Source organism: Rhopalosiphum padi, chromosome 4 (assembly GCF_020882245.1).
Source record: "Rhopalosiphum padi isolate XX-2018 chromosome 4, ASM2088224v1, whole genome shotgun sequence".
In the NCBI taxonomy this organism is placed as follows: domain Eukaryota; kingdom Metazoa; phylum Arthropoda; class Insecta; order Hemiptera; family Aphididae; genus Rhopalosiphum; species Rhopalosiphum padi.
Window position 1 is genome coordinate 29,075,310 of NC_083600.1, and position 65,928 is coordinate 29,141,237.

The 65,928-nt window shown below is 30.7% G+C and overlaps 3 protein-coding genes and 2 long non-coding RNA genes across 9 annotated transcripts; 2 read left to right on the forward strand and 3 right to left on the reverse strand.

Annotated features, from left to right (window-relative positions):
- Positions 1 to 24,415: 24,415 nt before the first annotated feature.
- Positions 24,416 to 27,656, reverse strand: LOC132930294 (fork head domain-containing protein FD4-like). The gene is made up of 2 exons (XM_060996074.1): positions 26,902 to 27,656; positions 24,416 to 26,579 (listed from the first exon to the last, which is right to left on the reverse strand). The coding sequence occupies exons 1-2, from the start codon at positions 27,252 to 27,254 to the stop codon at positions 25,835 to 25,837; spliced, it is 1,098 nt and encodes a 365-aa protein (XP_060852057.1). The 5' UTR covers positions 27,255 to 27,656; the 3' UTR covers positions 24,416 to 25,834.
- A 2,914-nt stretch (positions 27,657 to 30,570) lies between these two features.
- Positions 30,571 to 34,311, forward strand: LOC132930237 (isatin hydrolase-like). Of its 3 annotated transcripts, none has more exons than XM_060995987.1 (5): positions 30,592 to 30,731; positions 31,560 to 31,635; positions 31,712 to 32,073; positions 32,637 to 32,826; positions 33,778 to 34,311. In XM_060995987.1, exons 3-5 carry the CDS (start codon positions 31,752 to 31,754, stop codon positions 34,058 to 34,060), a joined length of 795 nt encoding a protein of 264 aa, XP_060851970.1. In that variant the 5' UTR covers positions 30,592 to 30,731; positions 31,560 to 31,635; positions 31,712 to 31,751; the 3' UTR covers positions 34,061 to 34,311. The 3 variants fall into 3 exon arrangements, with proteins under 3 accessions (XP_060851969.1, XP_060851970.1, XP_060851971.1); XM_060995988.1 differs by having other exon boundaries at positions 31,748 to 32,073; XM_060995986.1 differs by lacking the exon at positions 31,560 to 31,635 and having other exon boundaries at positions 30,571 to 30,731; positions 31,748 to 32,073.
- A 3,648-nt stretch (positions 34,312 to 37,959) lies between these two features.
- On the reverse strand, positions 37,960 to 49,970 carry LOC132928330 (histone acetyltransferase KAT6B). Of its 3 annotated transcripts, none has more exons than XM_060992915.1 (14): positions 49,295 to 49,970; positions 46,875 to 47,575; positions 46,585 to 46,815; positions 46,329 to 46,522; positions 43,965 to 45,211; positions 43,266 to 43,366; positions 42,922 to 43,188; positions 42,722 to 42,853; positions 42,434 to 42,557; positions 42,208 to 42,375; positions 41,925 to 42,136; positions 41,446 to 41,867; positions 41,146 to 41,362; positions 37,960 to 41,056 (listed from the first exon to the last, which is right to left on the reverse strand). In XM_060992915.1, the coding sequence occupies exons 2-14, from the start codon at positions 47,568 to 47,570 to the stop codon at positions 38,507 to 38,509; spliced, it is 6,561 nt and encodes a 2,186-aa protein (XP_060848898.1). In that variant the 5' UTR covers positions 47,571 to 47,575; positions 49,295 to 49,970; the 3' UTR covers positions 37,960 to 38,506. The 3 variants fall into 3 exon arrangements, with proteins under 3 accessions (XP_060848898.1, XP_060848900.1, XP_060848899.1); XM_060992917.1 differs by having other exon boundaries at positions 45,114 to 45,211; positions 49,295 to 49,963; XM_060992916.1 differs by lacking the exon at positions 49,295 to 49,970 and adding an exon at positions 48,460 to 48,946.
- Positions 49,971 to 50,181: 211 nt separating this feature from the next.
- On the forward strand, positions 50,182 to 59,536 carry LOC132928333 (uncharacterized). Its single transcript, XR_009662013.1, has 3 exons — positions 50,182 to 50,260; positions 59,111 to 59,228; positions 59,299 to 59,536. It is a non-coding gene; the product is annotated as an uncharacterized LOC132928333 (long non-coding RNA).
- LOC132928334 (uncharacterized) lies at positions 53,064 to 55,951 on the reverse strand. Its single transcript, XR_009662014.1, has 2 exons — positions 55,477 to 55,951; positions 53,064 to 53,307 (listed from the first exon to the last, which is right to left on the reverse strand). It is a non-coding gene; the product is annotated as an uncharacterized LOC132928334 (long non-coding RNA).
- Positions 59,537 to 65,928: the final 6,392 nt, after the last annotated feature.

Genomic DNA, 65,928 nt, shown 5'->3' on the forward strand with positions numbered 1-65,928 from the left:
ATAAATATATGTTTTTAAATTATTTCCTATTTTCCTATAGAATTAAGTATGAATGTTTAAGCCCCCCCCTGAAAACAAATCCTACGTACGGCACTGTATAGAATTATAAAATAATAATAAGTATATACATGCGACTTCTGCAAGAAAAACATATCTTATTGGCGAACGTAAAAGTCACAAAAAATAAATTATACATACATTGCATATACCCATATATATATATTACAACTTATATAAGTTGGTAAGCCTATCATATTATATATCTTATTTTACACTAATTTTACACTATTCCTTCCATTTACTCTCTTACAATACTGTCTCCTCCCATATGGCACAAACAAAATAGAACACGTATTAAATTGTATTAAATCTTCAATATTTGCTTGGTGATAATTTTTCCATACAGCCTAAAAATAACCATAACAATCGTATAAGAGTGGTCTCTACTCGACTCTTCATGAATTTCTGATGGAAATGTGGTTCAGACTTGCGCCACGTGATGTAGATTTCACCGTCCACTATAGCGGACTGTGGAGTATACCATGAAGTGAAAATCACAATTAATATCTCTTCTGTACTTATTTGTTATTACTTATATTCAGTCACTCAGTATGACGCTTTGTTCACAAAAAACTTACTGACAATCATCAAATACACACAAAATATACACATAAGTAATTTAACCAAATTTCAAAAATGTCTATCTTAACATATATATATATATATAAAATTTAATTTAATTCTTTAGACATGATGTTAGGTGATATAGGCAAATAGCTGACCATCACGCAATAGTTGTCGCCGTATTTACTTATTTTCTGAGTATATAAAAATCCGTAAGAGCGAGATAAAACGCGGGAACTGAGAATGTGACTTTGTAGTGGGAAATGAAAAATCGATTTAGTCAAACCACCGCTCTACTGCAGTATTGCTATACTACCTTCTACCCGCCTGCGCCGTCACCGCCGCGACTCGTCGCCGACATCACCTGCAGCGATGTTAGCCGCTTGTCCGGCCGCGTGGCGTATTTTTTTTCCACTTTTTATATTCCGCCCGTTTGCGTCGACCGGTCGGGAAAAAATACCAATCCAGGGGATACGCACACACGCGCGCGCGAGTTCGTTTACACGATCACAGAGATGTGCCGCCATAAAAAGCGGTTAGGTGCTATTAAAAAAAAAAAAAAAAACACAGAGAGAGAGAGAGAAAATAATATGTGTGTAGGTGCCAAACCGAGTGTACATTGTTATAGATATATGTATATGTACTCCGAATGCAGTGAGTGTGTGTGTGTAAAAAGATGATAGGTTATAATATTATGTGTGTGCGTGCGATGGGATGGGTAATGAAACAATCAATTCTGGACGATGAAGAATCGTGTCGGGCGGAGGGTGCCACGCTGTCTAGTGCCAGGTTCTCGGGAACGGCCGCGCCGCCGCCGCAGCTGACGCGGTTGCGGTGTATATATAATAACAACAATAATAATAATATTACGTATATTATATTATGTGGGTGCTCGTGTGATATTATATATTATACGAGTATATATATATATAGTCATAGCGTCTCTCCGCGGGAGTACCGTTTACGCCGACGCGTACGTATTATATATATACATATAATATATACCTATATATTATGCACATACACACACACACACATATATATATATATATGTATTATAGCGATATGCCTATAACGTTATACAGTATGTACATATTATTATCATACCTTTGTAAAAACCGCGGTCTGTGAGAAAAGTGTATATACAAGTACCGCAGTGCACGAATTCGTGGGCGGAGCCGGTATGGTATATACGGCTATTATTATTATATTGTATATTATAATATTATTCTGTGCGTGTGTGTGTGTAGATAGGTATGTGCACGAAATTCAATGGGCCATGAGTATGTGTAATGTGTATATTTATAGAATTTGTGTTGGAGCTGATATGACTTGAAAACGATTTTTATCCAGTACAGTTCGTGAATTTATATTAAATTTGAAGTATTTTAATATTTGATGAACGCCTTGTTTTTCGTGTATAATAAACGGATACCTATATAATAAATATGACTGCCAATTATTACGCTGGTCGCTGCACAGCCGTATAGACTGCAGCAGCATATTATATAGACACGGGAGTACAAGACCGACTATACACGTCTTCATATTTAATTAATCAATCATATTTAATTATATGAGCATTAAGACACGCATGTGTATATTATAATGATACTTCTTGAAGTCGATTTCTTTTTCTATATCGTGTTCGTGTGCTATGGTAATACGATAAAAATTATGTGAGTTTTTCGGGGTAAAACTTAATATTGGTTTTTTCAAAATATATACAGTACAGCATGATATATACCTACCACTGTACAATTTTATTATAATTCATATTACAACGCGAGAGTTCATGACATTACTACGACTGTATTGTTTTGTTTTTTTTTACTTAAAATTCCATGAGATGGTTTATCATTATTCATTATTACCCTTTTTTAAAACGAAATCGAGACCGACTCCGTTCAATTTCGGTGTAATCGTTTTGATAATAAACGTAATGTATTATGTACGAGCCGTAAAACGTGTCGGAACGAAACACTATTTTAATGTATATATACCGTCGACGAACACGAGCGTTATATTACATACATAGTTATAATATAGTCAGAATACTGGAATGCATTTTGCCGCCGTTGCACTTTTCACGATAATGATTTATCATTATTATACCACACACACGACAGCACATTTGCGTGTCAATTACAATTAAGTTTGTAAACACATGCATGATGTGTATAATTCCTATGTTGCTATGTGTATAGGGATTGTAATAATAAATTATATATTATTATTTATTATACACCCGTTTGAATTTAGATCAAAAATTATAAATTTAAAAAACAAACCTATACAATATGCATAGGTACACGATATAACAATATGTATAATACTATTGTGTGTTTTTGTAGGAGGCGATTTGAAGTTCACCTTTAAAATAATGCAAAATAAATGTGCCCTTAATCCCCATCGGCCCTATCTAAGTACGCATGGGTTTAAATGTTTAATAGATAAGTACGCAATATATAATACTTCGATAGTACTAAATACATATAATACCTATTATAATATATATATATATATATAGGTATGTACAATTTGAGCTTCCAAAATATATAGAGACGACGACGATTGTTGTTATTATTGTATCGATGACGGGGGCGGGAATCAAAAATTCATATTGGCGATTACTTATATTGTTAATGATAATGTTAAATAAATGGTAGTGTAATTTTATTGCTATATAGATATAGGCATATAGTTACAAATATTTGACATATTATGATGTTACCTTTCTATCTTTATAAATTACAAATAAACATGTATAGGTAGTTTATAAATTAGAGTACCTACATAATTATTAATTATATTATTACATCCATATATGTATATCGATGATCATGTTCGAGTATAGTAATAATCCATTGTTATATTCGCATTCGCCACAAAGAATAACGGTAAAACGGATAAAAATAAATGTTTGCAAAACATCGGAGTAAAATACTGATGAGCGTTATTCGTGAGAGCTCTAGAGAGATCAACACGCGACGGCGTGTCCGCGGTACGCGGTATATATATTGTATTTCCTTTTGTTGATGCCGCATCTTTGATCGTGTCGCGTTAAAATGTGGATAAAAAGGAAAATAACAAGGGTAATTATAACGTACAAACGTGTTTTATAGATGTTCGATAACAGAGCAGGTAAGAAAAAAAAATAAAAACCTAATCTAAACCGATATTGGTATTTTACCACCCACTCTAAATCATAACTTGCTAGACTTTATGGCGTCTCCCTGTGACCCCGACCGCACGTGCGTCTGTATGAAGTTTTTCGAACTCGAAGAGTACCTATCATAATAATAATTCATTGGATTATGTTAAAGCAGCCGAAGAACCTTCGCCGGAATCGATTAGAATATTTGTAAAAATACCAAAACAAATTCTGATATTATGTGCTCTGTATAATATGTATAATTTATATACATATATTGTATAATTTATTTATGGTTTTACGATGTATTTTTTTTCGACAAAAACAGCAACTAAAGTATTCAACATATAATACCTTTTTTAATTTCCCAGAATTAAATGATTTTATGTTATTTGTTAACGATTAATATTACATAATTATTTACAATTAATGTTGTATTTAAATAACAATATGATAAAATATTAATATTATTATATCATTGTAGGTACTACTGTATATCTATTTAATTTATTCAAAATAACATGACGCAATTCCAATTTGAAATTAACTAGCTAATCGATAAGTGTCTCGAGAACATTAAACATCTCCAAGATGCGCGGCTAAATATCAGTACAATGTACGAGTACATAAATGTATATTGCGCACTATATATTAAATATATTTAATATAATGGCTATATGTGGCTATACACAATATTAATGTATACCTATTTACTACATTATTTTACCTTTATCATTACATACAATTAATTATATCGAAATACCAGTTATGAAATTATTAGAGATCACAATTAAACAACAAATTTGTAAACTATACTGGTTAGTGGTTAGGCATCTTGGATAGCTCTGGATAACTTTATAAATACAGTAAGCCTACGTAATTTATTGTGAGGTTAAACTATAAAGCATCACAAATGGTAAATAAATCTATAATATTATGTTTAAAAATGTGGATATTCAAAAAAATCAATTCAGCAACTAAAGCTACTGGTTCTGAGCCCGCTGAATTGTGAGCAATCGGATTAAAATATAAAAGTAATAAGTAATAACATTATACGATTATTCTACAAACGCTGTTAGTTATTATATGTTGGAATTTATTACTTAAGACATTAATATATTTTCTATTCAAAATTAATTTTTTTAAATATTTTGATTATAAATTACTGAAATTTATATTCAAATACATAGATTTACACCACACGGTACTGATTTTTATACTTTTTTATTGACACAGCTTCTAATTTTAAGGATATTTTATAGTTTATCAATTATATACTACTAAGCATATTGCCCAAATTGGTAAATTATTTTTTTATTAGAAATGTTGTATGTCGAACTAATTTTTGATAAAAATATCGCATATATTATTATGAGATTATTATAATATTATTATTATTGACTTATAAATCAATACCTTTGTACCAAATAGAGTAAAGTGAATAGGTTTGTGATGTAAATAAACCTAGCTTTAAAAAAAACTCATCTTAACTAACTGTATTAACTACTATAACCATTAAGTATTTAAATCGATACAGACATAAGACATACCGCATACTGCAATTGAATAATATTGAATTATTAATAAGGTTAAGTTTATTTATGTACATAAGTTTAATAGTTTGAAAATATCAATGAATACCTATAGTTAATAATAATATACGACAAATAAATATTAACGGTTTCAAATCCTAACGTTGGGGAAATTTTTTAACAAAATAATTATTCGAATTATATTTTTACAGTTATTTGAATAATTTTTAAATATGATTAACAAATACAAAATGTATTCGAAAAATCTTTGAACGATCATTTTTAAGGAATAATTCGAATAACATTTAATTTGAATAATTACAAAAAAAATGTACTCAAATAAAAAATACTAATACTAACTTTTGTATTTTCTATGTTCTGAACAGCAAGAAAAACTATATTTATGAGAAATCTTGAATTAAAATTTTAAGCATTATTTTAAGCAACATTTTTAACAATAATATTGTTTGAAAATTTTCATAATTTAGAAAAATGTTATTAAAATTTTGTTTTCAAATGTTAAATTTTTACAAAATGTTGCCCATTAATTTATGAAATTTTAACGTTCTATATAATATCAACTTTAGTATGATATTGTATTGAATTTTCAAACTCCTTGACCAAACATTTAAATCGAAAAAAGGTTCACTTAAAAGTAAATCGTTGATGCAACATAATAGTTATGTATAGGTATTATATAATATAAATAATAAAATTGTATAAACAACCAAAATATTCATTGTTTCTTTGCAGAACGGCGGCGGCGACGCGGCGTGCGTATGTTTGATTTACAATAAGAGTAATAATGAGTTATGAAACCCACGATGAATGGACACGTTCGACATTAGTTTATGATTACGTTCAATAAATATATATACAGCGCATATTATATTTAATAATATGATAGTATTGTGTATATTTTATATATATATATAAAGTGATTGTGTTATTTCCAAAGGTTAGTAACCGGCAAAAACATAATCAGCTGGCAGTTCCCCGACCATTGTTTGAACGGTTCTTGTGTACCTAATTATTATCTTCTACAACCATTTGAAACATAATATATAGTATTATATTAAATATATAGATATATTGTAATACGAATAATATATGAAAAGAGAAGTATATCATAATAGTATTAATAGTACCTATTACTATTGTAATTGCGTTTGTTATTATTATCTTTATATCGACGACAAATCGCATACTAGGGGATACATATTATTATCATTGTATTATATACTTACGACCGCTGTAAGTTATTATTGTCTGGCGTGCGATCGGGTCCGAGTGTTTTGAAAATCGTTTTGTTTCTAAACCAGCGGCGACGGGGTGCACAGCGTGAGTGGATCGCGGAAACTTACAAACCGATACCGACACATAGAGGTACCCATGTGTACGTCATGATGCAAACAGATTACACACACGCGCGCGTAGCTCCCCGAAAAAAAAGAATGAAGCAATATTATAATATAAGCTACGATTATGTTTACACGCATATATACATAATGTCATACTGGCAACTAGTAGACCGAGTATCAGAGTGTAAATAATTATGTACATAAAATAGGTATATTATATAGCATGTTTTGAAAAATGTCAATTACCTTAACATAATAATATGTGTCGTCGTGTAGGCACATAATTATTATGTATTTAGAGCTACTACGCTTTTATATTCCAACGGTTAAACAATTTCAAACTGGAACGCATTCAACTTTAATGCAACCCAATTCATATATTGTATTTTTATTTTTTCAGTTAAACAGCCGAATTAAATATAATTCGTTTATAAAATGAGTAAGGAATTCAAATTCACAATTTTATTTTGCGTAGTTTACGGTTTTTGCTTATTAAAACATAGTTCGGTATTTTCTAGTTTTTTTTTAATTATTCTGCAAAAAAAAAACAATATATTATTCATAAAAATGTAATTAAAACTTAAAAATGTTTTTTTTATGCCAACATTGTATAAATATTTTGTGTTTTTCGTACTCGATATTTGATAAGCTTTGTGCTACTCGCCGCTGATGAAAATCTTTTAACCTCTATACTATATTGACTTAAGATTTTATTTTATGATGACCTTGATATGGAAACAGTATGCAAGAAGAGAAAAATGTATATTAAAAATAAATAATAAATATTTAATAAAAAATATAATAAAATTGATTCAAACATTTTTTGTTGTAGTATATTTTTGGCAATTTTTTAGGGCGTATTTGATCATTTTTTGGTAAATATCTACATTCTACATGCGTATATTTTGATCTTTGTGTGTTTTTTAAATCAATAAGTTCATAAGTCTATATTATATTGAATATTTATTCATTGACAGAAATAACACCCATAGGTTATCTGTTCATAAAATCTTCAGAAATGGCACGTAGTATTTTTATATAAGTTTGATCTTTGATACGAGATGATATCAATGTCATTATTCGTTTATTTGTTCAATCATATATTATGTAAATAATAATTAAAATTTAAAATATAACTATATTTCAAAGGTTAATATTTTGTTTACTCCACATAAATACATAATAAGCTACTGATTAGTAAAAATTAAAATGATGTGTCTACAATAAGTTCTTAACGATAAAGATATTCCAAAATATTTATTAATTGGTTTAATTCTTTAAATAGAAAGAAGGAAACATCGATATTTAAAAAAATCCAATAAAATAATTCCTCAATAAATTGTTTTGAAGTTTGATTTTCCATTATTATTTTAATTTTAAAAGATGCGCTGAAAACTGTAGAATATATACAAATATACAATATATATATATTATATATATTTTTATTTCAAAATCCATGTTCAGACACTGCAGTTTTAAAGACGAGAAGAAATTAAGGTTTTATGTCAAATTTGCTAATAAAACTGTACTATTAAAATTTTTACCTAATTTAACGTGTACTATAAAAAAAAAACGTATTCAATTTTTTTTTATAAATGTGTGTTTTTAATTTTTAATGCCCATAATAAAGTAAAATATTCAACAATCAAATTAAAAGTCATTAGTTTGAATTACTTTGTCTTACCTTTACGGCTTTATCGTTGAACATTGTTTTTAAATTAATAAAAGCAATTACTACCTATTTTAAAGGTTATTATTTAGTTTACATTTTTATTACTATTGTAAAATTGTATACATGAACCGTTGTTTTAAATGATAATAATTATTAACTATCGTGATAATAATTGTTCTGACCTATTTCAAATAATAATAAAAACTAATTAATGTGATTTAGTGTTTTTTTCTTAATGGAGCCTGCTGGTGTCTATTCAATAAGGGACGAAATTCAGACAAGTATAAATTGCATAATAATTGCGTTGACACCACGACACCGGGAATTTGCGTTAGTGCTTAGTCGTAAATAATTATTAGTACGAATATATGGTTAGATATGGATTGCGGTGCACGCGTCTGCGTAATTAAATGTCAACGGCACCGTAAAATGCTTATGATTTTTTTACTCAAAACGCTCTTAACAAGAAAAACTTATATTTCGAAGATCGGTCTGATGTCAATAACTGTTTAATTATTAGGAACATTAAAAATACAGGGACCATAGTAGACTAAGATTCTTGGTTAGGTCGCTAAAAACAAAAGTGAATAATCTGGTCACATTCAAACACTTATTAGTTATTACTATAGGGTTTAGAAAAATAATTTTTAAAATCGAAGTCATTTTTGAAATCGCTTTACATTAACTATAATTTATAATCGTGTCGTCTTGCATAAAAAATCCTTTATGACTGCCGGTTATTTTCCATGAACTCACAGAACTCATTATCCGCCGTATTTGATCTGTTGCACGTTTATAGACCTCCTTAATAACAATTATTTTAGAAGTTAATTACGCGCTGCAAACCCAACCATACTTATTCATCTGTCCCCCACCACCCCCTTATATAGTATATAGGTAAATATTAAATACATAATACTAAGTATATGCCTATCTGTGTAAAATATCAATGTCGTAACGTTCCATTTGTATCCACTTTATAGTCTCATGCTCTTTTTCGGTTAACCCTAACTAAATTCTTTCCTTTGATCATTACCTACCTCCATAATGATCTTTAATAATTCTATTCGTCCTACATAATATGATACATCCAATTAGTCTTCATAACTTTTGTTGTGTTGTTACTATAAAATATCGTTGGCCATTTTTTTTCATTTCCAAACCCAACATTATATTTGTAATCTTTATTTTAACCTTTGGCCAGCGTTTAATGTTACAGACTAATAAAGAATTAAAACACTCCGGATTGTCAGAATTCTTCTATTGACGGTTTTATTTCGGCATTTCGTATGACGAAGATAAATTGTATATTTAATAGATTTAAATACAACAACTTTTGACGCATTATTATCTACCTCGCTATACAGCCCTCGAGGCAAACACATTTCGATGACTTTTTTTTTACAATCAATCACCACGCGTATACTTACCGAATGTTTAGGAGTTTTGAATCGGTGACTATACAGAAAACCTAATAATTGAACGTTTGGAAAAAAATAACTATACAGCATATTTGCACTATAACACATACCTACTATATATAAATAATAATATAATATGTTGACGCAAATATAGAGATTCGGCAGAGAATATATTTGCCTAACCGTTGTGTGACTCATTTTGGGATGAATAGACGGTTTAAAATTCGTATAGTAATACGTTCCTAATGATTATTAACAATATAATATTATTGAGCTGTGATCGCCGGCGAGTGTGTACAGTGGTGGCGGCGGTGGTGTAATCGATGTGAGAGACGATCGATTAGGCGGTGCAGTGCGCGAGGCTGCGGGTGCATGGATGCGTGTAATGCGCTGCCCCCGTACACTTAACACCTGCTGACGCCGCCAATGGACTATTAATCGTCCACAGACACTGTCGTACTTATTCTGTTTCTGTTGCTCGGGCAATTTCATCGGGGGTTTATTTTTTATTATTACTATTTTGATCATTTCGTTTGAGCTAGGGATTAAAAGGTATACGAGATGCGTATAGTACGTATACACAATGATAATACTATACACATTTTATATGCAGCGAGAAAAGGGAAGAAAATAAAAGGAGCACACCGCTTACACACATACACACACAAAGAAACAATCCATTCTCCTACATAATAATAAGAGAATAAGAATTCTGAAGCCGACACGGTGTGTTGGCCGTTGACAATGCAAAACGGATTGGACTACTTGTGCGTGTCAAGTGTGAGAAAACCAACGACGGCGCCTATAAGTCATATATATTTATTAAGCGACCAAACACTGGTAGACGGTAGTAAATGATACTTTATACGCATACACGTTGTGAACAAGTATAAAAAATAATTACATATAGGGGACAGTTTACTGAAATTTGAATACCCTTTTATTAATCCAACATTAATAATTTTATATTATATATAGTATATAAGAAAGGTAAAGAAAACATGCGTATTTTAATTAAAGTTAATTTGTCGTTATCATACAATATACAATATCAGTATTATAACCAAATGAATGTAAAATTATTATTAATATCATGTAAATATATAACACGCATAAAAATTATATTTTATATAGTTCAGGGTAGACTAAATAATTGACTTCACATAAATCGACAAAATGTAAATTCATTTTTAAAATCATTTATTTTGGGAGGGGGTCATTCTTTAGCGCTTTTTGGTCATAATTGCATTTTTTAAAAGATTATTTTTTTGATATCCGAGCTTAGACACCTTTCCCGGGTAAGGCATATAATCTGGGACATAAGTTATACTGTTCAAATTTATTACCTATACCTATAAAATGTATTTTTTAAAACTAAATAGTAGCAGGCTTTGAAATACTTGAAAAAATGCCGGTACAGTAAGTATGATATACTTATTGACTTAATACGTACTTATACACTTTTCAGGATTGAAATTCTAATATTATGCATGTATAACGTTTTTAATTTTTACACATAATTTTATGCAATGTATATTATATACGAGTTAATTATTTTAAGGACTTCGGAGATTATAATATAGGATAAGAAGCTAATGTGTTTTCTTCATAAATTTAGCACTAGAGGTCAATTAAACAGAGTCAATTATGCCACACGTCGGACGTCCAAATTAAATAGGTAACTATATGTGTTATATTATAATATTATGTAATAATAATAACGCATTTACTATAACGGTTATTCCTGGCTCTATTTGTTATCATAGATTATCATTTAAATTACAGGTCGTATAAGTTTAGACGGCAGTCACATACCTAATATACTAGTTCTATATAACACTATAGTAAACGAACAACAGGTGTACATTGTCATATACCTACTACTATATATTTTATATGCATATGTGATGTAGGTAATTACATTTTTGAAATATATTATTATTGCAAATAGACACATACAGTGGTGTATTTAGAAAAATCGATTGTGATGAGGTTTTTATTACATGCTGGATATATAGTCTTTTTTCAACTGATAAATCTTTCTACCTTAATTTAGTTATAGTATTATATTTCAGATTCTTTTAGAATACCCGCTAAAACAGAAGTATAAAAAGACTGAACTGTCTTGAATTTTTTTGTAATTCAATAGACGCTAAATATTATAATTTATTGGTAGTTATATATTAATAATTTATCATTATGAAATGTAATACGTCCACGTGATGAATAGGGGTGGTGAACTCCGTAAATACGTCCTTCAGCCATTGCCCATTGGACACTCACCTGTGCATATTATCATATAATAAGACTACGAAAAAATTGCATAATAATATAGATAATATAATTATGCTATTTCCACGTCCTATTATATTACACAATATATTAATAAAAGTACGTCAACTTGAACTGTGTACGTTTGATACATATTATAAATAAATCGAATACTCGATTTGGTAAAACTTGAACAACTTAAAAACGTTAATGTATAGCTATAACGAGCAATGGAGAATATAGATTCGAACGCAATTGTTTTTTAAGACAATTAAACTTCATACTGATTTTCAACCCTCGAATGACATTTTATAGTCCGGTAGACGGTAGTAAAGTATTTTATAATTTGTACTAATTTATATAGCCCCTACAGGTATAATTATAGTGACATTAAACTCTAACTAATAGGATTTTGTATGTGTTACATTCTTTTTACCTAGTTAAGTCTTAACACCAACATTGGTATAATTAAAATTTTAAGTTCAAAATTGAAACCATATACACATTTTCAGTTGATCACAATTCACTGTTTGATTGAACGTATAGGGTTGAGGGGTCATATTTTATATATTAGTGAACACTGAACGCCCATTATTATATTTTTTTTTTTTTTACATTATATATCATTAAGTAAAACTACATTTCGGGTGTTAGTTAAAATTCACTTATCTCAATGCACGTAAAATATACATATAGAAATAAAAAATAATATAGAAATAGTGTTATATAAAAGAAACGCCGACAAGGTTAGAATAAAGATTAGACGTTGGTAATTTATATTATATTATAGTACTGTTGCTTTGTTTATATCTACGTAAAACAAAGCAGTTGTATATTATTATATTATAAATACATTATACATTTAAAACGAATCATTGCATTCAACAAACGATTTTCGGTGCATAAAACTCGTCATTCTATTTACCTTTAATATCTTACGTCATAATGATACTTATACAAAGAATATTTTCAAATTTTAAACGCTCATAATATGACGAAAAGTTTTTAATAACTGCCTTTAAACGAATAAATAGAATAGTTTCAATATTTTAATAAATGCTAAATATTAAATGGTGTTCAATTTATAACTAAATATGTCATTATTAGTCATATTTGAGTATAAATTTCCAGCTGGACTGAGATTGGTGTTAAAAAACTAGTATAAAAAAGTTAAACATAGATAGTTTAGTATATATACTCAACACTTATAGAGGATAAACCATCGTTTAAATTTAACTTATTACTTGATTTGAAGTGAGAATCAAATAATTATGGTGATGTAAAAAAAATTATAAACATAGTTCATATTATAGCTATAATACTTAATACACATAAAGATTATTTTTAAATGTACCCAATTTGATTTTGACTTAGCACCAGTTAAGTACCTAATAGTACCTATACTAAAAATTTGAAATTTTGAAAAAATAAACATCGGAAATAAACGTTAAATTCTTAGTATTTTCTAAATTAAAAATTATTTATTTATTTAAATATTATTATATTAGTTTTGTATATACCTACTACCTATTGTAATAAATAATTATTAACGAAAATTTCAACCCCGTAAAATTAAAGTCACTACTGTTTATTGTAGTAGGTATTAGATTATATATATATATATATGTATTTATTATGATTTCTGGGTAAATGGAAGTATTATCGACTATTTTAGTTGCCCAGCAAACCTATGTATAGGACTCGGTATTTTGGAAACTATTTAAGGTGGTGAGGGGCCGGAGACAGAAGGGGAGCTCGATCTGCAGTGCGTTCGTTTCCCATGACCTACAGGTTTTTATGGGTTGTAGGTATATGTACGTCTGTCTGTCTGTCTGTCTGTCTGTCCGTCTGTCCGTCTGTTATACACGCGTTATTTCGTCGTCGAAATCGTCCTCGTCCGCACACACATCACACACAAATGAGACAGCCATTTTGTTTTTCTCATTTTTCCGTGTGCATATGCCCATAGCGGCGGTAGCGTAGCACGCGCTCGGAACAAATCGAAATCGTCGGACGTGCCACCGCAGACCGTTTTTTTCATATACGTTGGTATATAATATATATGCCCAGTCACGTCGGAACCACCATAGGTACCCACAATATATGTGTATACGTGCCCACGTCATCGTCTTGTTTTATATCTCGTCGCACGCCGGTCGATAAATTTGTTATTGCTTTTTTTTTAACCATCCCATTTTCTTCTTCGCCGCCGCCGCCGCTCGTTCTCGTGATCTAATGATATGCACCATTTCACTGTTGGGTCCGTTGCGCTCAAGCGCGGCCCATCATTCCACCGCCGCTGACGATGCTGCACCGCCGCGGTGTACGACAGTCGACGGCAGCGGTCGGATCCGACGGGGTTGAAATAACATATTATAATGGTAATGTAATATTATATATATATATATTATTGTGAGGAAGAAAAAAAAACGATCGCTGTTGGAAATTAAACGGTTAATCGCTATTGTTGTGCACGGAAACTGTGGTGCGATATATATATATATATTATGTTACATTATTATATAGGCGTGCTCGAGATAGAGGGAAAGGATGTGAAATGGGGAAAAAAAATACCGCCGACTCCGAGAACCATATAGTAGACCGCGGTGTCGGCGCTTGGTCGCGGGGCGTGCTCTGCCGCGCGGCGTGTTCGATTGAAACATACGCGCGCGCGTACCCGCGACCGGCAGAACTATATTATTATTATATAGCCGCATCACTGACCGGATAATTTCCGACGATATTCGTGGGGGTTTGAACGTGTCCGGAAACGGATGTGTACAAAATGTGTGTTAAACGTATTATTCTGTGTTTTTAACTATATTTAGGTGCACAACTCGTATATTATTACGTGTACCTATTAATATTTTAAAATCGAATTTAACCGGGTGATGACCCGTCAAGACAAATTAAAATATTTGATTATTTGATTTGATACATTTACTTGATATGTTTGCAGTTTAGGATATACATTATATATGCACGCTAGTACTCTACAGCAAATAGTTAATTATTAGGTAATTATGTATTTTGTTTTCAAGCTTTTTATAATACCTACGCGCGTAATGAACTATATATATATATAGGTATACAGGTAAAAGTGTTCCATTGACGAGAATAGGAAGTAGAGGAACTCCGGGAGATTTTCCCATCATATCCTTCGCTAAGTTCTCGTAAATTATAGGTACTTTATACTTATCATTAAATTTGTGTCAAGTAAATAAAGCTATTATACTATATAATATAAAATATGCCAACTTATATAAACTAACAAAATTCACAACAAGTTTAATCAAATCTAGTTCTATACATCATATAGTTCTTATAGTTTTAACATTCTCCAATTCGGTCAAATCGACTGACTGATAACGGTTATAAATTAATCTCTAAACTTTTATTATAGAGTTGCCATTATACTGATGTACATATACGTTATTTTTAATTTTAATTACATTTTTTAAGAGTTAATATAATTTTCTACCTTTCATAAAATAATTTTAAAATTTGACATGGTGTGCCGTACTGTAATAGTTATCGATTCGATTATTATTAATTACTATATTCATATTTTATACAACGGTTTAGTAAGTCATTATAATTTTTATTCTTGGCATACATATGAATAGTAGCGATATAGGTATATTGATATTATTTTACAAAAAATAAAATACACTAACCTATATTGGCGGTATTTATTGTGTTGTGCAGTTCGCTGTGCGTAAACAGTATTCCCTCACAGGAATCGATTAATTTGATCGCAAAAATCGTCGCGTCCTTTTCATTAAAAACGTGATGCGCGGTCGATCTATATAAAAAATAAAATAAAAAAGCATCCGCAGTGATGGTGATGGTCGTTGTGGTTTTAATTGTTTCTATCGTCGTTATTATTATTTATCATTCGTTTCAATTATACGGGAATCCGTTTTCACGGAAAAATCCATTCATTCACCAAATTTTACCACATCGAATAAATTATATACGCGCGGCATATCGCACGTACCCCGTGGGATCGCGCGGGCGCGCGGTGACGATCTCCCGGACCGGCCGCGCACGTCCGCGGGAGGTAATAGATCTGTCACCGTGTCGGCGGCTGTAGGTGCGCGTATAATTATGCATTACGTTGTACCGTAATACGATATTAATCGTGAACGACGACAACGACGGCTTCGTCGGGGAAACCGGCTGGTCACTATGTGCGTGCACGTAAACCTACAATAATATACGCGTATAACACTATATAATATTATATTATAATATATTTTATACAGTTTTTGATGATGCACGTGTTCTCTGTACGCGCACACTATGACATGGTGGTATAATATAATAATAAGAGACGCGATGCCGTTAATAGTTTCAATATCATAGTAATACGCACTAATATCTTAACAAATAGGTGAATAATGTAATAATAATACCGCGGAGGGTAGTAGTGGTGCCCCGTGGAGGATGTGACCGGTTCCCATGACGCGCGCGTAGGTACCTATACATAGAAGCCAAACTGGCAATAGCTGCAACCTACGTCGTAGGATTTCCGGGCCATTGGATTCATAAGAATAAAATATATTATAAGGCGAATGAGACGACGTCGTCGGTGACGACTGCAGTGTATACGCGTCGATAAGATATATATATATATATATATATATACGTCTGTGTAATAAAGGTGTTTGGTACGTTTAATGTATATAATATGTTTATAGGCAGTAAATATATATAGTATATAAATATGTACATGAACGGTGTGCGGGTGCAAGGTATAAGTGCTCGGGGAGAAGAGGTATGGAGATAGAAGAGTGAGAAAGAGCAAATTAGACCGTTCAACACGCCAATTAGCCTCCATGCTCCCGTGGTCTATTTCGCTTTGACGGGACCCACCAGGACAGCTGTCGATATCTTATGTTACTATATGTATATATATATATATATATATATATAAGTACGACCCACGACCAAGTCGAAACCCAAGACCACTGTGTATTGCATTGCAGCGTGTTAGAAGGAGTGAGATAAAACAACTAAAAATAAAACGCCGTCCGACCTGGTGAGCTCGTCGTTTCCGCCGCTCAAATGATCCGTTTCCTGTACTTATTGAATTATCAACACGTCACGTCAATTATTCCATCGTTCGTCTAAATAATATGATATTATATATCGCTAAGTGTATATATATATATTATATCTAAGTAGATATAGCTGATATAAACCGACGATGCGACATATTTTTGAACCGTTTCCCAGGCTGTCGTCATCATAATAAATTTCGAATGGGATTCCCCGACGTCTATCCGTTAAGACACAAAGTCACCCCCAGAACTGCGGCTGCGGTGTTGGACCTTCAATACGCTTACGTACAACAAATTTTACAAAATAATAATATGCAGTTAAAAGTTTTATGACGCGTACACACATATGATATATTAATACCTACACAGTTAAAAAAGTTTCAGTGATATTTCTTTCCTTCTTTCTTACTTTTTAAAATATTCAGGAAGTGGGTATTTTTTTAAACGACATACCCTATATATATATTGATTATTACCCTGATATAATATTTAATGTATAATTTGGGGTTGGTGTATAAATGTTTTTTTTCACTGTAATTTTGTTTAATTTGTAAGTACCTATATATATATATATATATGTGTGTGTGTGTGTGTGTATTATCACTATTATCCACAACTCTCATCTATATCCTGTGCGATATATTTGGTACGTTCATATATATATTATAGTGAAATGTTACTACCAAGGTCTGTCAATAATACAATTATATGTACATAACTCTTTGTAGCATATAGTAATATAATATATAGCCGTTTAAACAATATTTTCTATGGGACGATTAAATATATTAACGGTACCTGGTACTACACATTACCCATATATATAGTACATAGATAATATATACATAGTAAATATAATATAAACTAGCGTAGGCACTTGCGTAAAATGTTTAAACGTGTGAGCAGTTCATATAATATACATACAAGTATACAACGTTTATATACTTATATAGGAGTTATTAGGCCATCGGGCAAGCGAGCGGTCGGTGTATCATATTATATTTTATTGCGCCCGTGGACCTAAGCTAATAAGGAATTACAACGTCGCGGCGCGCAAGTGAAACCTTTACTATAAGAAATCCTCAGGCGTACATTATATATACCGTAAATACGTTATGATGAAATAAATTTTAACGGAATAGACCACAAAACGATTATTATTATTAATAATAATAATACCGTCTCTAAAAGTTCCAAAAACACAGAATTTTGAAACTCGTGATGTCATTATGCATTTAGGTATTCATCAGGTCCTCAGCAATGTACCGACCGAATATACTGGTATACATGCATATACCTAGGTACAATAATAATACATATAATTATAGTAATTACCTGCTATCACACATAATATATTATTTGTGTAACAATTCAGTTGAGCAGCTGTATTGCAGACTATATGGGTTTCAAAAGAAACGTAGTTTTGCTGTAAGACATTGTGGAGTATTCTGCGCAAACTTGTATTACAAATAGATACTGACGTACCACAACTGCAGTTGTTACAAATAATAGAAGGGCTTATAGTCCAGCCCCTATAAAAATATCTCTCGAGTTCTCTTCAAATATCTAGGTTCTTTATTCATCATTTTTGTCTGCAATTATTTAGAAAATAAATTAAATAATTATTATTAAAATATATAAAATACCTATATATACCTATAATTAATTTACATTTTTTAAAAGTAAGTAATATCAAATTATGCGCTTTTATCAACCTGTCTTGTATATAACAAAAAATAAAACAATTATTCAAAAATTATAATTAATATTACACAATGTAGCCTAGAAAAACTTTTAAAAAAAAGCTCTAGTAGCAATAAGTAAGAAATACAATATTATCAATTGAGGATATAATTACAATTCGATTTTCATTCTATGCGCCTACACGTAGGCGTATTTTTTCAGTCTTTTAAATCTTAATTAGTTTCTCGAAAAGACAAATTATTTTATTATATTGAATTCAATAACATCTATATGTATATATATATATATATATATTATTGCAGTACTGTAGACACACATCACAATACTATTATCATTTAAAAATTCACCCGACAACAGTACGCGACCACACGCGCAACTGCACAAGGTCAATAATTGTCTACTAAATATTCATTAGAAAAGGCACGCTTCCTGCGACTTTCTTATAGCAATATAATTCATTTTGATTATTAAGACAAAATAATGTTTGTTTAAATTTCATAAATATATGTATTATGCATGGATGTACCCCCATGTTATTATTTTTGGTCAATTTAATGGGGGATTAGTCTCCAAAAAAAAGTCAATGCTATTATTTGCGCTTATAGTGAAATGAGTAAAGTGTTGAAATTCGACGAGAATGATCCTTTGAAAATATTAGGAAACTATTGTTGCACGATTGTGCAACTGATACGTATTGATACATACATAGAAATTAAGAAAAATTTATTTAAATGTATTATTACTTATATTATATAACCAAACAAATAATTTTTTTCATTTAACCATAATAATATAAGTACGTCATGATGAATTTTCAGGTTAACCGATTTGAATTCGTTTTAAATGTTGATTAGTATGATTACACACATAACATTAATAATTACAGATTTCTGTTTAACAATACCTATAAGGCTATAAGTCTATAACAATACATATTTATAGACTTCTGATATTTAACAACGTAAAAAACTAATCTTTGGGACCGTGTAGTAGCAATAATAATACAATATAACTATTAAACACTATATTATATTAACACTTTACAATTTTACATTCCTTTCGTGATAGATCTATCCATTCATTGGATTAGTAATACATAGATTATTCTTATTAACTTTAATATTAAAAACAATTTAAATATTATACTTGTGTGTAATGTGTATACTGTATACATTATATGTATATTATACTGTTTTAAGCGAGCTATTTTAATTTTAATAATGAATTAATAACTACAGGTATAGATTTACAATAACATAAATCCGAGAAAAAAAGATTACGATTTCTAATCACATTAATCTTGTTTAATGACTGCGTTACTGTAAAACTTACATTTTATAGATAAGTGTTCGATATTGTTTTGGGTGTGATACATTATAGGTACATGCGAAACGGATTGTCGTCCATAAAAGTACTTATAGGAACATAATTGGCAGTACCGATGTATAGTAAATTACGATCTTATGAATTATTCGTGGATGAGAATAAGAGAAATAATAATTAAATAAAAAATATCCACGCATATTTTCTGGGCCAAGTTAATTGATTCTTTCGGGTATAATCATATAAATAGTGTTTATTATATAAATATCTATTAAACTGTAAGATTAAACGTCTATACTTGACCGTTTTAGATTGGATTATTTTATTACATAACATTTAATAGATGTGTTTATTTCAGTACTTGTGTCCAATCCAATAACTATGGAAAGTGTCGGGAGACGATGATCTTCAAAGCTTTTTTTTTATCATAGCTTATAAATGAGAAAATCAATAAATTGCGTAGCCTTAAAATTCTATATACCTCTAAGTTAAATATTATATACTTAGAACACAATATAATAAAGTAGATTATTATGTTTAATAGAATCATTGATACCTATATTAAGTTCAGTGTCATAATATATAAAATATTTAATCAAAAGCATTATTGCTATGTGTGATCACTGAAAGCATTATATATAATATTAAACCTTATTTACATAATTTTCAAAAATTCAAAAGATATATTTCAGGAAAAATCAAAATAAACGCTGATAATTGAATACCTGAGGGCTGAGAGATAAGGCAAATAAATAAATAAAATCTTGATTTTATTTATTTTAACTCAGATAGGTAATGTAATCAATACGGGCTGTACTTTATTTTAATACTTTATTGCTCTTCTGATTTATATAGATATACCTTCAAATGCATATATTGACAAAACATTAGTCACAGTATTATAAATACAAATTATCTCTGATAAAACATCCAAAGCTGCGAGAAGAAAATCGCTAAAAAAAAATCTCTGATCAGATAAATCTAAACGGCCTGTTATATATATATAGGTACGCGTATGCGTATATATATACCTAGGTGCTTACGAATAAGTACGGCCAAGGGCTGAGAGTCGATGAGGTAAATAGTCTGCATTTTTATCGAGGCACACGTATGATGTACCTATAATATAATATTATATAGTATATTAGTAAATATATAAATGATAAATTATTATACATATATACCAAAAAACCGCAAGTAAATATACATGTTATAATTTACCATGTATACGATATATTATGCATGTGTATTGTGTACCTATGTACAAGTTTACGTGCACACGAGTTGGTACACACAACATCATCACTTTGTGTATATAATGACATGACGTAAAAAAGTCATTATGTAGATAGGTATATATATATATATATAGGTATATATAGGTACATATATCATATTATCATAATAGATAATATATACTAAACACATTTGCTCATTTAGCAATGCACGTTAATTTTGTATTACTCATATTTTTTTAACCGGGTCTTGTAATATATACTATAGCTGTACACATCACTTTCCCGATGTCTTTAAGAAAAATCTCTGAAATTAATAAAAAATTGTGGAGTAATGTATGAGTCTATATTATAAGCAAAAATAATAATATATACTGACATTGCCTTGGATCGCACTTGAAAAATTGTTTTTCGATTTTTCTTCAAACGCTATATACCTACAATACGCTCTTCGTCGGTCTCGTTGACCCGATAACCATGTATATAGTTGACTTGCGTTGCGCTTATACGCTGACCGATATTTCGACGCATCGCTGATGCTAACGCTGATGGCAGCATTTTTTCCAACGAAATAAACCACGAATTGACCAATAACACGCTGAAGAATCGATAACTAATGACTATATTAGCTGCTGCCGGTTAACGAGTGATTTCTAAATGTGATTTCACTGAATACCTAAACTCGGGTAATTCATCATCTTATTTAGTTTTTTTTATTTATTTATTTATATTTTACCTTGGTAACACGAATGAAATAAATAAATAATTATATTTTACGCGACAATAAAACTTTTTTTTAACATTTATTTTTGAAATATAAAATCTGTAATTCTGTAGTTACTTTGAACATATGAGACAAAAATAATATAGGTACATTAAACAAAGCAAGAAAATTTTAAGAGAATAGCTACAAATTACTGACTTTTTTATTAGACTTTCCAAAATTTTTCTTTCATACAGACCTTGTCCTGACAATAATATTACGAACAACAAAGAACATTAGCCGGCCAAACGAATTTGTTAAAAACAATTAAATATAACCATATACCTATGTATACCAAAATATTAATTCATACAAAATGCCATGTACCTAACTATAACTATTGTACATTATAATTCATAATATTATACAAATACCTATATTATATCTATTGGCAGGAAAATTAATTTTGTTTGAATACAGTTAGGATTGATACGAGTGGAAATGATTTATTTGTAATAATGGACTATATACAGCTCAAAACCTAATTCAAGGGCATCGATAACTTATATAGAGAGACTGTTAACGCTCACATAATAGAATAGAACGTACGACTATACTTATACAAACATAGAACTGCAGTGACGTATACAATTTTTTTTTTTGATCGATTTTGTAGGGGCGGATTACAGGGCCCGATTTCACACAAGTATATATGCGAAGAATAAGAGGCTAACGTATTGATCAAATCATATTTTATCACGAAACTATGTACTTATTATATATAGTGACTATTTAGTATGCGAGACACAGTTCGTTTTCACAAGACAATTCGCGTTCATCCTCTTATAGACATAAATCAAATTATTTTATAATACGGTCTATACCGCGCCTATTCTCCACTGCACGGTTATTCAAATTAATATATTATATATATATACGTTTCACTAAACTATTCGACGTAAAATAAAAAAATAAATATTTGTAAGGTCGTTTCGGTGTGTAAATAATAGACGCAATATATATACATCCAATATATTATTGTATACAGCTGTGACACGAGATTTTTCTTATTTTTTTTTATATTTTTTTTTTTTACTATGCGGAAAAAAAATGTAAAAACAAATAATTGCATTTTGACCTTCACGGTGTGCAACTATAATACTATACATACCTACTATAACCATCCATAACGCATTTGTTTGAAAAAGATATTTTTCCCATCTTGAAGTTTATATATACACATCACATATTTTGTATTTTATATACAATACGATGACTATAGAAGATTTTCGCTAAATATAATAGTATATGTTATTAAAACATATACACACACACAGCGTGTTCGCTGTTCAATGTGTATAAGTCTATATGCAAACCGAGGAAAACACGTTTTTTCTCTATTATCGACAATGACGAGTAGCATAACATATATATATATAGGTATTACGCTCGAAATATAGAATTATTATATAGACATTTTATACACGAATGTATATGGCAAACGACGACCTTTTCCATTCGATTACAGATGATATAGCATGCAGTGTGGCTGCGGTGCAAATATTACACAGATAATCATAGTATTCAGTGATTATATACACATACATATATAATATTAAGTTATATTATAAATATATACACACGGCATATATATAGAGACGCACATAATTGTGAAAAAATGAAACGACGCCGACGCAATAATTTAATTAATATTGATTATACTCAATATAATATAATATGTAATATGATTTACTATAATATATTATACGAACGTCGTACGTGTTTAATATACATGAGTATTCACTCGAATCACAAACGGCACAACCATTTTCAATCGATTCGATATTGAACATTATTAACGTAGATTATTTTAGTATATATATTATGCTATAATATAGTATGTTCGTCATGTATGATACAATAAGACTAAATGTCGGAAATGGCCAAATAAAATAATTGTTTCGACAATTAAATTTCTGTATAGTTTCTTCCTCTGTTTGTTAATTAAATTAACTGTGTCAACACACTCAACGTTTTTGCCATGTCGAATTTCTGAACGTTAACACGACTTCTGCAGCTGCATTATTTATATTATATACTATGTTACGAGCTGCTAACGTTTTGCCTGCTGCTGATGACGCACACGACTGCAGTAGGTATATAGAGCTGTAGGTTAAGTATATGTATAATATATACGCGAATGTACACGTATAAGATAATTTAGCCAATTATATTTCCATGTATAATATGTAAACATAAAATAGCGTAATTATAATATCTGCAGAAAGGTATATTGTAAACAAAAAAAAATACAGGTATATATTATATAATAAAACAACATAGTTTTTTTTCTACGAAATTGCACATTTATTCGACAAACATTACACTGCACTTGAATATTATACATATAGGTTATATATAATACAAATTCTACGAATACGATTATTACAATCTCAAATGATAATATCTAATAATAATAATAAATAAATAATTATTCATTTTTTTTCTTCAAATTTTTACAACACGAGGATTATCGGGGTAACAGAGTTATAACATATAACTGTATAAGTCACATATATGAATATATATATATAATATATTATGAATAAAATAAAAACTAAAACAAATCATAATAATAATGAGTGTTTGCAGTATATAATATATATATATATATGTATTAACTATACCTAGGTATACCTATACAGGCTATACACATTACAGATGTATCAGAATAAGGTTAGGTTCCACGGCGTGGGCAGCAAACGATATCGCATCGATATACATATTATACGTATATATTATAATATAATATAAGAATTAATATTTTTCATCGAAAATATATATATGATAATATTATATTTTACTGCACATTAAAAACTACATCACAGAATAACGAATACTAAAAACTACGATTTAATTTTTCTTACATAATAAATATATTATAATGTATATATATATATATATATAGGTTCAGTACGTTATTATTTTATAATATTATATATATAGTAGGCATCGTGTGTTGTAAAGTCAACGCGATTAAAATATATAATATATGTGTATATCGTATAATAATATACAACATTATCCTGTTGTTTGTATTATATAATATAATATGTATATAATAATGATGATGGCTATATAATATTTGTACAGAACTTACAGATAGGAAAAAAAAACAAACAAACAAATAAATTATGTATATATAATTTAAGAACAACGGTTAAAATAATATATATACGGAAAAACATTACGCAAGTATCATATATTGCATATACGTATATGCAGTGCCTATACCTGTGTGTAATATGTACATAGGAAAATCTATACGTATTACGACGGGTATACGCATATGATATATTATTATGTCATGTTACAATATTCGACAGATATATTATACTCTGTACGGAATAATCGTCGTCGCGAAAGTGTGCGCGCTACACGAGATCAGATGATATTATACCTATTATATTATTATATATATATATATTATCGTCGACGTCGCGAGCGCAAACGCCGCGCTTATCCAACACATAATAATATAATATAATAATATGGTATAATACATGTATACGAATCCAAAGTGCGTCCGGTCAGAGGTCGGACGACGTATATACGACTTATTACCGAACACGTGACTATACACATAATAATATTATCACCATTATAATATATTGTTATAATCACCTACGCGGGCTAAAATAATATTAATATTGCGCTTGCGGAAACAGGAAACTCGTATATATACCTTTATATATATTATTGTACGCATTAGTTGTGCAGCGGAAAATAAGAGGCCGCGGCGTACCGTAAGTATTGCTGTTGCTGCTGCTGGTGGTGGTGGTGCAACTGTTGCAGCTGGCTGTGGTGCACGGCGTGCTGTTGGTGGTGGTCCTGGAACGCGATCGCCGCGGCCGCGGCGGCCGCGTGATGGAACTCGTACGGCACCATCAGCGGCGCCCGGTACGCGGCCGGCACGATGGACGGGAATCGCCGTAGGATATCGTCGTCCACGTCGTCGTCGTCGTCGTCGTCGTCCGTGTAATCGGCCGCGGTCAGTGGCTGCGGCGGCGCGGCCGGAGAAGTGGCCGACGACGGGTCGGGTCCGATCAGGCTCTCGATGTCGAACGGTCTCTTGACCGCCGGCTTGGTGGTGCACGCGGTGACCGCGTCCGCGGCGATGACGGCGTGCCGGTGCGGGTCGTGGTGTGCCGGCGCGGCGTTGCGGCTGCGGCGGCGTCGGCGGCTGTCGGTGCCCACGTCGTCGTAACAGTGCGGCTGGTTGTGGTGCAGACGGGGCCCGGTCGGCGCGCCGTGTTGCGAAGACGGCGGCTGCTGATGCGGCGGCGGTGGACTGCCGGCCGACGACGAACACGGCGACGACGACGAAGCGGACGACGCGCCCGACGACGACGGGGCAGCCGACAGCGACAACGACGATGCCGCCGACATGGCCGGATGGTTGCGCTGCATGTGTGCCAAATTGTTAGCCAGAGCGATCAGTTCGTTGTCCAATCTATAAAATACAAACCAGATGATAACCATTAAAATCGATGTGCACGGAAAATATTACATTAATAACTGTATATATAGACGTTAATATATATAGGTGTATACCTCGATCGCGGTTAGTGGTTAAAGCTGGGCGATTGGTTATGTTACGCATATACAATATATTATGTATATACTGTTAATTATTTATTTCGGATAAATGAGGAAATGTGTGTATATATACGATAATTTATGATATTATATATTATCCACTATATATATATACCTATTTAGATAATATTGGACCGTTACGCATTTAATTAGAGTATAATATATACTTGACGCACCTGTCTTTGTCGGACTTGACCAGCTTGAACCGTTTGCGGCGCCGCAACAGCGAACCGTTCTCGAACATGTCCAGGGCGGCCGGATGCAGCGCCCAGTACGCGCCTTTGCCCGGTCTGTCCGGCATCCGCGGGATTTTCACGAAACAGTCGTTGAACGACAGGTTGTGCCGGAGCGAGTTCTGCCAGCGTTGCGTGTTCCGTCTGTAGTACGGGAACTGGTCGCTGATGAACTTGTAAATGTCGGACAGCGGAAGCATTTTCTCCGGCGAACTCCATATGGCCATGGCCGTCAGCGATATGTAACTGTACGGTGGTTTTTGGTCGCCGTACGAGTCGCGACTGGGCCGCGGCATTTTTACAAGACTTTTATTCTGGGCTGATATTTTTGATATTATCGAATATTCCCGTATGGTTATACAGGTATACGGGTAAACACGTTTTAACGAAAAACACAATACGCGATATTCAAAATATTTCACCGATAACTGCAACACCGCGAGCGATAAAATCGGTCAACTGCGGTGTACAATGATATATTATACGGAAACGCAACGCACACAGTCTTCGAACGCAAATTGTTACGAATTATTATTACCGAAAACAAATATTGTTGTTGTTATTATTATTATTATTGTAACGATATTATCATAACGCGTGCGGCGTAACTAAACGACTGCGACGGCGTTCGAGTGCGGACTGAACGGTTGCGGTGCAGTCGCGGCGGCGTGGCCGACGGACGTCACGGTTAGGTCAGGTGGTCCGCCCAATGGCACGCCGGTGCGGGACTAATGGCTCAGGAGGCGGTCGCTGTCGTTGGCGCCGCCTTCAGTTCCCCCGCCGGACAATCGGTCAGAGATAAAGGTGACCTCGGCGGTGGGGACTGTTTATTTCCTCCTCCAACAGAAATACCTCATCAAAATTGTCTTCTCGTTTCTTTATCGACCACCACTACGAAACGGCGGCGCCGAGTACGTTTTTCTGCACTCTCCGCCGACCACTTATAATAATAATAATAATAAACGTTTCTGACGATTATCGCGTTGGATGCTCTGCTCGCGCACGTCTCGGAAACAATAACGCTTTACCGTATACAAATAATAACCACGATAAAAAAATATTGTATTATGTTTTATAATTATTTAGGTTATGGACTATATAATTTTGTGAATAGGTATAACTAATCATCGTAGGCGTGCTAGACGTTTACAATAGGTAAGTGTCGCAAAAGCCTGAAATGTTCCAAAAATAAGTCTTTAAAATAATGATATATTTATTAAATCGTAATAAAATGTTAATATATTATAGAAGCGCCCCGAGTCCCCAAAGACGAGTGTATATATAGATATACTTAAAATGTCCACTATATACATTTTTATATGATCATTTTCTATGCATGGTAAAAATTTCAAAATATGAATACAAAAAAACAAAATAACTTTTCGTTTGATGAAAAATTTGATTATAGTTTTAACAATAAGAAAAAATATTTAAATAATACGTATATATAGGCACAATTTATTCTTATATACGAGTATAAGCGTTTGTTACTGAAAACTTGACAAAATGTGTTAAAATCACGAAAATTTGCGTATTGCTAATTGTTTAGCGATTTAAAATTAATAAAAATGCAATTAATATATATAATGTTGAAACTTCTAGAAAATTGAATACGAAATTTCTCATAAGTATAGGCATTGATTATATAAATACTAGTATTTATAATCAATGGTATAGGTATAGTTGCTGCTGCAGATACTGTGAAGAGAAAACATTTATAAACAATAAAGCATGATTTTTTTTTATATATATAAGCAAAATTAAATTAAAGTACCTATATTATAATCAAATTTGAATGACGTGTTATGTAATGGCATATTTAAAATATATATGAATAATTACGATGATATTCATTATTATTTATTTTGTTATAATATAACTTATTATTTATAAGCCTCTTCTCCTACATTATATAATTATTTGTGTCATGAGATGTTACTGCGAACACCAAAATTTAGACATTTTATTTTCCAAATTATTTATTACAACTTGCCACTTGGCTCATTAATATAATATTTGCATCATGCATGCAATAAGCATCTCGATCGGTACTCACTACTCGGTATAGGTATTTATACTTGAATTTGGTAAGTATATATAGGACCAGCAACTATCTATCCTATAACTTGGTTTCTTACATAATCGGTCCGTTATACTAGCAGATTTCATTTGTCCGGGACATGTTATTAAGTCATAAAATAATTCGTCGCATAGAGACGAATATAATAACGTTGTATGACTTGAGCCGCTTCATCCGATAACGATGCGCGCAAATGGAGAAATTGTTGATTATATATCGTTACGTAAATGGTAAATATCGTTTATTCTATTGTTTGTGTGATGTACTGATTACCATAATAGCGCTCTAGAAATGTCATAAAACGTAGGCCATTCACTATATAAAATGTCAGGACACTAACAGCTGCTCTCCCAGTGGACATTTATATAAAGATTAATTTTGATATATTTTTTTGGGTTAAAAGACAGATATATATTTCACGAATATTACACGTTTAATAAACATTAACCTTATCAAGTGTATACGTTTATTAATCGTATAGTTTACGTATAGATTCAAACAAAACATCATGTATATTTTCTGTGTAAAACTAGTAGACAAATAATTTATACGTATATCTTTCGTATACGATTGGTATATAGAAACAAATATTTTCTACGTATTTTTTTCGTATATAATACTGCGATGGTGTATATGTAGAATCCAATATTTCCTACGTATATTTTTGGTATAAGACTGCAGGTATAGATACTTATCAAGTTTATATTGTTTTTATAAATTCAGTGACTGGTCACTGCAGGTGTAAGCTACTATTGTATTGGCGCATTAGAATTATTACAACAAAATCCACTATACAACAACTACAACATACTGCAGGTTGTCACTATAGTTGTACTACAGTACTATACACTACTACCGTAATAACCATCACGTTCCCTAGCTGTTTCATAACTACTAGTAGTTCTATACCTGTCTATACCTTATATATCTACCTACCTACCTTTTTTTCTAACTAAATTGTAACTTTTACAAGTTAAAAAAATAACTTTTTAATTTAATTATAATAACTTATTAACTTAACGAGTAAAAAAATAATATAGTTATAACTTGGATAGTCTTGAGAATATTACTCATAATTTGGCGATAAAGTCGAAATGAGGTAATAGTACCTTAAAAAAACAATATACCTATCGAATGTGTATAAACTGATAAAGTCAAAGTTGATAAAATTATATTTTCTAAATCATAATACGTAAATCTGGTAAAAAAAATGTCTCTGTTAATTATATAACATATTATTTACTAATATAATTTACTCGGGACATATAGATATAATAATATATACGTATCACGTATGGGTTGTTATCAATATATAGGTATACATAATTATAATTAATATGTTTACACATAATATTGTACATATATTTATTAATTATGCAAAACTGTAGGCAATATGTTATATAACACATAACATTGTAAGATAATGCCTATGCGATTAAATGCCATTTAATGTATAATGTTACGATAACCTTTTCTTCAATTCCTGCAATTCAATTCGTCTAAATTTATGAGCCGATGATACTCATATGATAGGGAGAAAAAAATGACACTATTTATACGTCGCAACGACCGCAACTGCTATGGTACTCAGTATAAATTACGTTGCTAAACCTAAGTGCGCGTAACTGATCAATAATCGGCGGATCGCAGATGAATGGTTGACGTATAATATATCAATATATAATAACAAAAGGTATGTACACACGAAGAATCGTAGTTCGAAATTGTATGCTTAAATAATAATAATCCATTTATTTGAATTCCGATTTTTAAATTGTTGAGTAGGTACTTACTCAACGGCCAAATTTTCAAGTATAGGTACTCACGTTTTTTAACTTTATATTATGACCATTAAACATATATTAAACGTTTATCACTAAGCATGATGCACCACATGCACAGTATTTAGAAATGTTTCATGAGGATTAAGGGTTTAGTTTTCCTAACAACGCTAAACAATGTACCGCCACAATAATATTAATATTTTATCATTACCTACCAACTTCTTATTATTGAGGCCGATTTTTTGTCACGGCATTTTTTCAATTTCTGTTCATTGTAATTTGTATTTAACTATCGTGATTTTGGATATTATTAAATAGGAGTAAATATCAAAAACATTTCGTAAAAACAGTATTTTTTTGCAAAGCCCCTCGATAAATTTCTGAAAAAACCTTTAAAATTATGTTTTATGAATAAGTTTTAAACCACCCTGTCTATTTATGATCTACGACTTAATTCAAACCTACAATAATGACTATTATTATCAGTACCTACAGACAATACCTACCGGAATACTCCGGATTATATTTTAGAACTATCTTTAAACCACTCGTTTAAATTTCCATTTAAATACATTAAACATTCAAATGGGGGATCAGGATATAATGTTATATCGTCACAGAACAGTCTTCCGAAATACCGTTAAATAAAACGTATAGTGATTATGTGTTTGAAAACATTGTAGGTATAAAGTACTTATAGTAGGTACTATGTATATTTTAAAATTCTAAAATTTCAGAATTTGTCCCGCAGCAGTATAATATTGTGGGAAGTATAACTGAAATATTTTTTTCATATACGTTGTATAACCCGCAGTAAGTATGCCTACATAATATAATTAAATCGACAACTGTAGTTTTCTATATAAGTGGGTACTTACCTTTAATGTAGATACCAATTAGTATATTATACATAATTACCGATTAGTGAAATGGAATGTGCACGAATACGATTACCGTCGTTGTCGATGGTTTTGGTGATGATCACGATGACGGCCCTACTCCCGAACCGTACCACAGCCGCTTTGATAGACCTGGGTCACAGTTACCGGTTCGGGACAACAACGTGCTGGAACCCAACACAACGATTCAACATATTCGACGTGCACACGGGACCCGGGCCGAACGGAGTGTTCATCACGGAGAGCTTCTCAACACCCGAACACTGCGGCACTCATCTGGACGCCCCATTTCACTTTAATCCGACCGGGTGGAAGCTGCAAGACATCCCGCTGCACCGGACGGTGGCTGAAGGTAACTGCTGTTTTCGCGAAAGCTAAAGAGGAAAAAAGGAAATCATATTGAATCGTACCTTTACAAAATATGTAGATATACTATATGTATACGCACCGCGATAAATTTCAGGCATACCGTTTATTGGTTAGATTATGTTAGTACCCGTAATATATATAGAGTGGTGATTTCCAACAATTTACGTATATGGTTCAAACATTTATTTTAGATTCTCAACGTGGAACGATGAATGTATTGTTTTTTAAATGAAATGATTTCTATTTTCTTTTTGCGAATTGAAATTTGAGTGAAAAATTGGAGTCGAGCTAATGCGCAGTAATAATTTTTACTTGTCAAAAGAAAAACAACTCGGCCTCATTCTTTAATTATTTATTGGTTTACATAATATGCCATATAGACATATAGTTAATTGAATACAAATTTTTCATAGGCGCGTATTATAAATTTCTAATATTATCCAACCGACAAGGTATCGATGATATTGTTATAACTTATAACAATATCGTAATATAATTTATATTTAAACCACGTAATTACGTTGTACCTGTGTATATATAATACAGGCGTACACGTGAACGTAAGTAGCGAGGTCAATGGAAACGGAGACTTTTTACTGACCGTTAATCATTTGAAAGCGTGGGAACAAGCCAACGGTCCGCTGCCCAGTCGATCAGTGATTTTGGTAAACTTCGGTTGGGCTCATAAATATGGCGACCGTCAGTCGTACTACAATGGATTACAGGAACCTTACAGGTATATATATGTACCTATTATATATATATATATATATATATATGTGTGTGTAACTTACTATTCCTATTTATATGGTCTCGAGTAAATGACACGTTTTTAAATTTTAATACTGAAAATAACCTACCAATGCGTGTCTGGTGCGACTAAAATATTACAGTATTTTTACTGCAATAATTATACATCTATTTTTGGAAAACTTACCTTTAATGTGAATATACCCACGATTTTATAAAACTTATATCGCTGCTCTTATTTTTCCACCCCGTACGCCTAAACACTCGTAGCGGTGAAACCTGCGCACGCTATTTTGTTATGTATAGGTATCATACATCGCAAATTATACATAATATTAGGTTTTGAAACTAACCATTAACTGCAGTGACTATGCCGCGGTCCGCGAAATATTGGTACATTTTTCGGTGATCTACGGCATCGGCATTGATGGGCTGCAGCTAGCTAACTGTTTATCATATATAATATGTACAAATAACATTTCGAAGCATTCCGCAGCTGCTTTTGACTGTGTAGAGACAAATATTATATCTAATTTTATATTGACATTAAAGGCTCTATTGACAATTTGTTAAAATTAAAAGTTATTTGCCGTGTACCTGCGTTTTGTTTTTTTTCAATTTATTATATTCCGTTTTCATTGAGCACGAATTACACGAATTATTTCTTGTATATTAATCAGAAAACAACAATATGAAATTCTATAAAAAAAAACCCTAAAATAGGAATACATTTATACAACCTAAAAATATACTAAATATTATATCCTGCAGGATGAAACGAATTTGAGTAAAATATAGTTTTCCAACACTTTTGCGTAGTGAAATGTCTACCCATAGGTATGTAAACCTATATTAGAACATACTGCAGTGGATAGAAAAGCTAAAAAATAATTTATTTAATTAAAAACCCGTATAACGACGCGTTTATCGCCTACAGGTTTCCCGGACTGTCCAGGGAAGCGGCCCAGTGGATCGTGGATTCCGGAAAAGTGTACGGCGTCGGTGTGGACGGGCCGAGCGTGGACGCCGGCCGGTCGACGTCGTACGAGGCGCACGGCGTACTGTCCAGGGCCAATCTGTACAACCTGGAAAACGTGGCGCTGAACGGGACGACGCTGCCGCCGAGGGGCTTCAAGCTGGTCGTCCAACCGGTCAAGATTGTCGGCGGCACCGGCGGCCCGGTCAGGATATTGGCTTTTACGAAAGGCGCATTTGAATAACGATCGCGACCGGCAAAGGAGGCTGGCGACAATGCGATTATCGCTTTTCTACTGCTCGCGCAACAGCTACTTGTGCCAGCGATATCGCACACTGCGGCCCACTGACACCACGTCACGCGTGTCGTCATAAGAAAAACTACACTGTACGCGTACGCTGTGATCGGATTATCTTTAATTTTATACATTACTAATAACTAATAAGTGATGCGTCACGCTTGCTCGAAATATAATTTAATATTGCTCACCAGTCACCACGCTCGTGTCTATGTGTGTATACATTGTGTGCATCATCATTATACATTATTATAACTTACTGGTAGCATAGGCGTATATAGGGGGGGGGAGCTTGGGTGGGTTACAGCCCCCCTCAGAATTTTTGGGTAAATGTATGTGTTTATAAACAAATTAGTATTAACTTTATTTTTGCCTACAAAATAAAAAAAATATAATGTTTCGTATAAACAAATAATCATTCGTCAGTTATAAACATCAATAGAAACAATAAATAATAATCTAATTAAAAAAACATTTTCATGAATATTAGACTGCCTTAACAGTTAACTTAAAGGACTAGTTACGCCTATATCTATATGGTATATGCTAATCATTATACAGAATTTAGATATACGCGGGTACTATGGATATTGAAAATAATATGATTTTATAATAATAAAACAATACCTAATTGCATTATTATCGTTGACCGTGCGGACAACTCTACTTGTCGATATTAAACTCGTTTTTATTTGTTGTCGGGTGTACGTCACAGTCGACATCCGTCTGCGAGAAGCAAATCCCAAAACAATAGTCCACGAACACCCAAATTCAATATGCTTGAGTAAAATTATTATTTGCAAAGGTGATTTTATAAAGTAGGTACCTATAAATACGTCGTGTAGGTAAATTTATTAGTAACTAGTAACTACTAAGAATTATACTATAAATATATTGGTACCGCTATACGTAAGTTATACTAATACCTTTCGACCGGAAAACCGTATACTTGAGTTGGTCACCAAGTTGATCATGCTCGTAGCTTCGGGCGGGAGGGGGATTTTATTGTCCCCCCCACAAGAATTAAATGTATATATATATATATATGTTGTAATGATATGTTATAGGTAGGTACTATAGGTATGCATTTTATTCCTTGATCATTTTTTTTTTATTAACATAAAGGCTTCAATTAAAAAGATTATTAGCCTATAATTACAAAAAGATATAGTTTTACAATATAAAAGGAGACATTATCTTATTATTGTAGGGGTGCAATGAAAAAATTGTAATATTTAGTATTTACAGTTTTTTATCTAAATCTATTTTTTTTTTAAATTTAAAAATGTTGACGGAGTTATGTTGATTGAGGGCTTCTTCGAGTGACCTTGGATCATTGAGAAGACAACGTGCGGTTGAGTATTTGGGGCAGACCATAATGATGTGTTCCATTGTAATTTGTAAGGGGAGTTTTACATATGTTACACGAGGGGGGACTCCTTGGTTATCAAATATGAGTGAGTGATGTGGGAATGACCTATTCTGGCTCTGTTTGACTGTTTATAATTATTTGTTCTTTCCTGGTTGCGTTCTCTGGATATGCCCATTTGGACACAGTTTTATTGATGTTTCTGAGTTTGTTGCTGTCGGGAATTGAATCCCAGTGATTTTGCCATGTTTTTATAATCATTGGCAGTTTCTACTGTTTAGTTATTAGATATTTTATTTTATATGTTATTAGCTTAACATAGAAATGAAACATCAAATGAATAAAATGCTAAATAGATTGTTATTGATGAATTTCAGATAGAAAGGTACAGCAGTCAAAATAACCAAATTAAAAATAGTATTAATATTGTTTTTTTCTAATGTCTCCTCTAAAATATGGTTGCCCCACTTGATGATTTGGTCAGCCTATGGACCTGAAGTTAATTAAACTTATATAATTATATGATATTTTAACACACACACACCCCTTCCCTTCCTTCTTAAAAAGTTAATTCAATTTATTTTTTATTATAACTATACTCGTAACATGCTGTGTGTCAGTATTATTATAGAGTATACACTATAGTTTAACTAAATATATGTTTTGTTGATAATATATTCTACATAGGTAAAAGGTAAGTACCTACTACACTTTAAATTTGTACTATTTTCTAAATATTGTGTTCATTTATATTATAAAGTTATTTGTTTTACATAAAACAAATTAAAATCAATATACCTAAAGTGTAGCCAGCAGGCTATCTGCTCCTTTATCGAGTAACTCGTTTCAAGTATTGTATTATAGCACATTTGATTTTTATAAAATTAGTTTACAGGTTTTAAGTATATTATTTACCAATTAAAAATAAAAAGATATATTTATTTAGTCATTATTTATAGTTATTTAATCAAAATAAAATACAAATTATAAAAGTCAATATTTATGCATGTGTTTATGTAGAAATAATAAAACCTGCATATGTTACGTAACTATAAAAGTAAATATTGATTTTTATTTCGTTTACTGCATTTTTATTCGTGCTTTTAAGTAGAATTTATATATTATTTTTGACCTCCCACATATATCAGTTAGATCTAATATATTCTTTCAGAAATCACTCCCAAAGTTAAAGGTCGAAGCTTTTTTTCTGCCATTATGACGATTCAGATATTTTACTTTTTTCGAATTAGAACGATACATTGAAAAGGATTTTTTTATAAAAGTAATCTTTTTTTATTCTGTAAAATTACAAAATTTGTGTATAAAAATGTATAATGACCTATTAATTATTTATATACTAATACAATAGGTACACTGAAACATAATTATGTAATATCTATAGTAACTGTAAGTTACTTTTACACCCATAATATGTTTTTTGGGAATAAACTATAAGATAATAATATAATAAATAACCACAGTTAAAGAGGAATCTACAACATCTGCTAACAGGTAACACCGAACTATAAAAAACGAGAAGGCCGTTAATTATATTTTATTCTTCAACAATAATATTTGTCTTAAAAGCGAAAAGACAAGACCATGTTATAAATGAAAAAATGAAAAATATTCTCATTTATGGTTTATTAAATGAATATTAATAAAAAATGTTTGTTTATAATGTTTATAATGTTATTCAAAAAAAATCAAATGTGTCAAGTCCTTCATGGTTTTAATTATTTATAGTATTATAATTTTAAGCTGATTTTAGACTTTTTAGAAACGATATATATCTATGTATATAACGTATATAATTTAAATTATTAATATCAAAGTTAATTAAAATATCTAAAACTATATAAAAAATCAATACCAGTGTTACCTCAATTAACTGCCTAAGTCTTATATGTCATACGGTTGAAATTTAATAAGTATAATTAATAAATTATATAATTTGTATTGGTTTGTTGATTTGAAGGTATAACTAAAAGTCTTTGAGGGGGAGATACCCTGTTATAACAATTAAATTTGGTATATTAGTAAAATAGGAGTGTATTATTTTAAATAACTCTATTTTTTTCCGAGTGAAGCACTGGTCTGCTGTTAAAAACTTTATTAATACCTATATAAAAACTAAAATGAATATCGTATATTAATTTTAGTATTACAATAAATAAGTTAGTTAATATATTTTTAAGTGATAAACTAAGTCTTTCATCCTTGTCAATTGGAGATTAACTTACTTATATTGTATTAAGCGTCTGTCAATAAATAATTTGTTCTGCAGCAATACAACATAAATCAAGGTTTTATTACATTGACTTTGATGGTAGACAAATTTAACAGGAAAGATATAACTTTACATTAACTATAATATCACTTAATGAATTCATTTCTCAAGTTCTTTTACCTCAATTGTAGACCATTAAAAAACAGATAAATAGATAGATTAACAATATAAAATAACAAGTGAAAATTAATTTTTAATAAATTAGTTATGTATATTTTTATACAATTACAGTAAAAAAAAATAAATAACAAGCTGAAACTAGACTTTCAAGTGTTTTAAAATGTACTTACAAACTAAGGAAATTCTTTGAACTTTGTACAATAAAAACTTGACGTACCCGTTCCTTTAACATACTTTTTGAATCATAACATTTAAAAAATTGATCTCAACAATCAACAGAAAAAAAATAATAATAATTAAATAAATACAAATTGTTGTGATAGATAAAAAAATAAAAATAATGCATAGCATACACAACTAAAAAAAATACTGCTTGTGAACTAACATAACTTAAAAATAAGAATCGGCCTGTTAAAAATGCACTTTTCTTTTAGTATAAAATGGATTTTTCATAGATTTTGTGTGTTGAAGTTTTCATCTTACTATAACAAACTGGTAACATTTTTTTCTTCTTTTTCGTATGTTTATAAAAAAGTATATTATGTTATGATGGTGAATAACAAACTTTTAATCAGAATAATTAATAAAAAAAAAAGTTAATAATAACAAGAGATTATCTGTGCATGGACCCGTTTAGAGGTTGTAAATACGAGCCGTTGTATGCTGAAGTTGGATACACACTATTTTGATGGTGTGGATCTTGTGTATGCGTCGTGTACTGTAGTTGTCCAGTTGTCTGGTTCATATAACTTGCAGCAGAAGGTGGTGGAGTGGATTGTGACGCTACCCTGTAACCGTTAAAAGGAGGCGGCGGCGCACCATACTGCATTGTCATAAGACCAACGTTTGGTGACGCCGGAGAACCGCGTGTTTGATGGCCATACTGCCTTGACTGATTGGTCTGACCAGCCTGTTGATACAATTTGTGATAGGCAACCGCAGACTGTTGCAGCAAGTGTGCAGCAGCTGCAGACGCAGCAGGTGGTGGTGGAGTCATGTTAGCAGGAGAAGAGGCTGGTGATGATGCAGGCGAAGAAATATGTCTGCGGTGATGGTCCAATCCATTTGTCATTTGTTGAAGTTTGGAAAGGTTACATGATGCGATCTGTGCAGCTGCAGCTGCTGCATGTTGGTTAGTAGTATGTGACAAATAAAAGTCAGCAGACGAACATGAACCTCCTTGTTGACCCATTCGGTGTTGAATCACAGAATGATGATAGGGACTAGAGGGCGATGGTTGTGGCATCATGTATGTAGCTGTTTGATGGTGATGATGATATGATTGTGTATGGCTAGGTATTGGTGGAGGGGTGGGTTGTTGGGTAGATGGTACAACAGGAGTTTGATTCTGTTGAGCCAATCTTCTTTGTTCGCTTTTTTTATTCCGTGATTTTGTTTGATGAATAGGAGGTGGAACTTGAGCTGGTACAGGTGGACTGTGATGATACTGGGATGAATGGGCCAAATGGTGATGGAGTGATAAGTGCATCATAGACTGGTCAGTGTATGGCGATTGTTGCATAACAGACGAATACAAAAGACTGTTGTCCATAGTCTTAGGCATGTTCATTACTTCTTTGTCTTTTGGCAAGTTTATATTGACGGCATCAGTTTTTTTGTCTGCATACATATCTTTCGTTGTTTTAGGAATGTCTGGATGGGCCATAGCTATTGAATTATTAATCTTTTGATAATTGAGAAACCCCATAGGAGACAAGTAGTCGTGTAAACGTGATTTATCTACTTGTGGCACTTCAGCAGGCAAACGATATGGCACAGTTTTTGGTGAAGGAGTTGTCCTTTTAGACTGTTTCTCTTGTTTGACATTATCATATTTAGGCACAGTTATTGTGTGATCAGTCACAATTGAATTAGAATAATTTTTTTCAGAAACTTTAGATTTTGACTGCTCCACAACCTTAAACACTTCTTGCGAACTATTAATAGGAGCTGGAAGAACTTGAGAATTTTTCATGTACTCAACAGAATCTTCTTTATTGTACATTTGCTTGTTTATTTCTGGCTGAAGCATATCCAATTTTCTATATTCATTCATTAAAGTCTCACCATATTGTTTTGGATTTGGAAGTACTGCAGTGCTTGTTTTACTGTATTCATTTGGCAATGATTCAGCACTGTACTGTTTGACATTTGACAACAGTGATGAATCTGACGATGGCTTACAGTAATCATTTGTAACCATCAAACAATTACTGTACTGTTTATCAGTAACAGAAGACATTGGAGACTGTGCAGTAACATCTGTTTTGGAAAAATTATTGCATGGTACTGTATTATTAAATATCTGTATATCAGTCTCAACAGAATCTCCTTTAAATTTACTTGATAAAACTACTTGGTCATTATATTGCTTTGTTTCAGTTTGAATAAGATTTGTCTTGTCATAATTATTTGGCACATTTTCATTTTGCTTCGTATCCAAAGGTGCAATAATATTGCAAGGCTGCTCTTTAGGTTTTTGTAATGTAACATCATCCACAATAGTTTTTTGAGACTTTTCTAAGTTGCATGTGAATTCTACAGCTTTGTCAGAAGATTCTTTTTCAGATTCTAATGGTTTTATTTTAGGAACATCATTGCACATATCAACTACATTATAAGACTCTCTATCATTTGGACGTTTAAGAACATCATTGTTACTTGTTACTTCTACGTTAACTTTACTATCCAATTGATTTTTAATTTGTTCAAATTCTTCCCCCTTGGAATTAACAATATTGTCATCATTAGTATTAGAACAAATTATATTATCAACAGTAATCTTGTCAGCTTTGAAATCTGTATTCTTTTTTGAACATTCAGCAATAGCATTCTTTGACTTTCCAATTAATACATCAGTATCAATTTGGTCTACCTTATCATCGATGAATTTTTCTTCTTCTAATTTTATATTTGTGTCTTCTTTTTCTTCAATCATGTTTTCTGGACCCCTATCATTATTTTCATGTAGATTTTCTTTTTCGTCTTCTTTATCAGACGTTTTGGATATTTCTTTTTCTCTTTCATCATCAGATGTTTTGGATATTTCTTTTTCTTCTTCGTCAGATTTTTTTGATACTTCGTTTTCTCCCTCAATTTTCTCTACATCTTTACTGTCTAACTCATCAACATCATCTAGATTATCGGTGTTCTCATTTTTCACCTGATATCAATAAAAATAAATATTTAAATTTGATTTACATTTATAAAACATGTATATAAAAAAATACTTGCACTACAATGTCTACTCACAGGCTGTAATTCTATATTTTCATCAATAGTTTCAATTTCAAGAGACTCTGGTTCAATGTTTCGAACTTTTTTGACTTTAGGTTCAGTGTTGTCATTTTGGATTTTTGATCTTTGTCTTTTACGTGATCTACCTCGAGGCAACTTTCTTTTTTTCTTTTGAGGAACAACAATAACTTTTGTATCTGGATTTTCGCGTTTAAGGAAATTTGAAATTAAGCTGAAACAAATTTTTTATAATTAAAATATAAATTAAAAGGCACACTTATAAAAAAAAAATATATAGTATGAATACTTTTATACCTTTGTTTAGTTTTTGCTTGAGATTTAGGATTTGGTATTTCAACTTTAATATCTTCAATACTCTCCTCCTTAATTTTTTCAATTATTTTATTTTCAATAGATTTTTCAACAGATTTTGATTTTGACTCAGACTTTTCATCAGTTGAATGGTCTTTAATAATTTTTTCTTCTATTTTTATGTTTTTATGTCCGTTTTTATTTTTTTTCACAGGTGGCTCCTCTTCTTCTACAAGACTTATGTTTTCAACAGGTTGAATAGAATTAGGTTTCTTCTCTGCACCATATAAACACCTACGCTTCTTTTTATCCATCTTCCTACGTCTCTTTATCATTGGCATTCTTCTTGCTATACGCTTCTTTTTTATTGGACTTTTGATTATTTCTATTTTAATTGGAAGAGGTTCTTCAAGATCTTGGTTATCCTAGAAAAAAAAAATGATTAATAATGATTATTTATTTTTGTTTCAAGAAAAACAAACTTTGTCATCTGGAGAAACTAATAAATTAGATGCTGGCATAAGAGGTGTCCATCTTAAACATTCTGGTTCAATAGGAATTTGTTTAGATAAATTTTTCCTCTTTAAATGAGCATCTACAATATTCCAGTCAATACAAATCGTCAGTTTTTCACAAATTTCTACAACCATGTTGAGAGATTGTAATGTATATGTAATATCATGTCTCATTAAACCTGAATTAAAATTATTAGTGTTACAATTATCTCGCAAGTTAAAAGTTAAAAATTAAATGTTTTTAAATTACCAGTTTTTCTACTAATATCATTAATACAGATAGAATCACTGTCTCTGTGTTTATCTAAATACTCCAGTATAACAGCTTTCCAATATGCATGATATGATACTTGACCCAAGTCAGAAAGAGGTTTTTCTGGAGTTCCTGGTTGTCCTTCAATTTTGGATAGGAGATAACCTAAAATAATAAATTAGATGTAATATTTGCTAAAACTGGATGCATATAGTTAACTTACTAAATTCAATAAGAAATCGTCCGAATCCTTGTCTTTGATACTGAGGCATAGTCAAGATACATGACACGTTATATTTTTGTTGACAATGTTTTTCTTTAGAAAAGTAACCGACTAAATGACAGCCCTTAAAATTTTGATTAAAACATTAGAATAGTAGACAACTATAAAAAATACAATGTTTTTTTTTTCATACGCGTTTAAGTTTAAATAAATTCAACAAATTTTTGTTTTACAATGATTTTAACAAAAAAATACAATGCAAAATATAGTTAAAATAGATATACTTACAAAACCATCATTTTTAGTCAAAACGTAAAATAGGAAAGGTTCTACATCATAATATAGAGTCTTATGATCCAAAAATAATTTTGCTAATAGACATAATGTTTGACAATAAATTTTGTTGGCATTTCCATCAACCTATGTATAACAGAAAAAAAATTGTAATAATCTACCTTTTATGAATTTTCAATATATAAGTAATTTACTTCAAAAACACTCAGATTTCCACGCCGATAGATTTCAGTAGCTGGCGGGTGTCTCCAGTTACAGTTATGCATATGTCTTTCCAAAACTGATTTGCTCTTAGTATATTTTAAACAAAACTCACAAAGAAATAATTTTGGAAGTCTAGCATACTCTTGAGGAAAAGGAGATGAAAACCACGTCTCTACTTCATATTTACCAAATTGAATTGCAGCAGGACATCTTACAGGATGGTTAGATGTAATGAACTCAGGAGCTTGTATTGTACTCTACAAGGCCAATTATCAATTTAAAATTAAAAATATATTAAAATAAAATAAATTATTTAAATTTTTATTTAACTCACACTCATTGCCCGTGTTCTTGTCTCCTTATAGATTTCAACATCTTCATGTAAAACGCCAGATGGTAAGTCTGATGCAACCAGGCGGCTCATATTTTCCAGCACTGAAAATAGTATTTAATATTTATTAAGACTGGTTAGTAAGCAAAAAAAGTTAACTGCAGCATTAAACTAATATAAACAATATAAACTGTTAAAGAGCATGGCAGAACACATATTATCTGTTTCAAAATATAGTAGGTATAATTCATTAATATGCTCATTTACAAATACCTTTTAAACAATTTGTAAAAAATACGGTGTTCAACTGATCTTATCTCTTAGACAGATTAAACTGTATTATTTTTTAAAAAAATTTCAACTTAAATAATAGTTAATTAGAGTAATTATTATTTATTAACAATTTGTATTAATATAAAATTGAGTATGTTCTTTTATATTTGTAAACCTTTGTATTAATTATTATATAAATTAAAAATAGAATTTAATAAATTTATTAAAAACTGTCTGATATGCTCTTAACAAATAATGCATTATGTGGTAATATATTACTTGGCGTCTACATAATATGTTCGCTTAAAAGAACAGAAATAAAAACCTATAGCATGCAATGGATTAAAATTTATATAAGCCCTTATGTAATATGGTAGTATTTTATGCAGCTGGCGAATACTAGCAGGATTTTGTAAGGAACTTGCTTACCGGAACGGGTGACTGGACGTATCGTCGGCACGGACAGATGGTCACGGAAGGCGGAAGGAGAATTGTCTAAGGATTTTTCATTATTTAGTATTTTATCACCCCCAATTTCTGCTACTTCTCTAGTTTCCATTAATTTAGATGAAACAGCTGACTTAACCAAAAAACTAGGAGATTGTTGTTTTTCTGATATTTTAAACTTTTTATCAGCACAAATGACTTTCGGATCAGTCTTGCTGGACGATTTTATATCTTTTTCATTTCTAGGTCGAGTACGAGATTGTAATGGTGTTGAATAGAAATGACTTAACCCATCAAATAAACCCTTCAATTGAATAAATCCAGCAATAGGTTTATCTTTTTTATTACAGACTTCAGGCTTTATAGGTTCAACAATGGGAGCTTTGGCAGCCAAAGCAGCAAACCCCCATGGCTTATCTGAATTATCTGTCAATAATTGTTTGAATAGCGAAATAGGTGTATCTGAATTATCCGATTTAGAATTTGAAAGTGGAAAAATTTTAGGCTGTGAACAATTAACTTTAGCAATTAGTTTTGGTGCTCTTAGTAAAACTTTAGGGGTTACTTTAGATTGATCATTTATTTTATCTACTTTTTTTATTTCACTAGGATCATTCTGCTTATCACTTAATTTAGAACGGTGATCAATTTTTTTAGAGGATTGAACAGATTCAGATGTTGAATTACAACTTTTAGAGGACAAACTTGAAGGACTTTCGTTAAAATCGGCATTCCTTGCGGCGAGACATTTCGGGAGAGGAAATATGGGCCGGCTTGGACGCACAGAAAGAGAACAAGCATGCGCACTGCTGCTACTACTGCTACTAGAGCTGTTACTACTATCACTAGAGCTACTGCTCGTGCTACTTGAACTGCTGCTGCGACTACGACTGCTCGAGCTTGAACTCGAACTACTAGAGCTATCGCTGCTACTAGAACTAAGGCGCATGTTTAAAGGGGCATTGACTTTCGGCACACCAGATCCTCTCCCGTTCACACCTCGCGCATTAAACGCAGCACTTTGCCTAAAGAATTTTGCTTTCTCCTTGGAGATAGCATTGTCCCGCCGCACACTGCCGCTAATCGGAACGGGAGAGGGGGGAGCCGAGGAGTCAGGAGAGGAGACATTACCGTCTTCCGTGACATCACGTTGATTCATTGAACTGGAAGTGGATGGTGTTCCAAGTTTAAGATCTTGCGCCTTGACATGTTGACTCCGACGACTTGACCTAAAAATGTGATATCAATAATTAAAAAAAAGCAATAACTATTAGATTTTATAAATTAAATCATTGTTTTAATATTATTTTCAGTTTAAATGTTTTCAAAAGATTATTTAACATTTTATTTATAAATGTTTACAAGATTTTAAAAATTATGCATTATTATCATATTATAATAAAATATTTAAACTATTTAAGATTCTGAGCAGTGAATAGAACAATATATTGGTTGATTTACAAAAATACGTTTTTTTCCTTTAGTGTGCCTTCAAACAGTTTTATGGTCAATAAAATGATTCAAAATGTTTAACTTTAAAGGAATTTGGTAATTTTACATAATATACAATTAAGGAAAATTTTCAATATTAAAATAAGGGAATATTTAGGCAAAACCTGTTTTAGAAATAATTTAAAACAAATACCCTGTAGCAACTTGATGTTTTCACTAAATATTAATATTATGAATTTCTAAACACTATAAATTAATAAAAGTATTAAGGTTTTTTTTTAAATTAGCTATAGATATCTTTAATTTTTAATTTTTTTAGTTTTCATTAGATTTATCTATGACATAATTTTTTTCATATTTTAACTTTAATATAGCTTGAATTTTATAGAAGATTCCCCATAAGTTTTTCTTACAGAAATTAAAAAACATCATGAATATAGTCACATTTAAATTTAATAAGCATTTGATTTTCAAATTTGTTTTTCATTGCTCACAATGTCGAGGTACACTCAACATCTATACACAGCAGAGCAACTTCCTAGGTTTTTTTTTTAATAACTAAAATAGTTTAAAAAATGACTGGGTTGAATTAAAATCATTCATAACAGAAGTATAATAAACAATAACTTTTTTTTTATTATAGATACAGATCTATATTTTGTCTACTGGTATCCAAATTAATGTATTGAATAATATGCAGTGTTAACCAACATGAATACTTCAATCAATGTTTTTATTAAATTACACTTGTTTAATTATATAGAAAATAATATTAAAATTAAGATTATTATGATATATAATAATTTCAAGAAATAGCATATTACAAAAATTAAACCCATACTCCTTTTTAAAAAAAAAATAGTATAAGTATCAATATTTCATTTATTAACATACCTTTTGTTTTTGAGACTAGACTTTTTCCTACCCCTGCGCTCTTCAAATGGTTCTACTTCCATATAAACATTAGTATCGTGATGGTCTAAGCAAAATGAACATCGCCATGCCGATTTTGGTTTTTCTACAACTGGAGGTTGAAGACATTGCATATGATAACCTCGATCACATGTATCACAATTTAATAAAAACATCTATAAATAAAACAAAGTTAGTACCTGCCTATGATTTTTATTTTCATTTGAATTTTACTTACATGTTCAGTCACTGTACACGATGGAATTGCTGAACATGTTCTACAATCCTGACAAAACCATCGAGAACCACGAGCTAACAAGGTAGTCAAAGGACCCTTACATTTACTAGCTAAGCAAGAAGGGTGCAATGAAACACCACAACCACCTCGACATTGTTTTAACGGTTCTGCTTCGCCGCATAGGTTTTTGGCCGATGTACCTAAGCAATCAGCACAAATATTCCCGGAAGCCTGTTAAAATTACAATATATTAATTAAGACTGAAAGAAATAATATTAGACCTTTAATACTTTATTTAATTCTTTGTCACTGGCCTCATTATCTGTAAGTGAACTAGTATCACAAACAGATACTTTTTTCCTTTTTCTCCCAGCTCTACGGAGTGAAAGAGGGGTTGTTTCAATTTCATTTGAATCTACTTTAAGTAATCGTGTTTTTCTTCCAGAACTATATTTTAAAACTGGAGTCCCGATCAATGATGTTGTGGAGTCTGGACTAACAGGTAACCTATATAATTTTCCATCCAACACCAATAAGCCCTTATCAACTGCTTTGGTTAATGTTGACTTGAGTAATGAAGTCAAGTCACATCCTTCATTTTTAAGTTCTATAGAATAAGCATGCTGAATGTAACGATCAATGTTTTTATATGATGAACCTTCTTCATCTAATTGGCCAACTACTTTCACTACAATTTTAGTTAAGTCAGTGTCTGCATTAATAATCAATTTACGATTTGCAGTGCCACCAGGGTTCATATAAGTATTTTGGCCTTTGTTGAAGACTTTTAACACTGCGCCACTTTCCACACATCGTTCAATTTGTGTTTCAATATCCCCTACAGGATAACGGTGATGTTGACGTATTGCATTTACAATACGTTCCAAGGATGGCCGCTGCTTTTGGCCACGAATTTTATTTACAGCTTCTAAAACCCATGTCTGCCATTGGGAGAAGCTCACACTAGTGTTCTCTTTTTCCTTCATTTTTTCTAAAAAATAGAAAAAATCATTATAAGTTTAAAAAGCAAATCAATAATAAACAATTTTTTACTAGATTACTAAGTATGTATTAATAACTAAAACCATAGTTACGTTATGTGTTAATTAATTTACTTAACAAATTTAGAAAAATTCTTATATAACAATAAACCTATATAAAAAAAAATGTGCAATTTATGATTTAACTGATTATCTCTAATTTTTTGCAAGGACAATTTTATAAATTATAAATAAAAAATTTCAATTTGATTGTCTTTAATCTTTTGAGGTTATATATAGGTATAACCTTTGAGGTTAATAAGTGCTGGAGCGTAGGCTTTATTTTAATTAAATTGAAAGTACAAATTACAATTAAAAATGGACAACCACTATTAAGGATATGTACTTATAAATTACTAAATTAATCAGCAACTGATCCAATAACAAAAGAATAATATTATGTGATAAGGACCTTTTATAATAATTTATGAATTGTGTCATAACAAATGAGTGCCACTGGTAAGGATTGAAAAATACTTGTTCAAAACAACAGAATGATTAGGGAGACTGATAAAATTCTGAATAAAATAATAAACATAATATTACGTTAGAAAAACTAATAATAACCATCAAAAATGAAATGTATTTATATATTATGGACCCATTATCACTGTATTGATATAGTGTGATGGTAGATAGGAAACTTTATTGTCTGGAAATAACTTATTGATACATACTATGTGATATTTATGAAGCAGTACCTATATGAACATTGTCATATTCTGAGGCGTTGTTGTAACGCCTACCTATATAAGCTATCTTAAACAGTTATGATTTTAGTACGACGATAATGTAAAAAACGTAGATAAATGTAGAAAATAAAGATACAACTCACAAGCAAAACGTTTCGACGATGATGAGCAAATGTCCATTACGAAATAGACCGACGATATGATCTAAAATTAATCGAAAAAGTTGGGTACAATAAGACCGAATTTGAGGTATATTTTTTATGTAATATCGCGTATTGTAGTGTGTACAGTGTATGAGACGAACGAAAAGAGAGAGACCGACAACACGACGGCGTATCACAAAGAAATCGTATTATTATTATTATTACTACTAAATATACAGAATCGTACGCTACTATCACGGTCGCGAAGTGATAATCGGATTCGTTGTTAATGGAAAGGAGGTGGTGACCGGGGGATATCGACGCGGGAGATTATTAGTATATTTTTTGTCGTCTATCACACAAAAATTATTCAAAAACCAATACAACGATAACATCTATTTATTGGCTATTGATAGTAGAGACTGAAGCGGAATTGAAAAATTAAATCGATGAGTGACAACAATGAAAAGTCAGCGACGTGAACGGCAGTCCGTCAAGTCAGAAGATACGGTTGCGGCCATTTTGCGATGATTGCGGGTGTGGTGGGGACGGGAAGAGGGAACAAAACAAAACACCCCTTCACCCCGCCATAACAACACAGACGAGGAGAATGAGAACCGCTCCCTCCAAATATTTGACCCATTTAATGCACACCATACATGAATATTATTATTAAATAGTTACATACGACAGTACACGCACCACCCGCGGTCATTGGTCATTACTATCTAAAGGCAAGCTAAAAATGTACGTCGTTGTGAGGCGGGGGGACTGAGTATGGTGGAAAAAACACCGACGACGATGACAAATTAGGTACGAACAACACAACACTCACCTATTATTCGATGACGGATACTGCGCAATAACGATAATCGGATTTGTCCGCAACAACACCGCCGACCGTCCGCGTAGTTGAAGTCGCAGCGGCTTTATTGCACATAATATTAAATGTTATTACTATTATTATTGTCGCTTGCACGCACGCACGCACGCGCAAATGTGGCGCCGGCACATTCGTTGGTCGTTCGAAACGCACACGCTCGGCGGCGGCGACGAACCGGAAGGTCCGTTCACAGTCGTCGCGGTTTCCTTCGTCGTCGTCGTCGACATCCGCCGCGGACAAACGGCGAAGGCGGCGGTGTCCGACGCACTATCGCCTAACGAAAAGACGTAAACCTTGACCCAAAGGTATACTTATCAAAACGCGCGCCCAAAAACCGTTACACGACGCAGCTCCGACAATTTTTCGCGCGCTCGACACAGAAGGAGACAGCGGTGTATCGTAATGAAATCAATTCTAGTAAATTTAGAGAGATATTCCCGTCTTTACCGCACTTCTGCACATCGGAATTTGAAAAAATAATTATAAAATTGTTCGATCGTCTGGAGCGCGTTGGGTTTCCCGACAGTATTCCTCGTTTATAGGATACATGAACACGCGCGTGAGGAGTGAGGACATGCGCACGCTCGTTCACTGTTACTGAAGCTGCGGTTCAACGGAGTACGCGCAGTACGGTCAGTACGGGGTTTTTCGATGTATCAGTTCGTACTCCAGCGGTGGCGGGTACGGCCAGTACGGGTATATTAGACAGTAGTACGACTCTAGTGGCGGCGGTGGCGCGCAGTCGCATTTCTCCGAAGATGGCCGTTGTGGTAGTTTACAATTCCGGACGTGGTTAATAGTGGTTACTCGTCAGGTTGACCAACGTTATCGCAACCAGTCAGGGTCTGACGTCGTCGCACTGTCGCAGTAACTACTAACTACGGAACCGCAACTGTATATTATGATATAATAATAAGGGTACGTCGTACTTTTTGTTCGTACAAACACTACAAGCTATGGCATGTTTTAATTTTAAACAATTCAAATGTACTTATTGTTATTGTTTTCATGTTTTATTTAAATTTATTTGCCGCACGAAATGGACGACATATTTTTATCAAGTTCGTGTGTATAACGTAAAGTATAACGTGTGATAATGTCGCACGCAACAGTTCCCGCGTAAAATACCTCATCGTTTCGACTGTTAATGTCTGACATCTATTCTGTTAAAGTATTTTTCTATCAAACAGTTGTAGTAGTTTTTGTTTATCTTGTAGTATTTTTTTGTCCGTTATCAACCATCCTCCTTATTATTTATACCGTTTGTACAATAACGACATGTACAAAAACGATCGACAAAATAGTCATCCTCTGTTCAAAAAGGTGAAAACTTCGTGGTCAGGTTGCCTTGAGCAGAACGGTAACTTTCAGCCTTTCAGGGTGGGTTCTGTTTTCCGACAAAATAACCCTCGCCTGTTAACACCATGACCGTTTTCCGCCAAAAAAAAAAAATAAATTATTTAAGATACTTTTTAATGACCCCCGAACCTAAATCCATCAAATAATAACTATTACGATATTCGCGCCTCATCCTGTATCATTATCACGGATATTGATCATAAATAAATATCTATATTCTATACGGTGAAACCTCTATTAATAAAAAAGGATACCTCCCAATAATGGACCCGACACTAAAAACTAATACCAAAATAAATATATACCTATATAAAATTAAACGAATAGTAGATATAAAGAGTATAATTGTATTAATAATTAATAATTAGACATCAAAATTACAAAAATTAAAATATATTTTAACACAATCAATATTTATTATATGAAAAAAAGACTTTTTTGACAAACTCGAACATAAATGAATTTTTGAATGAATTCTTCATTTCTTACTTGTTTAAGTAGTTAAATTAATTGTATTTCATGGAGTTTTCGGTTAATTTACACTTGATATTTTACAATATAGGTATACACAAGGTTTGTAGTTTGTACTTCATTTATCAAATTACTACATATCACCATCACAAGCTGCAAAGACATTTTGGTGTAAAACGGTTACGCCCACCGTGTAAACATTGCCAATTAAAGTGCGACTAACATGAGTTTTTAGTCGTGTTTACGCCTAATGCCCTAATGGCTACTGGCTCCGATGAATTAGTATCGTTGATCTGTAATCTATGTAATATGACCCTATAAATACATATTACTATGATCGCGATGTACTTATCAATATGACTTATTACCTATGGCAGTATTTACTATTCACGCGTCAGTGGGTACCAGTGTACTACACGATTGCGTACGATGCACCTTTTGGCTTTTTAATTTTTATGAGCACGATTGCGTACCTACGTTAAACAATTAACTTTAATATTTATCTTAAACGTCAAACTTGCTGAGCAACGTTGCCACATTAAAATTTTTAATTATGATCAATAAAAATTAAATATGGAAAAAATGACCAAAGTCAAAATATTTAAAAAATAATGAATTATAAAAGTATGTATATTCAATTTAAAATTTTATACCTTAGTACCGCTTAAATAACTATAATTGTTGATAAATATGTTCTAATATTTTTATGAACTCTATACTTATTATATTCTTTTGTGATTTTTTTTAATCCAACCTTTAAATACTAATTGCATTTTCGAACACGTTTCCAGAAGGATGGGAGCTGTGGAATTGAGCGTTATAAGTTCGATAAAAGATGAGATTTTTTGGATTAATTTTAAATTGTACGTTCTATTAGTTTAAATCAAATGGCAGCAGTGCTTCAGAGTTACAGATAAAAATCGTACGTAATCGTAAACAATAAACATCAAATGTTCACGATTGCGTACTATGTCGATAAAGACCGTACGCAATCATCTTTCATCGATGCCAGTAGGTACGCCTTAACGCCTTACGTCGTGCAACCTGGTGATACTCGTTTGCGCACAATACACAATTTTTTACCTGTAAACTGACAACTCGTTTGCGTAGGTACATCGAAAAACGTGAAAACCTGGTTAATACTAATTTTGACCTGAAAAATGACGACTTGTTTGCGTACAGCTATTAAATTAGACAAGATAAGATACACGTAATTAATATCATAGTTGGTTCTAAACGATAATGTGATTTTAGATAAAATGCAATACAAGCACAGACTATATGACTACCTATATAGTCTGTGGGTCCATAGATTAGAATTTACTACCAGCGACACTAACCGCGACGGGCGATATTACCTTATATCCTATACCCGTCGTGATTAATTAACTTCAAATAGATTTAATTTAAAACGAAATCCTAGTAACAATTTCTTAATAAACCATCGATCTCAGCTCGATGAAATATATAAGCTCTAACAAATTTTTTTTTTATTTCTTGAGAAGCTTGGTAAAGTATAAGCTATATAAAGTAATTACTATATGTAATACCATTGATTATAAATATTTTTTTTTTATTATTATTATTATTATTATTATATTATTTACTATTTATAATCAATGGTAATACCTATTATCTATGCTCTTATTCTAGTATAGGTTGAAATTAATAAAATATGGTAAAATATTGATGCGTTTCTAACGGAGTTTATAGTAATTAAGATACTATCAACGATGAGTAATGAGTATTTTTTTGAAATATAAACTGCTCTAACTGCTCTAAGGCATCTTTATTTAAATTATCTGAAGTTTTTATAAATATGATACATTAAGTCCATTAAGGGTATATACTATATACATTATACATAATAGCCAATAAATAATGAATAGTATAATATAACAGTTATAGGTATTTATATATAACTATACAGATTAATATGTTCTTAATTTAAGTCGCTTAAATCAAATCGTCCAGCTTCAAGTGTTTCTATAATAGTAAAATGTCTTGCAAGGTGTCAACTGTCAAGCAGTTTTTTTGCAAATGTATCAGTGTGTAGTAAGTACTTAAAGTTTCTTCGCATATTTGTTAGCAAACTTTTTTATTTCATCCTGGATGAATGACATCTTTAAATCTAGCTGAAAAGTAATAAGCAATGAGTATATTTTTAAATCAAATAAGATGAAGAATTTGAAATAGTGGGAGTTATACCTATAAGATATTTGCATCATGCCATTATCAAATATATAAGTTGACACTTAAAGCCTTAAAGTTTAAAGCAGGTATTACAGATAAATCAATGGTATAGATTCAATTTTTTTCCTAGAGAAGAAAGTTACATGTATACATTTCTTCACATTTTTAAATACTTTTTTTTTTCATAATTATGTGAATTAAAAATGTACAAAATGTGCTTACAAAATGCATTTATTTATGTATTTAAAACCATTAAAAATGCAAAAAATAAATATATAGGTATATATAAAAATCAACTGCCGCATTTATGAAAGATCGTCATTATAGAGAACGGCTCGATCGATTTTGCCAGTTTTATTGTTGTTGTATTCGTAATTGGCAAGGCTAGAATCCTATGACACAACATTTTTGGAAATTCCACTACAAAAGTCAATAATTTGCTATAGTTTTGTTACATCAAATAAAATAATTAATAACTTTTTTTCATCCGTAGGTATTAGGTACATAATGGTACACTTTTACTAAGAAGTAGGTAACACACAAATCATAGGTCATTAATTCATCAGCGACTTAACATTTAGACAGCACTGACAATAAGGGGCATTAGGGGCTTCTAAAATTAACTGGCACCTGGGTCTCAAAATTGTAGTTGCGGCACTGTAATTGTACTATTATTTTATATACATAAAGTACCTACCTATTACCTATAATATAAATATATACATATAATATAAATAAGTCTGAAGTCATGACCAAAAGTATCTTCTAAATGTCTACAAATCATCTAATAGAACCAGTAAATATTGTATTGTTACTTCTTAATTGTATATGTTTAAATAGGTAACTAATAATAACTATTAACTATATATAGTATATTTCTTGTTGATAAAAAATATTATTATTTTTCAGAAATATAATATTATATACCTACAATGTAAGTCCTACATATACTTCACAAATATTATAGATAGTAGTTACCTACCTATACTTACTACTTACATAGTTACTAAGTTACATATTAATATATTATACAAAATAAGTATTTTTGTGAACATTTTTGTTAGGGTTTTTAAAATCTAATGATTAAAAAGAATTGATTATTTTGATTTGTATAGTTAATATACTATATTTTATAACGTTTGTAATTTACTTTTTATTTTGTATTTAATTTTTACATTATATATACTTACTACTTACTCATTTTGTATATTATCAGGGTTAGTGGGCTACTACTCATTACATGAGCACTTTCAATATAGATAGGTAATTTTGTAACTCAGAATCTCCACATTTAAAACGCATTTGTTAAATTGCATAAAAAATACCGTCATATCGTATATGATAGGCTCAATATCGTTTGGCTGGTGTAAAATCCTAAGTACCCCAAAATGGTATTTCTTGCCTACCCATTATTATTATAGTATTAACACTATTAACTATTGGACGAAGTTTTTTTTTTTATTCTCTTCAATTTGTTGTTTATTGGCTATAATTGTATTAGAAAAATTTTGGACTCCAGAAATTGTTTTCATTTATAACGACCTTGCCATGAATTTTGTTTTCTGTATTACTCACAAAAAAATGTATAATCTTTTGGAGGACACCAAAGGTTCTTTAATAATTGTTTTTTGATACTCAAATCAGTCAAATCACTAATTCTAACATTTAAAAATTTTCCAATATCAAGCATATAAATACTAACGGAGCAAACCGTTATTAACTTATTGCACTGACTTTCAACATACCATGATTATTAGAACTTAGAATAATTTTTAATATATGCTGTCAATTTTTCATTTTTTTTTTTTATTGGGTCAGTAGAAAACTGAGATGATTATATGGATTGTAAAGATGGAAAATTTTTCATAATTAATTTTTTTAAATTAACGTTCTACCTTCTACGTGTGTAAATATTTAAATAAAAAATGCACGAACTTTTAATGCGATAAAGCAACTATTGAACTATATGTACCAAGAAAACAAACGCCATGTGTATGATTGAAGGTGTTTCGACCGTTTTATAATTACTGACAATGGCATAAAAAAAATTTAATATACTAGTCTACTGGTTATATATATTACCAAAATTATAATATATACATATTAGATACCGTTTGGTATTATGTGAGTTAACTGAGCCGGTGATATTAAATTGAGTCCATGCTACTTTTATGTATTTGAATTGAGTCCAGCTTATTATCTTGATACCTTTGAATTAAGTCCGTATAGATAAAATGTCAGAACTACCTACAACAGTAAAATTCACTCAAAATGAAGTATGGTATGATGTACATTTACATTTAAAATCATTCAATTTCATTTTAAGAAAACATTTTGGGGGAGGTACGAACCCTTAGTCCAGTAAGAACGTTAAGATAAAAAAAACTTTGATTCCAATGAACAAAGGAATTAGTATTAACTTTCCTAACTTATTATTTTCTGTAATACCTACTGTGCTCCCGGCACAATTTTGAAATATGAAATGTTGTTTTATAAAAATTAGATTTAAAATATTTAACTATTAATATTATACAAGCAATTTGAATACTGATTAGTCACTAGTAGCTTACTTGCTTATTAATTAGTTTAATCATTAAGAAAATAGATAAGTACATGTAGTTTGAGTACCTATTTAAAAATCTTTTAAAATCTTTTTTTTTAATTAATGTTATTAATATGTATAGTGATTCACTGCAGTACTCCCAATTATTTTTCAAATAATGAATTCATTCATTTTAATTTGGAATTTTAAATTAAGTAATAGTCAATAAGTTTATTCGCTTGTTTCAAGAAAATATTATAATTAGTATTATACATATTTAATAGGTTTTGTCAATTTAGTTAACTAACAATTCCTGTATTGAAAAGAGGATTGACTTAGTAGCGTATTATGCGAGATTTTATCAAAAGCCTTACTGAGATCCCTGAATATTTCAATAATTGTGTTATTATTATCTAAACTTACAGTGTAGAATTCTTTATTTTGATAAGTAGGAATAAAGGGTGGAATACTATAATCAGTGTGTAATAGATACCAGCTGGCAGAATTATGTAAAGAACATATTATTATCGTTAATATTTATATTTTGTATATGATTGCATCGAATTTTTATCATTATTAAATTATTTACAAAAATTTTTAACATACCTAGTCTATAATCACGGTTATCTAGATAACCGTGTCTATAATGTAGATAAAAGGTATTAAATACTTCACAGTTATATATTTTATTATATTATTTCCGATTATTTTAAAAAGGTAGGTACTGGAGATTTTTTTATTTGACATCTTGAGTTGTTGAAAATCGATGCATCTTTTCTACTTTAAAGTATCTTCCAACATAAAAATAAAAATAAAATAATAAAATATGCTTCATTTTAAAATAAAATACATTCATCATTTTAAATAATTTACTAATGTACTTACTATGCCACATACAATATAACAATTATTATTATAATTTTACGTAAGTATAAACCTACATTATTTATTTGAAACCAAAAGTTTCTAGCTTTATCCCCCATAACTTAAGTCTCAAAACACGACGTTTGTTAGGTCTACTGCAGAAAGAGGCAATCGCATAAATTTAATTAAATACAAATGAATAATTATAAATAAATATATAACGTTGTAAAGCGTTCAATCATAATTTTTTTAATAATTATTATTGATTAGGTTCTATTATTCTTGTAAATTAAATAATTTGTAATCATTTACATTTGGATCAAATATTTTCAGATTTAATATTTCTATAAATATAAGAACAAGTTTGTATTGCATTTAGGTTTTTGGCATGCAACAAATAGCTTAAAATTGAAATCAAAACCAAATCACATAATAATATAATATGATTAGGTAGGTACACAATTCTATAAAAGAACATAATATTATAAATGAGTATAATGACATAACGCTATGAGGTTATTATATATTATGATATATAATATTTATAATCTAATTAATTTCAACGAAAAAAAAAATAGTTGACAATAGATGAATAGAGTAATAGACGCACAAAATCCATATGCCGGTAAACAGTATTTTTATTTTTATTATTTTAGGTACCTATATATAATAGGACATGTAGATGCTCAAAAATTTATTTCGTTACGTTTAGATTATTTTCATAAAATTTCTAAATAGTTTCAGTTTAAATTTCAAAACGCTATGAATAAAACGGACGAAAAAAGCTGTGCAATGTAATTGCACATCTGCTTTGTATGTTTATGATACAGCTAGGTTTCACCGGAAAATTCATATTGTTTCCTCTTTCTGGGTATTAAATTTATTTTTTAAACTTAAAATAAACATTTGTTATTGCCATGGACAATTTTCTACTCCGGTTGATGTAGATGCATATTTTATTCCCCGACGCGTAATACATACATTACGCTGCGATCTTGGAAATATATCGTCGTCATTTGTTTTGAAGAATAATTATAAAATATTTGTATATAGCGAGAGACATTTTTAACCGGCTCGACAGACCAATGCAGTTCACGTTTCCCTCTTATTTCTCTTATTAATAAGGCATAGACACATGGGCGCCCGGAGACAGGGGCATTTGCCCCTCCCCCTGGAATTCAAGTAGAATGTTGAACATTTTAACTTTTATTTTGATTTATAAACATTTCATCGATATTTTCACTTTAGTGTGTGGGGTTTGTATTTGATTTCATATAATTCGAACACATTTTGTAGTTTAAAAGGAATAAACTTTTTTCAATGTATTTTTTGGTGTTCGATTTCATTATGAGTCTCCTCTTTGTAATTTTAAAATTTATATTTTAATCTTCAGGTCTTTGACTTAATATCAATAATCAACTATGTATAATTATTTGCTACTTTTATTCTATTGTATTTCTGTTTTTTTTTATAAAATGTTTTTCACTATCTAAATTTAATTTAATTACTCTCTATATCTCTAACTCAAGCATTGCTTATAGGAGATAGATAATCATTTTAATTCTGTATGTCAAAATGTAAACTTATGCTTATATTATGATTCCATAAAAAAAAAAATATATGCCTCTCCCTGATAAATTTTCTGCGGGCGCCCATGCATTGACAGGTGTGCGAAGTAAAAATGATGTAGTTACTCGTACCATTAAATTATATTATGACTTTATGAGCACCTATTAATGTGCGCAGTGTCCCGATTTAACAAAATTAAATTATTGACAAATCATTACATTGCCGTAGCCAGGGGGGGGTCCGGGCTCAAGCCCCCCTCCCCACGAAATGTCAGACGACAATAATTTTATTAATTTAATTACCCGTTTCGGTGATAAAGCAACGCCGCTTTTAATTGATCTTGATTTGATAATATGTATAATATAATATAATTATATGAATTATATTGTCAGAAATACAATGCAATTACAAGCCCGGATTAAGATAATTTTGGGCCCAGGGGCCAAACAATTTAAGGGGCCCATACATCGCCGAATTCCGTTGTGGGCCCAGGGTCATAACCTCCCTTAATCAGGGCTAGAGTGCAAACTTAATTTGTTGTCATAATTAGCCATAAAAAATGAAGTCCCCTCCAACCCCGAAAAAAAATCCTGGCTACGGTACTGAATCATTATAATAATATCTATCATCTATGGTAATTGGCAATCAGTGCAGGGGACGGAAACTATTAACGATTCTAAAATGTCAATAAGCATAGTGAATATTATAAAAAAAAAAAAATATTGAGTTCCATATAGGGTTCTATTTTTTATAAATCACAATATTTTCAGTTCGGAGCTGTACCGTTTCTGCGTTCCCGTGTCAATAGTGATGCATCTGTATTATGTATAGGCGTATAGCTATATATATATATATATATATATATATGCCAGAAGAGACGATGTTTACGTAAGTTTTATTTTTCATATTCTTTTGGGGCTTAAATTCACCTTTTATATTTATTTGTTTTTTGCCATAGACAATGAGTTTCCAGGGTGGCGTAAATATATATTTTATTTGCAGACGCACAATGCATAAAATACGCAAGTCCAATAAACCCAAACATTGTCGTCATTACGCTGTGCTCTGCGGTCGAAAAATATGTAATACGAGTTTATAAATAATAACTATCTTATACGTACATACGATTGTACGTATGCCTTTTAAAATTCAACAATTATTAATATTTTACATATACATAGTTAGATACCTATTGGGCTGGGCAGTATCTTAGATACTAGTATTTAAGATACGTATCTTAGATAGGTACAATTACATCTTCAATCTTGTATCTTGTATCGAGATACATAATTTGAATGTATCTTCTATTGGGTATTTAAATACTTTATTAACTTATATCTAGTATCTTTTTATGATTAAGATTTAAGATACTAGAAACTAGATACATTCAAAAAATATGTTTCATATTTCATTTATACATCAGTTTTCCTAATTACCCAATAAGTAATAATATGTTTTAAGATTAGATTAAAGTAACTTTGGTGTCTGACGATAATATTATATCAGCGATATTTTATATATTTTTTATAGACAGTAAATCTTTTTACCTATTATTTCGTTTGTCTATTATTAGTATTATTATTTTAAGCGCATCTATAATGTCATTTTAAATTGTTAATGATCAATACATACCGTATTATTATACATTTATAAGCTATAATATAATATAAATGAATAATGATGTATGATAGAATTTAACGTGAGAAAATTGTATCCAAAGTAAATTAAGAAATTAATAATAATAAATAAATATAATGAGTATCTTGTATCTTGTATTTAGATACTTTTTTGAGGTATCTTGCCCAGCCCTGGCTACTATATTGGTACAATATGATTATATTCCAAACAGAACACCCTCCCCCCCTTCACCACAAATACCTCAACATTCGACGTTTAGTTCTGTAGAGTAACTTGCACGAATTGAATAACGAGTGAATAATAATATATATTAACACAACGCCTTCATCTAAGTTGAACGCTATAATAACAAACAACACAGCGGAGGCAATAGTGGTTTAAAAATGATTTATTAAACATTCAATTAATAAAAAAAATATATAACAGGGAAAGTCATCTATTTTAGCGCAGGTTTCGAGTGTACTTTATCATTAAGTAGACTTTAATTGGTGTGTTAAATTAAACGATAAATTATTGTCTATCGACTATCACTGCAGGGCCTAAATATGACACAATTCATTTTTTTATTTTAGTATATTTTGATTATATTACATTCTAAAGTGTCAAACATCACTTTCTATCAATATTTGTAAATTTGTTTAATATTTCTTCAGAAACAATGTCATTAGCGAGATCTCTCTCAATATTTATATGATTAGAGCCTGGAAGTTCATGCATTTGCAAAAAGTTGCTGGATGAGATAACAATTTGAATCACAATCTAACGAGTTCATAAATTAAATTTTAATATTACATATTTTCGCATATTTTGAGGTTTTTCTAAAAATATATGCATACTTTAAAATAAAATTACATTTTAGTGTTATTATTTTTTTATTAATATTTCATGATAATGTCGAACTTAGAGTATATTTCAAAATGTATTTATTGAAAAATATGTCCTTATAATAACGTTGCCGATATAAAATAAATACTTGATTAAAATTAAAGGTCTTTGCTAGGTCGGGCTGATAATTGTTGTTTATTTGTAATTGAAAACCTATCAAAATATTCAAAATTCCTAATTGTAAATTTTAATTCTTGAAGTAAATATAATATATTGTTCATATTAAAATAATTGTACATATTTTTTCCCATCTTTTAAATATTATTTTTACCAAAAAGAAAAAAACTTTACGTAAAAAAAAAATTACATATTTAGCGCATATTTGCATACATATTTTCATAGTTTTTAGTGCATAAACTTCTAGGCCCTATTAATGATAGGTACTTAAATTACTAATAAGTAAAGCGCTGCCGTAACATGTTGCTTCCCAATCAATTTTTCAACCTCCTCATTGAGGAAAAACTTCGTTCGCGTGTCGCAGAACTGACAGGAGGTATGGTTAATGAATTAACTTGCATGTATAAATTTAGAAATATTTCTTTATTTAGAATTTTTTTTTTTATGTCATCTAACCTGTTTTTTGATGTATTTCTGTTTTTAAGAACTCTGTGTTTAAATTTATTATATCATAAAAGCATAGAATAATTTTATTACGTTAGATACTTAATAACTTATATATATCTAATATGCACCGTATAATGCTGAATAAAATGTTAACTATTTTCATAATCAATATTCATAAAATGATCAATGGCTTTGGCCATAATCATTATTAATAATTGTTTTTTATGGCTAAAAAATTAATGAATTGAACACACAATGTCACTTAGTAGTTAGTCACTATAATTGTGATAATATAATATAAATTTTATCATTCACTTATTAACGAGTTCATATGTCAATATGTTTTATTAATTAGTATGCAAGAACAGAAAAAAAAATGATGATAACATCTTAAAAAATAAAATTGCAATGTAAAAACTATAGATATTTGAAATTACAGAGACGTGGAACTTGGGGGCGCTTAAAGTATAAAGCTGCGGGTGCTTCAGCACCCCCGTAGTTGCGTCACTGGTATAGTCATATATCTATTTTACGTTTTAAATGAAGGTAAGTACCTACTACCTATGTATAAATTATGAATTTAACGTAAAATTTATTTGCAATTTCTATTTTATGATTTATGAACATTATTAAGGGGATTTCGATAAATAATAAAACTATTTGGGACATCACTGCAGCGAAGTAACATTTCATAAAATTTGTGATGTTAAGTTAAAAATAAGTAGTTGGCCCAATTTAATAAATTTAGTCTTTTCAGGCCACTAAATATAATTATTTCATATATTGAAATAGGTATGTATCAAAATATCGTGTAAAATGTATTTTGTAAAAATTATGTTAAATTAATATTAAAAATTATAGCGAAGTTATAAAGCAAAGTTTCAACTTTTATTTTAATTTGACAATAAATAATAACCTGACGGTGCGGTGATCGATGTAGGTATATCTAAAACAGGCCAATGACCATTCCTAATCACCGTAATATCCCACCAGCCGCTACAGGTAGTTATAGATGGAAATGTGGAATAGAGATACTATTGTCATTATTGCAACCGTATGCAGATTATACTTTAGAGCAGCGGTTCTCAAACTTTTTTTTTACGTACCACTTAGGTATATTATCTATCAGTCGCGTACCACTAATGACTAAAAATAGAAAGATCCAAAATCCAAATTGTACAGTTAAATACATTTTTTTTTTAAATAATAAGGCAGTAAAATACTACAACTCCAGTATAATAATTTTTTATTTATTAGTTTTTTAAAAGAAGACAGGAATTAAATAATTGAATGGGTTTATTATCAAAAAACAGACCTCTGCGTACCACCATGTAGTCTTTCGCGTACCACAGTTTGAGAACCGCTGCTTTAGAGCATCGTTCCCCAAAGTGTGTTCCACGGGATGTATGTAATTATATTGAGAAAATTATTTCATACGAGTATTATACTTGAATTACCTATAGATATTATTATCTTATATTATTTAAAAAGGGGGTTCTAGCCGTTTTAGGAAACATAAATTATTTCTCAAGGGTGCCGTGGTCGTAAGAGTTTGGGAACCGCTGCTCTAGAGCATCGTTTCTCAACATATTTTAGTCACGGACCTTTTCAGAAACTTGAACATTTTGCGAAACACTATTTCTATCCGTCCCAAAAAAAAGAACCAACACTCATTGATCAAATCAAAAACGTTATTTTCTAATTTATTTTTTCCTGTTAAAAATACATTCAAGCTGTTTCGTATTAAAAAATAAAAATAGTAAAAATGTTCTTAGATAAGCATCATAAACTACAAGGTGCTTACAAGTTTGTATGATATATTATATAATGTGTACTTACCAGTATCGCACCGTATAATTTCAAATCCATATAGTTAAATCGAAATTTTCACAAAATTGATACCTATCCATTTCATGGTCTTTAATTATGATGTGCCAGTGGTTTTTTTTAAGTTCATGTAAGGGAAACAAATTTTATCTATTTTATCGAAAAATTGAGACTACTGCATTAGGTACCCTTTAAGTACTCGTAATTAATTAGTTAAGTTTCGTGAAACAGTCATCAAAAATTATTTTTATCTAGTTATATAAAAAAAAAAATACTCTAGAAATCTATCGATCTATACACAAATGACAAATATAATGAATACTTCTTAGTTCTTTGATTGTTGTCAACAATATTATATTTAAAAACTATAATTAAGTTTCAATAAAGTTATATCAACCTATTCATCAAAACTCGAAGGGTGTTAATAAACAACAGTTTATTTTTTTACCCCCTATAGATGACTAAAGACGTATAGAATAACACTATGCCTCTATAAATATTTAGTTTATTAGTTATGAGTATTTATGACATACAAAAATCGAAAATTGTGTTGTTTAATTAAATGGATATCATTGGTTACAGATTATACTTCTATTAAAATTAGAAAAATATGTCATAATATTATTGTATTTGTAATATATATTTAAACTAAAGTAAGTAATATGGAAAACTATAGAAAAACAGATCAATTGTTACTCGAGCGAAGTCGGGTAATACAGCTAGTATTTTATAAATTATATTGTAGATAAATGGTAGGTATGCGTAATGCGTATGTAATAAACGTGATATTGTACCTAAATTACATATACTTATAAAAAATAATGGAGGACTATTATAGCCGCTTGGCATCTTTACGATTATCATAGGAAAATCGAATTGTGTTGGTATAACTAAATAATATACTAATAGAAAGACATAAATGTAATGTATAAAATAATATTAAACATTAATATTAGTTAATTATTATGTCATAAATATACTGAATTTGTTAAGCAGATTGATGATTAATTATTAACATTCATAAAATACATGTTTTAATTTCATTGTTAAAATGTATATCCATTATTTGGAACACTACTCTTTTCATTGTATACTCTATTATTATTATTGATGTCCAATAATTCACTATAATTGAATAATAAATAAAAAAAATGACTCAATTTATACATTAATATTAATTATTAGTATAATATTTAATAATTTGTTATGCTTAATTAAGTACAAAATGCTATTTTCCGATGACTATTTCACGGAGGAAAAGTTACCAATAAATAAACAATAAAAAAAAAATATATTTTACACAGATGGAACATTGAAGTTGATGAAACAAATATCAATTTCCTGAAAAGTTCGATAACACTATATATATGAATATGTGACATAATATTATATTATAGGCATGTCAGCAGCGATTGGATGACGGTGAAACTGCATTGTAGTGGTTTATACAAATATTTTATGAGAATTTAATGTTAAGTACTTGAATTGAAAATAAATAAAAGAAATAACGTGTTACATGGATGTATTTAACATTATTATTATTATTATTATATATAAATGCATTTAAATAAAAATTAATGAAAAAACAATAAAAATACGTATAGCAATAGTGTACGTAATAATATTACTTAGTATTTATTAATCTTTTATTTTCTTAAAATGTAGACGGCATTGTAATGGTAAAAAAAAATAATAAAAATAATATATATACACATACTATACGAGAAATATAATTCAAATATAAACGTATTTAGTATGCGTAATAGTGATTTTAATAATAAATATTATTATGTACATATCTTTCACATACAAATTATATTTTGTACGATAATGAAACGTTTAAAACAAATCGTTTCCATCACTACTACTACCTGTAACCTTCAAAATATCCGAATGCCACTTTATCATAACCATTGAGAGCTGTGGAATTCAAGACTTGCTTATGATGTGGGGAGGGTATTATAATTTAAAAGCTTGTGTTTTACTTCTTATACTTGCTTTACTATACATTGATTGAAATATTCGATGAAACTCAGAACCGAAGAAACTCAAGAAAATGTTGAAGTTGCAATGATTCCATATTAATGATTATATTCTGAGATTCATTAAGATCGTCGGATTTAAATAGCACGCTTCAAGAGATATCTTTCAAGAAAGTGCAAAAAAACAATTTGTGTAAAAAATTAATTTTTAGATGGTTAATTACTTTTTATTATCAAATTGAATAGCTCATTAAAAAGTTCCACCTAAATCCGACCATGAATTTATATTATATATATTTCAACAATAGAAATCACTAATTGTCGCTCGCGTTTTTTAATCTTCGTCTTCATGTCCTCGAAGTACTGTAGTAGTCGTCCACGACGTGTTCGAGTTTCGGAATCTATCCACTTAAAAATATTATCGATGATTTTTGAATTTGACAAACGATTAACCAGTGATACATTGAATTATTATAAAACTTCACGATGATTGAAAAAAAAAATATTAATTTTTGTCCAGTTTGGCATAAAGTACACGTAGTCCTACTAAAATCGTGAGCGGGGCGAATGTAACGCTCTACAGATGTGTATGCGTATTACTTGTTATTCTTACTGCACTTCTGCAAGGTGGGTGCATATATACGTACAACACCACGTGTAATTGGCTATTGCCTATATAGTCTATTGGTGGC

Coding starts and splice junctions, on each gene's coding strand:
- LOC132930294 (XM_060996074.1), bottom strand. CDS start 27,254: ATGCCGCGGCCCAGTCGCGACTCGTACGGCGACCAAAAACCACCGTAC. Junction 26,580..26,901: donor GTCAAGTCCGACAAAGACAG/GTGCGTCAAGTA, acceptor TGTATTTTATAG/ATTGGACAACGAACTGATCG.
- LOC132928330 (XM_060992915.1), bottom strand. CDS start 47,570: ATGAAGGAAAAAGAGAACACTAGTGTGAGCTTCTCCCAATGGCAGACA. Junction 43,189..43,265: donor CAAGAACACGGGCAATGAGT/GTGAGTTAAATA, acceptor TTGGCCTTGTAG/AGTACAATACAAGCTCCTGA. Junction 41,363..41,445: donor CAAGCAAAAACTAAACAAAG/GTATAAAAGTAT, acceptor AATTTGTTTCAG/CTTAATTTCAAATTTCCTTA.
- LOC132930237 (XM_060995986.1), top strand. CDS start 31,752: ATGGAATGTGCACGAATACGATTACCGTCGTTGTCGATGGTTTTGGTG. Junction 32,074..32,636: donor GCACCGGACGGTGGCTGAAG/GTAACTGCTGTT, acceptor TATATAATACAG/GCGTACACGTGAACGTAAGT. Junction 32,827..33,777: donor GGATTACAGGAACCTTACAG/GTATATATATGT, acceptor TATCGCCTACAG/GTTTCCCGGACTGTCCAGGG.